Source organism: Coccinella septempunctata, chromosome 1, assembly GCF_907165205.1.
Source record: "Coccinella septempunctata chromosome 1, icCocSept1.1, whole genome shotgun sequence".
Classification (NCBI taxonomy): Eukaryota; Metazoa; Arthropoda; class Insecta; order Coleoptera; family Coccinellidae; genus Coccinella; species Coccinella septempunctata.
This window is the reverse complement of record NC_058189.1, coordinates 4,918,843-4,990,931: the sequence shown is the minus strand read 5'-3', so window position 1 is coordinate 4,990,931 and position 72,089 is coordinate 4,918,843. Positions and strand designations below refer to the sequence as shown.

The 72,089-nt window shown below is 35.6% G+C and overlaps 1 protein-coding gene across 1 annotated transcript; it reads left to right on the top strand.

Moving 5' to 3' along the window:
• Positions 1-27,501: 27,501 nt before the first annotated feature.
• LOC123317731 (zinc finger protein 69 homolog) lies at positions 27,502-70,572 on the top strand. The gene is made up of 4 exons (XM_044904340.1): positions 27,502-28,103; positions 62,387-62,618; positions 66,080-66,584; positions 69,889-70,572. The coding sequence occupies exons 1-4, from the start codon at positions 27,953-27,955 to the stop codon at positions 70,474-70,476; spliced, it is 1,476 nt and encodes a 491-aa protein (XP_044760275.1). The 5' UTR covers positions 27,502-27,952; the 3' UTR covers positions 70,477-70,572.
• The last annotated feature ends 1,517 nt before the right edge of the window (positions 70,573-72,089 follow it).

The following is a 72,089-nucleotide window of genomic DNA, read 5'->3' as shown; positions in this document are numbered from 1 at the left end:
AAAACTAATTTGCTGGAACTTATTATACGATGACATTCATCGAAAATCTTGTAGTAACTTTTCGCATTGGTTCACCCTTAAATGAAATCATCAAATGCCATCACTTTTTTGGGTCTCCCAATAAGAGGAAATTCTTCATTCACAATCTTTCAGATTCTGGAAACATTCAGCTAAAATGTAAGTAGTTTAGATTGAGATAAAACATATAAATTCACTTACCTACATTGAAAATGTTCGCTACTGTCTGATATATTGTAGATATTAGAATATCAAGGATACCTACTATTTGAATCAGAGGACATGAATTCTAAATAGCATCTGAAATCCTTTCTTCTCTTTTTTTCAATCACTTTCACCATTTTTGTAATAATGATTGATATTATTATACCTACTTGTGGCAACGGCGTTATGACATTAACGACATTTCATGTGTGCCAAACTTACTCTGTTCTATACTGCATTCAACTTTATTTTAGCAGTCGGTTGGCCATGGAAATTTGACACATTTCACTCTGTATAGTACGAAAATGTGGGGTTATGAAGCTTGTCAAAACATTTTTGGGTTGTAAATCAACGCTATGTTGCCCGTTCTACGTAAAAGTTTCTGTTATTACGTATTTTATCACAATGTCGAATCTCTTCGGAAAATATGTGACGAACATAATTGAAGTTTATACAAACTGATTGAAGGCATACCAAATCCAGTTATTTGCATGGAAAATACCAGAGATCAGTATAATATCATAATATGCACTAGCTTGAGTTAATGTTCGTTCATCTTCTTTGGCTTACATCATTTGTAGATTTCAAAAATATTAACCCGAAGATGAAATGCATATGATGCAGTGGTTGGGAATGGGTATCTCCCGAAGGAATTAACAGATAATTATAAGAATGTTAAATTCTTCAACAAAAATCATCTTGCATCAATATAAGTAAAAGGAGTTGAAGGAAGTTTCAAGTTAAAATGCAACTTCACCGTTGAACAAAAATTTCACATGAATAAACAGTAACAGGGCAACTTGCGCGTATTTGTGGCTATTCATCTTAATACATTGATGTAATTATAATAATTAGGTATTTATTAGTACCTTAAGACATTTACATTGTATAGGACAAGTCAAATGAAAAATAGAAAAATCCATTTTAGGGAACTTATTCTCCGATGACATTTATCGAAAATCCTGTAGTAAACTTTTCGCATTAATTCACTCAAACATAAAATTCCTAAATGCCACCACTTTTTTGGGTCTCCCAATAGAAGGAAATGCTTTGTCATCCTCTTCATTCAGAATCTTTCTGATTGTGGAAATATTCAGCTGAAATATGAGTCTTTTAGATTCAGATGAAACATTATATAAATTCTCTTACATTGAATATATTCGCTATCATCTGACGTATTGTGGATTTTAGAATATCAGGGTATAACTATTTGAATGAGCGGAACTGAATTCTAAATAGCACTTCCTGAAACCCTGTCTCTTTTTTCAATCACTTTCGGCATTTTCGAATTTTCGTAATAAAAATTGATATTAGTTGTGGCAACGGCGTTATGACATTAACGACATTTCATGAGTGCCAACCTAACTTCGTTCTAGTTACAAAAACTTGAGAAAATTATTTCATGGCCAACCGACTGCTAAAATAAATTTGAATGAAGTATAGTTACAAAAACTTGAGAAAATTATTTCATGGCCAACCGAGGGCTGAAATAAAAGTACGTGGAGTATATATTGCTTGTTAATTTTACTGCTGGTTAATACGACTATGGCAATGTAAATATGTCTGTCCCAAATTTTATGTTATGTGTTTTCCTTTTGTTTGTTACCTAACGTTGGATACAACCTCATCTATGTATTGATGTTATGAAACCATTTCAATAACCAATTTTCTCTGAGAAATTCGAAATATAATGTTATTTTATTTTCTACCGCTTCAATATACAACTCATCACGATTTGATGGTGAAGAACGTTTGAAATTCCATTACTACATTCGAACGGAAGTGATGTTCCATATTCGGTACAATATAATGTACGACGCAGAGATATGGGTAATATAAAATTAAGGCGGAACACCAATTCGATGCGAAAATGAATGTCGAATTGAGATAATATGATGAGCTGTGCAACTGAAAAATTTTGATGACTTTTCCGCTTGTGTGAATGCTCATAGAAGATTTGTTCTACTATGTGCTAGTTGAATAATGTCTAACCTATTTCTGAATTCTGTGTGTATTGAAAGATTGATAAATAATTGATACACAACACGAATTATTTATAGTCTGTAATTATTTCAACTAGAAGATTCCTTTTTCTTTAATGTGATTAGCTGTTTTTCCGAATTTCAAAATACAGGGTATCTTCAAAGGTGAGGCTTTTATTTACAGAAGCAGAAGGTACAACACATCAAAATAAGTCGCTTAACCAAAAAATGTCTATATAAAATATCCAAGATGGCTGAGTTACAACTCCTAGAAGAATACTCAGGCATCGCAAAAACGAAACAAAACATAAACATATGGCTGGACAATGAGTGGTTCAGTACCAAATTCATCGGATTAGATGCATCAGGTCACTTTTGGGAGAATCATAATTGTTGTATCGTGCAATTTAGGGTGAAAAAAAATGTAGAAAAAATCAGGCAGTTTCTTGAAAGTCCTTATGGTAGTTATGTTGAAAAAGTGCTATGATGTTTCCCAATTTCATCCCATTTTTACGACGATTGTTGGAATGTTCGAACAAGAAGATTGTGATGCCCATTGTGAAAAAATTCGTGAATCATTTAGACAAATTTTATTGGGGAGATTTTGAAGTACAGTATCCAATTTATTAGGAGAAATAAACCAAAATGTAATTTCGAATAATTTGGGAGCATTTTCGGAGTGCGAACCCACTAGGTCGAAGCCATAATCCTAATCAGCGACATTCAACATCTTACACATTATTGTTTTCAGTTGGCTTTATTCCCTGCCCACTCCGATCCAACTCCGCATTTTTCCCTACTTTGCATACGAATTGACCATTTCTTTTCTCTCGAAAGCCATCATCGATAATTAAGGTCGGAAGTTCCCTTTCATCCCCATCTTTTTCCTTCTTATGTACGAAGTTTTCCTGAGTTCTGATAGTTAGAACATCTCCTTCAAATTGCAATTTCGCTGGATTTGTGAAGAACTTCAAAAGGGCTCATTGGAAAAATTTAATTGAATAATCTTTCAGAGGAAGTCTGAACGAGTGAGATACAGTGGAAACTCGTAATGAATTTTGCTTAAGTGAATTGGAGAGCAGCACTAAGGAGATTTCTCAAAAATTGAATCTTGTACACGTTGCGTTGTATACTTCACTTGTGCATGTAAAAGTTCAAATATGATGAAGTTAAAAAAAGTCTGAGAGCCCACTGCAAAAGCACTACGTTCATTACGTAGTGAGTCAAACACACACTTTACGTTTATAAATAGGACAATACACTGATAACACCGCAGCCAGTCAATAGTTGACGTGAGTAATTTTAATTAAATTAATGTTAATTAATATTCCAAGAAAAAATTCGTTCACTTCGTTTTGAAATAAAATATCATCCACATCATAACAATGCATATAAAGAATCCTAAAATCCATAGGTACCGTTGCACACTCGGCCGCAACTACCTCGCAGCCAGGTGTAAGCAGGTAATATTTCGATCTATTTATACGTCATGACGTACACGGATGTTTGTGACATCAACTTATAGCTAATTTTTTTTCGAATATGATGATATATGGCTGCCTGTGAAAAAATAGCCGAAAATTAGGTCAGCCATCTGTTAAAAACGCGAGATATCCGAGATAACGTAAGAGAGTCTTGGTTGGACAGGTGAAGCGTTGTGATGAACTTTGAAAATATTCCTCATGGCGGACCAACTTTCCCGCTTAAAGACATCATCCTCGGATTGAGATGTATTACACTGCACTGTACTCATGAGGGACAATAATCCCCAAACCAGTCTACAGTTTCAGCTTCTCTGGGAATAGCTTCGCTGGTGCAGGACCAGCGCGCATTAATGGAACAACAATTCTTCGAATGGTCGTCTCAAAATTAAATATGTCCTTGGTGCCCGCGACACTTGAAGGCGGAGTACAGTGTGCATTTGAGCAGTTCAAATACTTGGAAAGCTTCATAAATACTAGGGCTAACCTAGACACGGAAAAACACAACCGTATCAATTCGGCATCAAGGGCATTCTGAAAGCTAAAGGACAGAGTGTTTCAAAATCACGACGTCAATCTGAAGACCAAGACAGCTGTTTACAAAGCAGTGGTCCTCCCAACTCTTCTTTACGGAAGCGAAAGCTGGACGCCTTACAGGCGACATATTAAACAGCTTGAACAAACGCAACAACGTCATCTGAGACAAATAATGCATATTAGTTGGTTCCACAAAGTTTCAAATTCAGAAGTCTTGCAGCGCGCGAGTTGTATAACAACTGAGACTCAAGTAACGAGGTCCTGACTCAGATGGAGCGGCCACATTCTGAGGATGCAGGACACAAGACTCCCCAAAACAGCTCTGATTGGCGAATTCACAGAAGGTGCCCTGAAACCAGGAGGCCAGTATAAGCGGTTTAAGGATATACTACACCAATCCCTAAAATCAGTTAATGCCAATCATAACTGGGAACAACTAGCGTTAGACAGTTCTCAGTGGAGGTGTATGGTGCACACTTATAATGGAGACTCTAGAAGAATACAGCGGCTGCCAGATCTGGTTGGTGACTATTCATGCTTGGAGTGTGGAAGGATCTGTAGGTCACAGTTGGGTCTCTTCAGTCATAGGAGGGCACACAGTCGCAAATAGCCCCAAGAAATTTGAGGTCTGTTCGCACCGATAGTTTTTTGTTTGTTTTTTGCCTTTTTGTAGATTTATTCTCGATAACGGGATACAGCAATGATGATGATGACTGTGTGCTCCGTGTACAGGTCTTTATATCATAAAATCATCTGAGGAATAAGATCCCGAATTTACGGAATCTCATTCTGACACACCCTTTGTATTAATCGTTAAGGTTTTAAAGAGCGCAAAAAATATTTTCATAACATTTCTGCATAAGGAACAAAAATTAAGAACAACAACAAGCTTTGTTACAAAAAGGAATGTATGTCTACACAGTATGTCAATTCGAAAAGGTACCACCCTTAATATATTAGAACACGTGCAAAATCATGAAACACAAAAATTACACTGGTTCGTAGAGAGACATTTTATACAAAATGTTGTCGACTATTTTGTGTACAAAAGAATAAACCAACTTACATTTTGGAGTATTTCAACTTGGATGTCTTGGCATGCGTATTCTCACTTTCAATTCTTATATATCTCGGTGTTTTAGACAAAAAAAAGTTTTAATGTCCCCAAAGGAAAAAATCTAAAGGTGAAGCGTCTGAGGAGCTTGCTGGCCATTCAATTCCGCTTTTACCATTGCATTTCTATTGGAAATTATCAGTGTGCCACAGCCTCACTGGATTGAAGTAAGGAGATGGAGCTTGATCCAGATGGAAGTAAATGAGGTCTTCTAGTAGAAAATTTGAAGATTAAACTAATAATTTTTTACAGCAAATTCCAGATTAGGTGTTTTAATAACTTTGTTACTAATAATCTTCAGTAATTCTCACATATTTGTTGTATTGTTTCGAACTCAACATCTTAGATCTTCTATCATTCTGAAAACCTTTTCTCAATCAATTCTTATTTAAAAAAAATCCAACGGTGATGTTTCCTGACTAACGCCATTATGCCCAATATGATTAAATATCCAGTAATCAATACTATTCACCATTTCCAACAAATTTCAGTTCGCCACCGCCAATCTGTGAAATATACAACCAGCAGAATCGAAACGTCAGTAATTATGAAACTTCTATGAATACAACCGCAATTGCTCCTTTTTCGTACATCAGATCCACTCGTACTCAGACGACGAACATTCATCTTCATAGTTATATAAGTTCTACCTGAATATGTCCCTAGCGATCTGGTATTTCAGACGCTCTTTTCAGAAATCTTTTCAGCGCTCTCGAGACACGTTACCTCTGAGAATTAATACGGTAGAATTGTTAGCGGAAAAGTTGTTGCAACTTTTCAGGATAATTTTGGACTACACATTCATCGGCCCTCCAACAGTATTCTGTATTTTCAGGAAGCACCCGAAGAAATGAAGGGATGGACCCAAAGAGTTTTTAAAGGCGCAACTTCACTGTTCACTTTTTATGAGAGAACATGAATGATCGTTAAGTTATTCAATTTTATGACAAAAAATCTCCTGCAAATATGAAAACGCAAACGATTAGTATACGAGCCACCAGGATGTTCAGTTTCCCAATTGTTTTCAATAGTAATAGTCTTGTAGGATGGGCGTTACAACGAAGAAGCAATCATTCTGCCGAAATGTTCCTATGATTTACGAATTGAATAAGTAATAATTGACAAAGAATTAGAGTTCATGAAATATTATTCAACTTTGTTTTCTACCCATGATTCCACTAGAAAAATTTGGGTCGTTGTTTGGGAAAGAAGCAATTTTCATTTCTTAATTTCACTAATTATATATTATTCAGAATTTGAAGGGCTGTAATGGGTTGATAATATAACGTTTTCTGGGTTAATCAAATTATCTTCTTTTCAGAACGTTCGATTCATTTACACAACTATTACACTACTTCATGTACAAGAACTTCGTCTAATTTATTTACGCACTCACTATTTTACTCTCACCACTTTGCACTTTGTAACTCTTCGGGAATTCACTGTTCATTCGCTCTTTGTAGAACACTAGCTGCCGTGCGGTAAACGGTGCGTATCTTTTATATCCATACGCCCCGGCTCGAGAGCCTAACCGGCACAAGTGAGAACCCGGAGGACCGTAGTAATGTTTCCGATGTTTTCTTGTCCGAAGCATTCTTTCCCTTGGCTTGCATATTGGCCTATTGTAACCATGTGAATAGGTCTTTCCCCCTACTGCCCATTCGCCAGGTTCTGATGGAGCCATTCTCATCATATGCTTCCTGAAACTGAAATTCATATTATTGCAGCTTTGAAGTTCCAAAAGTAATTTTTTGCAGTTAATAATCTCTGTCAGTTTTTATCTTCTGCCGACACTATTTCTTACAGATGTACCTTCCTATACCACCTGGAATGTTCTAGGCTACTAAGTGACCCCTTTCTGGAAAAAAGTATTGGCGCATTAGTTTCCTTTCATTCGTGACTGACCGAGAACTCAGATTAAAAAGACCTAGTAATTCGTGCCTATTTCTTTGAGTTTGTTTATCCCTCACATATCCACTTTGAATTGATGACATGGGAGCTCTGTGTACAGTTAACTGCTTGACTAACACGATGAATCGTTTTTCCGATATTTCCAGTTTCAAATCTACACATCTTTCGACATCTTTCGATTCTTCCAAAAAGACATACGAACAGGACCTCAAAGGTGCACTTTGTGCCTGCCTAATATATTCCAGCAGCATTTACTGTTCATTATTTTCGCCATAGTTGTCTCGATAATTGCTGACGTGAGTATGCCTGTAAGAGGTGTTGAAATAAGATTCAGATATGATGGAGACATGTTTGATCTGAAGCGCCTCAGAGCAAAAACCCATACAAAGTTTATCACGGAACTTCAATATGCAGACGACTCCGCACTTATCGCTAACAGCTCAGAGGATCTACAGATAATGTTGGACACCTATAAACATATATACGATGCTTTAGGCCTTAGACTCAATATTGACGAAACCAAAATCTTGGTAAATTTGCCAGAAAGCCTTCAAACAGATATAAGCCTGTATAATGAAACTTTAGAACAGGTCGAACAGTTCAAATACATGGGAAGCTTTATAAATACTAGGGCTAACCTGGACAAGGAAATTCGAAACCGTATCAATTCGGCATCACAAGCTAAAGTACAGAGTGTTTCAAAATCACAACCTTGATCTGACCAAAACAGCAGTGGTCCTACTAACGCTTCTTTACGGAAGCGAAAGCTGGACGCCTTATAGGCGACATATTAAACACCTTGAACAAAGGCAACAACTTCATCTAAGACAAATAATGCACGTCAGATGGTTCCACAGAGTCTTAAATGCAGAAGTGTTGCAGCGGTCGAGTTGTATAACAATTGAGACTCAAGTAACGAGGGCCTTACTCAGATGAAGTAGCTATATACTGAGGATGCAAGACACAAGACTCTCCAGAAGATCTCTGTATGCCGAATTCACAGAGGGAGCCCGGAAACCAGGAGACCAGTATAAGCGGTTATGGGATACTCTGCATCAATCCCTGAAATCAGTTAAGGACAATCATAACTGGGAACAACTAGAGTTAGACATACTACAGTTATAATGGAGGCTCGAGAAGGATATAGCGGCGGCCAGATGTGTTTGGTGACCAGTCATGCCCGGAGTGTGAGAGGATCTGTAGGTCACGGTTGGGTCTCTTCAGTCAAAGAAGGGCACACAGTCGCAAGTAGACCTAAAAAATTATAAGTTTGATCGCATAGGTTTGGGATGCAGCAATGGATGAATGAATGGAGCAGCAGCTTCTGTCGTGTTTTTTGAATCCACTGTGTACCCCTTTCTCATTATTCCTTTTGACTTCGTAGTGACTTCTTCTCACCACCAGGAAGGTTCGCTGATGAGATGTAATAGGTTAAAGATTACCATGCTCTCTAATTGAACAACTACGTAATAACGATATGATAAGTGGAAGAATATATAATACATAACGAACAAAATAGGTATATACATTGGAATCAATAAGTTAGCGATTGAGTTTTCGTAATTATCATTGGAAGGTGTTTCCTATGGTGGTGTGACTACTGCGACCAGTACCTATACCTTGGTTATCTCGGACCACCGTGTAGCTGGAACAAAATTGGAGCCACCCTCACGATTATAACTGAATTTATAATCACTTCATTGTGGGAATCTCCGTCGAGAGTTTTGTATATTTGGAAAGCTTTCCGTTGCTAATGGTATCAAGTTGCTATTAATACATGCGGTGACGTTCCATCATTATTCACGTCGACATCCATCACATGGTCGGAGGTAGCTGCCGATCACGAACGGAAGCGTAGCACTACTGTTCGTTAATAGGTTCGCGAATGTAGGTTAAGAGGTTCGACTTTGATGCCCTAATAGGAAGAATTTCGTCCTGTGAAATGGATCGTGTTCGAGTTCACGTGATGAGCTGTACGTACTTGCACTTCCTGTACATTACCCAGAAGCGATTTCGGGAAAGCAACATCCACTAAAACTCATTTAACACTGCTGGATTCCGCCAAAATTGGCATGTCCCTCTTGGTGACCAAATATTTTGGTTATCGATTCAAATTCGATTTGGGAGGATTCTGCATTTTCTGAAACGTTTTAGGATTTTCACTCCCAATCTCTGGAAGAGAATAAATTAAAAAATTGAAATGAACGATTTGCTCCTGCGTAAATTCTTGCACTGATTTGTCAAGGGCAAATCGAGTAGAAAAAATTGTTGGCCTGAAAAAAAGAACTTTGAAATTATAATTATGTATAGTTACTTTTCGGAATCTATATCAGACTCCTTTTTAAAACGAAAATCAATTTCCGAAAATCTTCTGAATTGTAGCTTTTATTTGACATTAACTGTTAATACATAGAAACAGAGACTGCATAGAAACGTTGATTCATTTAATTTTGAAATTACCGGATGACACTTCCCTCTTCAGTAAATTGATCCAAATATGATCTATTCCTACCGAACAATCGGCCAAATTATTATTTTAATCAAACAAAATACACGTGGACTCTTCAATCTTTCGTTCATCCGGTTCGGTTATTAAAATTTTGGTGTTATTTCAATCCATCTTGTGGTCTCCTGTATTAGAACAAACATGATCTGCCATCTGTGATCTATTAGTTTCTCTATTCTTAATATTATTTTTATGTTCGCATTTTCTTATTTCTAGGGGTCTACACGTTACACCTGTATAGGTTTTACCACAGATACAGGGAATGATGTACATAAAATTTTTAAATTTTTGATTTTCATTCATAGGTTTAGTTTTTGTTACTATTGGCGAATCCAAAAATCTAGACGCCCTCTGTCGACTGAATTACGAAACTACTTTGTCAGTACTGCAAAGTCAAAACAAGTTTTGTTCCTCATGTTTTTTCTTATCTCACGTTGTCCAACAAAGTATTATAATTATTATTTGGAGAAGTTATATTGGAATTATTGTCTGGGTTTCTGAATATAAATATTGATTCCGAAAAAATATTGGAAAAGGTATTTATATCAGTGCTTTCAACTGGCAGGAGTTAGGTTAAACGATTTTTCTTCGCGAGAATTTTCTGCTAAATTTAATTGACGATTTAGAAATACAATTTCATAATTTTCATACTTTCAAATGAATGCTTTTTCTCATCTGTAGAACTTGTTCCATGAGCTGAATCATATTTATGTCTCTTGAGATTTCAGTATGAGGAATACCTATTATATAACATGGAATTGAAATACTTCAAATAGAAACTTCACAAACTCAGTATATGCTACCTCAACATTATTAGCTAGGTTCAATTCAAGAAAGAATCTGTGAAATAATAGGATTTTGTATCTAGGTACAGTGGATCACCAATATCATCACTCGATTTTATTCCACAATTCATCCCTTTCAAATGAAGTAGATATTTCCAAAGAATGTTGATCTTTCTTTACGAAACTAAATCAATCAATTCACTTCCGATATTTCCGATAAATATCTTGATTTACTAGAAAAACTCTGTTATGCCGTACAAATCTCGAAAAGAGTACTGACAAACGTCAAAGTTTGTTTTCATTTCGCAGCGCCCTCAACGGTAATTGGATTCGCGAATAGAACTTACTTAATTTGTGTTTTAAAAACAGTTCTTATGTTGAATTTACAACCGATTCTTCTCATTTTTTTCTGAAAGGCCATTATAAAATAAGGAATTACGTTCAATAAATTTGGTTGTTCTTGACGGTTTGTTGGTTGTTACTGATCATTATTATGATTTTGGTCAGACATTTTTCTTTCTGAATTTAGTATTGTTTTCTCAATAAAATCTGTCGGGTATTAATAATAATAATAATAATAATAAACAATCTTTATTTTGAGGAAAAACTCACAATTGAGTGTTTAAACAAAATAGTGTCAGCAGAAAAAAACAAACTCATCCAAAGTTAGAAATTAATATAACTATTAATATCATAAGGTTCCAAATCGAGTAACATTCTGTGAATTGCTTTTTTGAAATGTCTCAGATCTTTAATTGTCTTCATAGAACTGGGGAGTTTATTGTAAAATTTTATACATCTGTATAAAGGACCTTTTTCGGATATTGTGAGCCTATGTATGGGATACGTATAATCCAATGATCTTGTTGGATAAATATTCTTTTGTTTGAAATTATCGAAAATATCCCTATTTTTGAAAAAGAACAATAATATTTCCTGTATGTATATTGCAAAAACAGTGAGAATTCCAAAACTTTTAAATTTACCTTTGCAACTTTGTCTATAATCCATTCCTAAAATAATTCTCAAGGCGCGCTTTTGACAAATGAAAACTCTTTGTAATTGTTCACTTCCCCCATAGAATAAAATACCATATCTTACCAGGGACTCAAAATTGGCATGATAAACTATTTTCATGGTGCTTTTATCGAATTTGTCTTTTAATACCCTAAAAGAGTAGAGCACCGAGCTCAGCCTATTAATCAATTTTATTATATGTTCTTCAAATGATAATGAACCATCCAGAATGCAGCCTAAAATCTTGGCCTCCGTGCAACAGGATAAGACTTGGTCACCAACTACAACTTCATTAGGTACATCAAAATTAGATTTCGTTGTTTTGAAGAAAATAGATTTCGTTTTGTGTTCATTTAGTTTGAAGTTATTCTTTGAGAACCAGTCTTTAACTTTACAAAGTGCTCTATCCAACCTCGATAGCAAACCTTCGAGATCTCTGGCTTTTATCAATAATTTGGTATCATCAACAAAAATAATAACGAATAATTCATCATCTACTATTTCATTTAAATCGTTTATGTATATCAAAAAAAGAAACGGTCCTGCCACGCTCCCCTGAGGTATACCCATATCTATAATAGAAACTTTTGAATGACCCTTACTCCCATCCTTGCATACTTCCACGATACGTTTTCTATTATTCATGTACGATCTAAACCACTCTAATGCTGGCCCACGAACACCATATGCATCCAACTTCTGCAAAAGAAGATCATGATTTAAGCAATCAAACGCCTTGGATAAGTCTAAAAATAGTCCTATAACCAGCATTTTGTTCTCTAGACCATTAAGAATTTCAGTTATGAAATCAAATATTGCTGTTTGCGTAGACTTTCCTTTTTGGTAACCATGCTGGAATTTATTAAACAGATTGCAATTCTCAAAAAATGACCTTACTCGATTACACATTACTATTTCAAAAATTTTCGAAAAGTTCGACAAAATACTTATAGGTCTATAGTTTTCCAAACTGTTAGGGTCTCCGCCTTTATGTATCGGTTTAACAATAGCTAGTTTCAAGGATTCAGGAAAAATGCCATACTTTAACGAATTGTTCACAATGTAAACTAATGGATCTATAATGTCAGCGATGCACTTTTTCAAAACTTTGGCTGGTAATTCGTCAAAACCACTGGTCATTTTTCCCTTAAAACTCGTTACAATATTCAAAATCTCAAGGGAATCTACAGGTTGTATGAAAATTGATTTTGTGTTCTGGGTTATATTGTGTTTAAATTCATTATTCTTGTTGACAGACTTCAACCTAGATGATATATCCAAAAGATAGTTGTCATAATCTTCAGCAAAATCTGAGACATCCTTATTCCCCATAACGTTACTACGTACATTATCTTTGCCTTGAACATTTTTAACTATTCTCCATATGGTTTTTGATTTATTATCCGACATCAAAATTTCTCTTTGATAGAATCTTTTCCTATTTAAGTTAAGTTTATGATTGTACTCTCTCTTTGTTCTATTATAATCGCTCTTATAACTATCGTCAGTATTGCACAAAATATATAGAATATCCAATTTCCTCTTACACTCAACAACATCATCATCCAAAATAAAATTGGAAGTTTTCTTCTTCCTACCAACTTTTCTTTCACGAATTGAAAAACAAACATTGAAAGCCTCAAAAAACAATGTTTGAAAAATTTCCCATTGCTGGCTAACATTTGAAGAATCAACATTATAAATTGACGACCAGCAAATTTCATTTAATCTTGTTGAGAATAGCTCCATGCTCTCAGATGAAAATGACCTGTATCTTTCTGAAATTATTTTTTCTTTCAACACAAAAACAAGCTTTTGTGCAGTATGATCTGAAATCATGGAGTGTAAAATAAATGCCCCGTCGTGTTCGAAATTGATCAAAATATTATCCAAACCAGATTTAGTGGATGATGTTAATCTAGTGGGTTCTTTTATAGTGAAAGTGAAACTGTAAGAGTTAACCAAAGATTCAAATTCTTCTTTTTCATTTGAGTTAGTACAAATATTTATGTTAAAATCCCCTGCAATTATTGTTTTTACAAATTTTTGTGAAACTTGTTTAAGGATATTATTCATTTTACAGAAAAAAATGTCCGTGTTTGCTCCTGAAGGTCGATAAATAGCCAAGATCAGTAGTGGTCCATTCCCCGTCTCAAAATCAGCTGCCGCTACTTCAATTTGTTTCTCCACTGAACACCTCTCCAAATCCAGTCTTCGCTTTCCAATGATTCCTCTCATGGCATAGATAGCACTTCCCCCATGTGTGTTCTCCTCTCTTCTACAGTAGTATGATACCAATTCGAAATTGTTGAGGCCATGCAACTTGAGCTGTTGTTTTGTTTTCCAATGTTCTGTGATACATAAGAATCTACAGTCGTCATTGTCGTTTATGAGCTCGGAAAGTGGTTCAGTACAGTTTCCTATAGATTGGACATTTTGGTGTATTAAGCTACAATATCCATATTTTTGCATATTTATAGAGTTTTTACTTTTGTTCTCTATTGGGTTATTATTATTCAAAAAAAATTTCCACCTTGAACTTGGTTAAGGAATTCTTTGTGTTTCGAGAAATCAAATCGCCTTATTCCCACACCTTCAGGCCAGAAAGTGGGATCATATAATTCGTCTTTCCTGCAAAGTGGAGCCGTGACCATAAATCTCTTCAACATATCCTCATTGGATGGAATTTCCCTCACCTGAAAATCTTTCTTACTAAAACCTTTTTTCTCAACTAGATAATTGTTAATATCCTCAGCTTGAGCAGTTCGGTTAACTCTATTCAAATATAGCCATACTTTCCTTTTAGCACCGGAAAAACTATCATTTCCATCAAGTTTTCCAGTACCGATTCTTTTGTTATTTCTTCTTTTCCTGTAGGAAACTTTTTCAAAATCATCATCCTTTTCATTCCTCACCATCTCATTGTATTTATTGTTGTTTACATTTTTGACTGCTGGCAATGACAAAGAAGATGCAGAACTCTGTGTCGAAGTAGCAACATGTGTGGGTTGTATTGATTTATGATGTTTTCTATCTCCCATAGTACCCTGAATATTTTCATTAGATGTCACTACTTTGCTGTAGCTTAATAATGCATTAGAAGAAGGATTCTGCCTGTTTGTCAACTCTGTATTAGAATTAATTATGACAGAATTTCTTTCTTCCATAATTTCGATTTTTTCCAAGAGTAATTTGTTATTGAGAGCCAGAATATTATTCTTGTCTCTTATTTCCGCTAATAGCTGTTTTAAATACATATTTTCCATCAGTACTTGCTGTTGGGACACATATCCTGATGCACCCTCCTCATCTGACCGGTCAGCTAGGTTATCACAGCACACTACATGATTTTCACTAATAACTTTTATACCTCCCATTTTTTTCACACATCCTCTATGAATTGGACGAAGACAGCTTATACAAACATAAGCTGCTTGATCTCTTCCACAACACTTCATTTTGGCTTGATCTTTTTGCAAATTTTCTTCACCGATTGATTGCGACACGTTCTCACTCGTGGCCATCTTGGGCGATTTGATTGATTATAACTAAGAATAATAATGAAAAAGGGGTACACAGTGGGTTCAAAAAACACGGCAGGAGCTCCGTTCATTCATTCATTGCTATATCCCGTTACCGAGAATAAATCTACGAGAATACTCGAAAACAAAACTATCGGTGCGATCAAACATTAATTTCGGCCCACAGACGAGCAACTTAGTTGACAACTATATTGTCAACGAGCTTGTAAGCCATACGAGAGGTGCGTTCGGCCAGTAGACTCTATCAGCACTTTTTGTTCCGAGTCGTTCGGGCACGCAGTTTCAGAACAAAAAGTGTCAATAGTTGTCGTTCGTTCTAGACGGAGTGGAGTTTTCGGAATCAACTCTATGAGCCCCAACTCCCAAGGTGGGGCGCGAAAGGAGTTTGTGTAGAAGTAGGGTTATGAAACGAGACAAACCATAAAAAAACAACTTATAAACAAACTATTCATAAAACTGTAGCATTTCCGTTTAATCCACACCAAGAATTATCTATTCATATACATTTTCGAACAAATTACATTCAAATTCAAATTTTTCCCATGATTTTTGTGGTTGACATTTGTCATTCGTTCATTCAAAAATTGCCAATTTGTACAGGCTCCATTAGCCCTAGCTGATCTGTGATAAATCTCTAGTTCTACTCGCTCTTTTACACGGCGTGTTGACAACCAAGTTGTCAACTAGGTTGCTCGTCTGTAGGCCGCTTGTTGTTTCCAGTTATGATTGGCATTAACTAATTTTAGGGATTGATGTAGTGTATTCTTAAACCGCTTATACGGGCCTCCTAGTTTCCGAGCTCCCTCTGTGAATTCGCCATACAGAGCTAGAAAAATACAAGCTTCATAACTCCGCAGCATACTTGACGACTAATTTTTCTGAACCTACGGTATTTGTCAACAGCTATTCTTTTCAAATTCCATTACCATTTTCCCAATAAAGTTACTATTATCCATTCAATTCCATCCAGTATTTCGAGTTCTAATTTCTAATCTAATTAGTGAATGAGTATCAATGAACAATTTCAACCAATTGGCTAGAGTTTAGAATGATTTTCCATTCCCCTCACACCTACAAATGGAACAATGTGATATAGAATCAGGGTGCAAATTATCATAACGTTCCAACTACACTCAGCACTGCTCCATTTGCATTTGTGAAACTTCCAACTAGTTAGCAGATACGGATTATGCAAATTTGTTTCGCATTATTCTTTTAATTGGTTGTACTATCGGGGTCCCAGATGAATCGCAATATTCATCCTAACCGACAATGCGGTGAAACAATTCTATCGTTTGTTTTTCTTTCTACTTCCCTCCTATACCTTATGTAGAGGTTGTTGCTTCAATTTAGGACGAAATTAAGTGTCCCATTTTAAGTAACCGATGCCTGGATCACAATTTGAAACAATAATGAAGTTCTGAACGCTCTTAACTGAATAAATCACTCAATACACATCGTCAACCAAGTGCTGAAACACACATCAAACTTTGTGAGAACAGACTGATAAATATTCAATAATTCAAGTACATGACCACTTTCATTCAATCTGAGTCTCTACTACAGGATATTACACCAGTTTACCGATACCTTTTTACTATTTGATTCTCACTTAGGGACTCTGATGTTCCTCACAAATTTATCTCCTTCTTTTCGGACGAATTTTTTCTTTATCTCCGAAATTCACGACTGAGTAACATGAAAATTAGATTGCCCAACTCTTATCATTCAATCTTATTACTTTAGTTGTCATTTATTTTAAAGTATCATATTTGCTTACGAACAAAAGCCTTCTTAACTTCTGCATGCAATAATGTAAGAGCGAGATAAATTGTCGAATTTATCCAAATTATTTCATAAATTCGTATTCCGATTTAATAGAGGAAATTATGTCCAAAGTTTTTGACGTTACCCGAACTGACGATTCAACAATTATCAAATCCAGTGACCTTATGGTTTACCTTAAAATTTATACTTCTCGCTTTAGATATAACGAAGGGCCCAAATAGACTTTCTAACAAGATACTGTTTGTCACGGACAAAATACAGGATCTTTATAAATAATCGTAACATCTTAGTGGACGTCGAAATATTCCCATTAGGTGGGTTTTGATAACTTACTGTCTTTCAAACAGAAGTTTTTCGAAAATTATCAATGAAAACTTGGAATGCAATAATTAATGACTGTCCATTTCGAAATTCTGTTTGTTAATATGAAGCTGAAAAGAATAATTCAAAGCAATGTTACAATCATTTGTAAAGAAATTGTAATAGCTTTTCTACAGTATATATAATATTCCTTTGATTCAGAGCATTACAATCTTTAACAGCAAACAATAATTATTATAGCATGTGTATGAGATAAAGTTTTAGCAGAGGTTAGTGTAAACGGGGTACCATACAATTTGGTGTATGATTCAAGAGCTGAGGGGAAAAACCTCAGTAAAAAAACCCTTTCTCCCCGTGAGTGTAGTGGATTGTAATTGTTCACAAAATAAGCTGAAATATTCCATATTGAAGGGCATCTCGCACTGCAAAAATTGATTCTTCCTCCAATAATAAGGAAATTCCAGAAAGTCTTCCCCAAGATACTAGAAACTTTTATCAGAAATAGAGAGAAGACAAAAGCAGAAAAAGGTAAAATGTTAAAATTAGATTCAATATGTCGGATTGACCTAAAATTGACAACCCGATTCGAAGAAGATTCGGAAACTGCATATATAGCCCCAAAACCATCCTGAAATTTATAAATGGGACAATGATTAACCAGATGATTTATGGTTTCTTCTGGTTCCCCGCATTCACAACTTTGGCTTTCAACTGAATTCCACCAGAAAAGCATACTATTGCAACGTACGTGACCTGTTCTTATACGATTCAGAATACACCAATTTTCCTGGGAAGATCAAAACTAGGAACTCTATTCGAGGGATCAGTAACTAATTCTTTGTTGAAAATAGTGCACCTATTCCATTCAGATTGCCAAAGGTCTTTGTCTCTTATATTCGAATTAGGAAAAGAGTTGGACCATAAAGGTTTACGCGACTTCAGTCTTGGAATCGTATTTTCTGTTGGATGTTGCATAGAATTGGAAACGAGTCGGGATAGGATAGCAATTTATTCCAGGAATAACCGCAGTCTGTCTACGAATATGAGGTGGTACAATGTTTTAAAGAACTGCTAACCATTGAATAGGTGAAAAGACAATGTATAGCATTGATGAATTCCTGAACTGATTGAATTTTTGATAATGATTGTTCGTCTTGCTTGTCGGTGTGATAAATTCGTTGTATATTTTGCTTTTCGTGACAAACCGTGTAAAGTTTTGACGGTGTTAATTATTTGTTTGCTATCTGTGAAATTTTAGTAACAAATAAATATTATTATTATTATTATAGCATGTGTATGAGATAAAGTTTTAGCAGAGGTTAGCGTAAACGGGGTACCATACAATTTGGTGTATGATACAAGAGCTGAGAGGAAAAACCTCAGTAAAAAAACCCTTTCTCCCCGTGAGTGTAGTGGATTGTAATTGTTCACGAAATAAGCTGAAATATTCCATATTGAAGGGCATCTCGCACTGCAAAAATTGATTCTTTCTCCAACAAAAAGGAAAATCCAGAAAGTCATCTCCAAGATACCAGAAACATTTATCTGAAATAATGAGAAAACAAAAGCAGAAAAACGTAAAATAATAAAATTAGATTCTATATGTCAGATTGACCTAAAATTGACAACCCAATTCAAAAAAGATTCGGAAACTGCATGTATAGCTCTAAAACCATCCTGAAATTTATAAATTGGACAATGATTAACTAAATGATTTATGGTTTCTTCTGGTTCCCCGCATTCACAACTTGGGCTTTCAACTGAATTCCACCAGAAAAGCATACTATTGCAACGTACGTGACCTGTTCTTATACGATTCAGAATACACCAATTTTCCTGGGAAGATCAAAACTAGGAACTCTATTCGAGGGATCAGTAACTAATTCTTTGTTGAAAATAGTGCACCTATTCCATTCAGATTGCCAAAGGTCTTTGTCTCTTATATTCGAATTAGGAAAAGAGTTGGACCATAAAGGTTTACGCGACTTCAGTCTTGGAATCGTATTTTCTGTTGGATGTTGCATAGAATTGGAAACGAGTCGGGATAGGATAGCAATTTGTTCCAGGAATAACCGCAGTCTGTCTACGAATATGAGGTGGTACAATGTTTTAAAGAACTGCTAACCATTGAATAGGTGAAAAGACAATGTATAGCATTGATGAATTCCTGAACTGATTGAATTTTTGATAATGATTGTTCGTCTTGCTTGTCGGTGTGATAAATTCGTTGTATATTTTGCTTTTCGTGACAAACCGTGTAAAGTTTTGACGGTGTTAATTATTTGTTTGCTATCTGTGAAATTTTAGTAACAAATAAATATTATTATTATTATTATAGCATGTGTATGAGATAAAGTTTTAGCAGAGGTTAGCGTAAACGGGGTACCATACAATTTGGTGTATGATACAAGAGCTGAGAGGAAAAACCTCAGTAAAAAAACCCTTTCTCCCCGTGAGTGTAGTGGATTGTAATTGTTCACGAAATAAGCTGAAATATTCCATATTGAAGGGCATCTCGCACTGCAAAAATTGATTCTTTCTCCAACAAAAAGGAAAATCCAGAAAGTCTTCTCCAAGATACCAGAAACATTTATCTGAAATAATGAGAAAACAAAAGCAGAAAAACGTAAAATAATAAAATTAGATTCTATATGTCAGATTGACCTAAAATTGACAACCCAATTCAAAAAAGATTCGGAAACTGCATGTATAGCTCTAAAACCATCCTGAAATTTATAAATTGGACAATGATTAACTAAATGATTTATGGTTTCTTCTGGTTCCCCGCATTCACAACTAGGGCTTTCAACTGAATTCTACCTGAAAAGCATGCTATTGCAACGTCCGTGACCTGTTCTTATACGATTCAGAATACACCATATTTTGCTGGGAAGATCAAAACCAGGAACTCTATTCGAAAGATCAGTTACTAATTCTTTGTTGAAAATAGTGCACCTATTCCATTCAGACTGCCAAAGATCTTTGTCCCTTATATTCGAATTAGGAAAAGAGTTGGACCATAAAGGTTTACGCGACTTCAGTCTTGGAATCGTATTTTCTGTTGGATGTTGCATAGAATTGGAAACGAGTCGGGATAGGATAGGAATTTATTCCAGGAATTCATAACCGCAGTCTGTCTACGAATATGAGGCGGTACAATGTTTTAAAGAACTGCTAACCATTGAATAGGTGAAGATCTAGTAGTTCCAGTTATAGTTCACATGGAAATATTTAGCTGTGCATAAATTTTTTGCACATGAGCACTATGCACACAAACTGGGCAACAATATTCAGCAGCCGAAAAAACCAAAGCTAGGGCTGTCGTGCGAAGAGTAGCTGCATCAGCATGAAATACCAGATAGTTTATGAAGGATAGTAATTCTAGTTTTTAACTTCAGATGCAAATTTTCCAAATGGACTCTGAAATTTAGCGAGGAATCCAGCTTAACTCTTATTTAGGATTGAAGTCATGTTTCAAAAAAAATTACCGAAAACTTCATTCAATTTTCTATATTTCCGTTTTATAAGGGTAAGGACGCAAACGCCAAAAAAAAACGAAAAAGTAATTCCTCAAAACTTCTAAATCTGTAGAAAGATTATTCTCTATGCATCTAAAATCAGAATGACGGAATGCGAGGGCAATATCATCCATAGATTAATATCATCAACGTATATAAATTTCTACAATAAAAAGCAAATTATCCAACTCACAAATATGGGACAAAAACTGATCGTTGCATGACTGATCTTTATATAAGAGGATTTGAATAATCCAACTGTTACTGGATGTTTTCAATATCATAAAGAACTATTGTTTGTGACCATGAACTCATTATTGCCTTTTGAATATAACTGATCAGGGTTAATCAATAAGTTAGAATTTCACTGAGAATCCTATTAGTAATCTCTCAGAATTATGTCCCGCAAAATAGAGGTGAGTATACCTATACTTTATACGAAGTCTCCTCACGTAATAGCGTACTACGAAGTTATAAGGTATTTCTATTACCAGTTAGTTTCTAACCGGTGTAATGGGGTTCAAAGTTTCCTCTTACTCGGCTAATGTCCCTTCGATAGGGCATCATCTCTCGCCACAGATAACCACTATCGCCACCTCGGGATGATGTAACTCACACATCAGCTGATGGAGGGAGTCTGATAAGCGTTTGGCAGTTTACTTCACTCTGCCAGAGGCGAATTGGGGAGGATAATGAAGGGACAAAGATTTTTGCTGAATTGGATTTGTGAAAATAAATAGGAAATTGAAATTGTATGTCTCGATGTTTTTGCGGCAGGAGGCACGTACATAACTATTTATAAACATGAATTCTTATTCAATAAAAACTGCAAAAGGCGGAAAGTCAAGACTAAGGGGTTCATGAAAGTGAATGGCAAGAAAAAAAGGAATAAAGATAATTTTAAAAGCAAAATAGGCTTATCGAAGGAACGACTGATAATAATTCTAACAAAAGTTTATAACCTGTTATCACCTGATTCCTTTTTTACTTATTTAACCAAAAATTAAGCTATTTCCTTCAATACTACTGAAAAGGTTTGAATAATATATGGATCTTTCATCCTGGAAGGGCCTCTAGGAAGTTTATTTTCAATTGAAAATTATCACAGGAAATCGGACTGTAATGAAACAATTATAGTTTCGGAACAATTACTTCCTTTCTCAAGGCTGTAATGAATTTATTTCAAAACAAGAATAACAATAAAATGACAATAGGTACCTCATTATACAAAGTTAAAAACCATAGTCGTATAGAATGAAATGACAGACAAGCTTGATCGGGCAATCAACGCTTGATTGACGAATACACTTCAATTTGTTTTCAATCGATAATTCAGTCATGATCATTCAGAATATCATTCTCGCATCAGATTATGATGTTTATACGTCCATTCAATTATTCTCAGTTGCTACTCCTTCAATATATTCATGAATGAAAAGGTTTCTGTGATTCCGTCAAATCGTTGATCGGACAATCAGAGTTTTATGGAACCCGATGTGAATCTTGCAAAATCCTTTTTGAATCAAATTCAAATTTCATCCATCAACAACTTCACTATTATTAGTCAACACCTGGTGCGAAGAAATGGACAGTTTGATACACATTCCTATCTTCAGTCGGTTATTATTCAGCCAGCCAATATACAGTTGGAGCAGTAATATCGAAACAACCCCAGACACAGAGGTAGACTAACACAAAAAATAAGGGAAACAAAATTATAAAATGAATTCATCCATTTGGTACTACAATCCTTTTAATTAGGTTTTTATAGACAATACTTAAATGGTTTGTATCCTCTCTATGATGCCTAGATCATTCTTGTGCTGTCTTATTCCTGTGAATACTGTAAATACGGAGCTACTGAGTGATACAGTTTCTACGGAGAATCAGGATAATACAGGATCTTTTCAAAGGTGAAGCTTTTTTTTTTGACAGAAGGTCTAACTTATCCAAATAAGTCGTTTAACCAAAAATTGTCTATATAAAATGTCCAAGATGGCTGTGATACAACCCCTAGAAGTTCGACCAAATTTCGTTGAATTTTAAGTACGGGACTGTGGAAGATGACTCCGGCATGGCAAAAACGAAACAAAACATAATCATATTGCTGGACAATGAATAGTTCAGTACCAAGTTCATCGGATCAGATGCATGAGGTCACTTTTGAGAGGATCATATTTGTTGTATCGTGCAATTAAGGATGAAAAAAAGGTAGAAAATCGAGACAGTTTCTTGAAAGTGCTTATGTTAGTTATGTTGAAAAAGTGCTATGATGTTTTCCCATTTCATCCCATTTTTACGACGGTTGTTGGAATGTTCGAACAAGAAGATTGTGATGCCCAATATGAAAAGATTCGTGAATAATTTAGACGAATTTTATTGGTGAGATTTTGAAGTAATATTCTATTTTTACATTTTTGTCCTAAGTCTCTTCTGTCAGTTGGTATCGAAATGAGCCATTTCATAAAATCGTGTAAGTTACTTAAAAATAATGAGAACAATTCGGCAATCCTAAGTTTCAATTTTCATTACCAAGTGAATATCGAACGAGCCAATATCCTAATCGAAACCACATGATAGAATCAGGAGATTCGAAGTTTTTTTCCACTGCTTTGGGATAATTCAGCTAATAAAACGGTCTAGGATCGTATTAGGATCTATTTCAGTAATCATTTTCAATTTTTTTTCAACTTTGTCATTTTGAAAGTTTTGTATAGGTGATTTTTGGTGAAACGCTTCATTTCGACCAGTTCTATCTTCTGTTGAAAAAAAAGCCTCACTTTCATTTTATAACTTTATTTCCCTTATTCTTTGTATGTTTGTGTCGGTCTACCTCTGTGTCTGGGGTTGTTTTGATATAACTGCTCCAACTGTATATTGGGTGGCTAAATAATAATCGACTGTAGACAGAAACCTGTTACCTAACAGGCGCCTTCTTCGCATCTGGTGTTTACTAATAATAATTGTGGATGGATGAAATTGGAATTTGATTTAAAAGGGATTATATACGTTACAGCTTCTCATTTCGTCTCCTGAGTCATTTTATACGATACGACTGTGTTTTTTAACTTTTGTATAATAAGGTATTGTCATTTCATTGTTGCTATTCATGTTTCACACAGTAATAAATTCATTACAGCCTTGAGAAAAGAACGAATTGTTCCGAAACTTAGAAGAATCATAATTGTTTTATTGTTGTCCAATTTCCTGTAACAATTTTCATTTATTCACCATGGACACCAACACGGAGGAATATTTTCTTTCTAACTGCCGTTTCATAACAGTGGCTGCACTATAGATTTTCTCATGTCAGTTACTTATTCAAGTGTAACGGAACCCTAACCAGCACTCCAGAAAGTTATTGCCGTTCGCGAAAAGCCGAAGAAACACCCAAGTCAAACATGAATGTTCCTCAATCTATCGTTTTGAACTCGAAGGCCTCTCACTACCCCTCCGGTTGAAAGCAGCGGCCTTACTCGCCTGCGTTAATTCAATTTACACCTTCAGACTTTGTCTCATATTAACTTTATTGAATTAACGTAACGTCTCATAGAGAGCCAGGTTGGGAGTGTGGACACTTTCCTAATCGGATTACATTAATTTGAGAGCCTGGAGTTGCATCCGAACCCAAGGAGCTGCGGAATGATTTCGTAATGAGAATCGAATTCTGCTTGTTGCTGCTGCTGAAGTTTCACGTATGAGACAGGACAACATGATGAAATGTTGTTTTAGGAGATTGTGGGTGGCCTTTTCTAACTCATGCATTTAAGTTGCTATTAGGAAAGTTTTTCATTCATTTGGACACCCTTTCTAGGGATTTTAGATTAGGAAATTGTAAATTAGAGTGCTTGTCTTCTGTTTCGTTTCAACGCATGAAAATTATGCCAATTGAAATGTAGTCGATACTCACCAAGTGACAATTCCAGAATTAAACTAAACTAGGCAGCAGATGAATTGGGAGAGCTAAAAAATTGTGTATGTTCGACTTGCAGTTACTTCAACATTACTTTCGTTATGCTGGATTTCAACCCCTATACAGGACGAGACTTCGACTCGTACAAATATTTTAACACAAGATTCATGAGGTCAAAAGAAACACTTTTTTCCTACACCATTTTTACGATTCGGCCCTGTTCAAAAGATATAGCTGTTTTGAGTTTTCATAATGAGCTTTGTCACCCCTGGAGAAACAAATAACAAGCTAAATCTATGACACTACACTTCTGTGGATCTTTTAATGGAACTGCATCCAGCCAAAGTACCCAGTTTTCCGAATTTCACAGATATTTTTTATTTATTTTTTTATTTTTGCACATCAAATTACTCGAAAACGGTGCTTTATACGAGAAAATATACTTTTATTTTACAAAATGTTTAAATATTCATTAGATAGCGTCCAACTTAGTCTCAAAATTTGGGTTCTTCTGAAATTTGGGTATTTTTATGATACGTAATGGTCATGAGAAAACTGGAAGACGTGGGTGATATCTTATGTTCGAAAAAGATTCATGAAATAAATTAAAAACTCTTCATTTGTGAAATAAAACTAAAAATAATATTTTTCCAACAGCCTGTATCTTTTAAACCTAGCCGATTCGGAAAAAAATGGTAGGAATAGCAAAAAAAGTGTTTGTTTTAACCTCAAAAATCTACTGTTAAAATATTTGTACGAGTCAAAAACTCACCCTGATGTATAGATGCCAAGTATTGTCCTTTGTCTGTGTGTACTTAAGGTTTTTTTTCGAATCATTTCTTGTTTTTCAAGGTGTAATTGCAGAACAGTCAAAAATGTTCGTTTTTGGCATAGAATTTGGAAAGTAAAGGGCAGGGGCGAAGTTAGAGACATCTTTGCCACTTTTCATTTTTTCGGCTAAGAATTTACAGAGGCCTTGAAAAGTTTTCTTTTTTTTAGTAGGGTCCTTATCCTCGTTGAAGCCGTCCCAGATATTGGATTTCATCAGATCTCTGGATCTGGAAGGCGAGCTGTAAAGGGCGCAATGAAAACAGCTCTGTTAGGGGGCACAATAGACCTTAAGGTCGCAGTGAACTGTAACCCCTTCACACTATAACTATAACTATAACTAGGGTCCTTAGGTTATTATTTCGGGATTTTTTGTCGACACATTGAGTTCCTATGGAAATACGACTTATTCATGAAATTCTGTGTTTATCGTAAAAATTCGTAAAATTTTATATGAAATAAGCAGATACCTACTTACAAATAAAGAGAACACAATACATACATCCCATTAGTATTGAACCGAATATCGTTTGTGTTAATTTTTTGGAGTAATGGTCCAAACGCTCACAGTGGTAATGACAGTATCTACGAAGTGGGCAATTCAAATGATAGGTAATTGCTTTTTCTTTGATACTGATTTAGTTTCCTTGAATGTATTTCCTGAATCTTTTTAGGGTTTTCACTCCCAGTCGCTGGAACAAAATCAATTAAAAAATTGAAATAACCGAGATCGGTTATCTCAATTGGAAATGCTCCTGCGTTAATTCTTGCGCTAATTTGTCAGGAGCAAATCAAGTAGAAAAAATTGTTGCCAGACAATGAACTGAAAAAAATGAAATTATGATTATGTTAAGTAACGTTTCGGAGTTTATATCAGACGCCTTCATTAGACGAATGTCAGTTTTTGAAAATCTTCTGAATTGTAGCTTTCATTTGACATTAATTGTCAATACATAGAAGCAGAGACTGCATAGAAACGTTGATTCATTTATTTTCGAAATTAACGGATGGCAGTTCCTTTTTCAGCAAATTAATCCAAATATGATCTATTCCTTGCCAACAATGGGCCAAATTATTATTTTGATCAAACAAAATACACGTGGACTCTTCAATCTTTCGTTTTTAATGATCCGGTTCTGTCATTAAAATTTTAGTGTTGTTCCAATCCATCATGTGGTCTCCTGTATTAGAACAAACATGATTCGCGATCTACCATCTATTGATTTCTCTATTTTTTATTTTATTTTTATGTTCACGTTTTCTTATTTCTAGAGGTCTAGACGTTTCACCAATATAAGATTTACCACAAATACAGGAAATGTTGTAAATACAATTTTTTTATTTTTGTTTATCATTCAGAGGTTCAGTTTTCATTAGCATAGATCTTAAATCATTTTGTGTCTTAAAAACAGTTCTTATATTGCATTTGGAACCGATTCTTATCATTTTTTCTGAAAGGCCATTAACATAAGGAATTATTATACGTTCAATACGTTCAATAAATTTGGTTGTTCTTGACGGTTTGTTGGTTTTTTCTGATCATTATTATGATTTTGTTCAGACATTTTTTCTTTCTAAATTTAAAATTATTTTTTCAATAAAATCTTTCGATTATTGATCATCCCTAAGAAATATTTCGATGAAGTCATTTTCATTTTTTTAGAAATTGGTGGGAGATCCTTATTGGCAACTGAAAACAATCATATTTAATTCAGTTGAATCCTTCTCGTCACATGTGTTGGGTCCCTTTGTCATGAGTAGTTCAGTCCAAAATACACATAGTTTTTTTTCTGGTATGACCCTCACAAATCATGCAAAAATCACGCAACAACCTTAACTCGTTCCTTACATTCACATTCGAAGATACAATCAGGGCTCGCTAGAAGGAGACAGAAGATGGATGTGTTCGGTAACAGGTGTCGGACGGCATCGATCGATCAGTTCTCGTCCACATCCTGCGCGTGCGCAGAAGCGCTCACCCCGCCGTCTACAGCGCCCCACAACGCCAGCAAATTCAATCAGGGAGTGGTGCGTCGTTTGCTCTCCTTGAACAACATCAAAAACAAAGCCGGTTTGAAAAGAATTGTGCCAAAAAAGACAATCTAGATTGTGACAACGAGACTCCGATGTACTGTATGTTGTCGGTGTACGGGAGAGTCCAATTTGTGCTACGTGATTAGTATTGAACCTCCCTAATGTTAGAAATTGAAGCCGTCCATCACCCCAGCCAGCATTACGTACATTCCCCGCTATGAAGTGCTTCCGTCAAAGACTGACATTTAGGGAAATCGCTTTCATATAGTGTCACTCGTTTAAGAACCTCTTACAGGTTATATACCTGTTGGCAACTTGTGCAACTTTACCGGTCCAACTTGTTGCTTTTCTGTCACCCATACCGGCACTGTCTCCCAGCAACCACCTGCAAATTTCCTCATTCTGTCGTAAACATCCTGCCTCGCTGTCGCCTAATCCGATTTTCTCGCGACCATGCCACGTTGTTACATGGTGAAGAAGCAGAGCAACAAGTACCAGAGCAACGCGAGGGAAGTCTGGGAGAAAAATTCTACTGCTCCAGAAAGTCCAACTGAGGGATGTGTTGCACCTCCTTACTACTATACATCTCTTAATGACAGTTCAGGTGAGTAATTGAGGCAATGTATTCTTGATATCATGGAGAAATTTGATCTCTAACATGATCACTTCTTCCTAAATAAGTTTGTACCACGAAAATACATCAGCAATGTGACAAGAAATTCCTAGTAGTTTAATAAGATGTCACTCCATTTTTGTATCTTTCGGATACCACTTAAATTGAAACTGAATGTTTCTTGATATGAGTCGAAGGTAGGTAGCATCATTAGAAGCTTCCAAAGTGAACAGACTCCACTAGATTCAACCTACTAATAATGCAGCAGAATGAGAACGCTGGGAGATGGACTGAAGAGAGACTGCATTTTGGGCCAATTATTGTACCACTTATTTTTGGAAGCAAATATCAGTCAGAAAGTAGAGTTATTAGACATCATGAAATAGGCTGCTGATACCCTCATAATTACTAAACGTCGGAGAACTTCACAAGAACTTCTAAATACGGTTCAGCAAAGAGAGACCGACTCTGTCCGACACTGAAGCTATGTTTGTATCAAAGGCATGACACAAAGCCACTTATTACATCAAGCAGAGAGGGCACAAAACATGTCATCAAATTCGTGGGTCTGGTTAACAGAAAATATGCCTACAGTGTGCCCGAATTCAAGAGGTCAAGAGGGAAAATTCCCTAATTTCGAAATCCAACTGGTAATTTGGACAAAATGCATTTAAAGTCGAAAAGAAATTAATACCATAAAAACTTTGGTATGAGTCGAATATTCTATGAACAATGTCCTGAAGAAGAAGAAGTATTCGGTGTTTTGGTGTTGCGATTGGTTGATAAATTAGACCCCAATGGGGACTAAAAAGGGAGTGTATGAAGTAGGCCTAAGAAAATAAGTAAAGGCAGTGGGAGTTTAAAATCATGTAGCATCCAAGCCTTAGAACCAGGACAATCAGAAAAATTTCCCAACCAACACAAGTATACTCTATTCAGTTTTATTTCAGCACTCGGTTGGTCGTGGAAATTTCACACAGTTCTCCCTGTATAGTACGAAAATGTGAGAATATGACGGTTGTTAAAACATTTTTGGGTTTTAAATCAGCGCTATGTATTACGTTCTACATAAAGGTCTTGGTAATTACGTATTTTTTCATAATGTCGAATCACTTCGGAACTTATGAAGTCGAAAATTTATATTTATTGATTGAAGGCATACCAAACCTAGGTATTTCTATGGAAAATACAAGCAGTTTTCAAATATATTTATTTTTGCTATGGAGGAAAATTGAATTATTGTCACATGATATGCAGTAGCTTGAGGAGTAAATGTTTGTTATCTTCTGTGGCTGAAGGTTGACTACGTAGCATCAGTTGTAGATTTCAAAAAAATCAACCCAAAGATGAAATGCATATATGCAGTGGTTGGAAATAGGTATCCCTCGAAGGAATTGACGGATAATTATAAGAATTTTAAATTCTTCAACAAAAATCATCTTGCATCAATGGAAGTCAAAATAATTAAAGGGAGTTTCAAGGCAAGAGGAACTTCACCTTTAATCAAAAATTCCACATGAATTAACGATGACCAGGGCAACTGGCTCGAATTTATGGCTTTTTATTTTTAATACTTTGATATTATAATAATAATAATTGTAATTTATTGATCCCTTAAGACATTCACAATGTATAGGACAAGTCAAATGAAAAATAGAAAAATTAATTTTCTGGAACTTATTCTACGATGACATTCATCGAAAATTATGTAGGTATACCCCATTCATTTTTATTTTAGCACTCGGTTGGCCATGGAAATTTGACTAATTTCACTCTGTATAGTACGAAAATGTGGGATTATGTTACTTGTCAAAACATTTTTGGGTTTTAAATCAACGCTATGTTGCGTTGCCCGTTCTACGTAAAAGTTTCTCTTATTACGTATTTCATCACAATCCCGAATCTCTTCGGGAAATATGTGACGAACATAATTAGTTTATACAAACTGATTGAAGGCATACCAAATCCAGTTATTTGCATGGAAAATACTAGAGATCAGAATAATATCATAATATGCACTAGCTTGAGGAGACTTAATGTTCGTTTTCTTCTTTGGCTAAAATTTGAATATGAGTATTTATTGGTACCTTAAAACATTTACAATGTACAGTACAAGTCAAATGAAAAATAGAAACATTTTTCGGGAACTTATTCTACGATGACAATAATCGAAAATCCTGTAGTAAAAATTTCGCATTAATTCACTAAAACATAAAATTCTCAAATGCCACCACTTTTTTGGGTCTCCCAATAGAAGGAAATTTTTTGTCATCCTCTTCATTCACAATCTTTCTGATTGTTCGCTACCGTGTGACGTATTGCGAATTTTAGAATATCAGGGTAAAACTATTTGAATGAGCGGACCTGAATTCTAAATAGCACTTCCTGAAACCCTGCCTCTTTTTTCAATCACTCTCGGCATTTTCGTAATAAAAATTGATATTAGTTGTGACAACGGCGTTATGACATCAACGACATTTCATTAGTGCCAACCTTACTTCGTTCTAGTTACAAAAACTTATTTTATGGCCAACCGAGTGCTAAAATGAATGTGAATGGAGTATAGTTATTTTTCGCTTTCTCAAATGCTACCATTTTTTTGGGTCTCCCAATAGAAGGAAATTCTTTGTCATCCTCTTCATTCATAATCTTTCTGATTGTGGAAACATCCAGCTAAAATATAAGTCGTTTAGATTCAGGTGAAACATAAATTCACTTACATTGAGTAAGTTCGCTACCCTCTGATATATTGTAGATATAAGAATATCAGGATTACTTACTATTTGAATAAGAGCATTTTAATAATAAAAATTGATATTACTTGTGGCAACGGCGTTATGACATTTCATGAGTGCCAACCTTACTCCATTCTAGTTACAAAAACTTATTTCATGGCCAACCGAGTGCTGAAATAAAAGTGAATGGAGTATACCTCCAAACGTAACAAATAGGAATTATCGAACGAAAGTATATCGGCATCATGTGATGTGGAATGGTTTTCCGGATCCTCGAAACTAGATTACTGATAGAATATTAATCGATAAGGATGCCTGATCCGTCTTGACACCCCCTAGAATTCCCCGATCAAGTTTTGTGAATCCGTGACTTCCAATTGCCCCCATATTTACTTAATTCATTTGGAATATCAAATAGACAGGTGATGTAAACATTCGCACATGAAAATGTTGTTCGTTGAACCAAAACGATAGTGTGTTGATAAATGGCCAAGGGTGCGAAATTCCTACTTTTTATACCCCCCGGTTCTCGCTGCAGAAATGTCTTATTATGCACAATATCCAAAACACGAACACTTCGATTGACCGAGAGTTCGTTAGGGATAACGTGAACGTGAAGAAATCACGCAATGTCCTGATTGTGAAACACAGGATTTAATAATTCATTGTTATCTAGTTCACAATATTGATTTCTCGACTGATTAAATCTTTTCTGTTTCTGTGGATAACTGGGCATTCCTAATACTTGGAGAATATGGAGAATACAGAGAAGGAGAACGATCGCTGCTTTGAGACCACAGATTTTTTGTCCCCTAAAATATGTACCAATAGGGTAGTTCATGCTTTTGCCAACAGGCGCGCTGGCCATCACGAGAGTGCGAAATTTTGATTTACACAAATCAAATTGTAGTTGGCTCGTTGGCTGAGTGAACTGTTTCCCTGGTGACAGATGATAGGAATATTATTATTTTCGATTTTTTATAAGAGAACAACATATGACCATGGTGAAATGTTGATGCATGCACTAGTATAAGAGTGTTTTGGCATCGGAAAGAAAAGGAGAAGAGATAAATTTTCCGAGAGCATTTTTTAGAGAAAATTGAAAAAAACCTTATCTCAAGAATCGACTCCAAATCAATTTGTGTGTCAAGAGCACTTTTGCGATGAATATATCAAAAAGATGATGGATTCATTATAAACGAAATCGAAATTGTCATCCCTCGTGAGAAGTTGTCTCTTCTGACTAAGAATATCTAACCAATAAAACTACATGGTTCAGAATTAAATATTCTTGAAGAATTTTGTTGGCATAACATAATATATGGTTTATATCGGTTCTCAGCTGAGTATTGGCAAAAGAATCTACTCTAATACCTAAGTGAAAAATCTGAGACTGCTACCTTTTGTTGTCTTGATGTGTACTAGGCCTCACTTCGGATTTATATAATTTTGAAGATTACGGTAAACCAACTAACATAGCTGCTTTCAATAAACAATGATAAACAAAATAGGTACAATTTTTTTGATCGGTGATTTCTTTTGAATTTCATTGATTTCGACTTGCATTTTATTGCATATAATTCAGAGAACTCATATTTAATATAGATTTGAAGAAAGGTATTTGAAAAATCATCAGAAAAACCACGATGACACATAACCTAAAATAAAATGAAGGCTGTTCATTTCAAATTGACGCTTGAATCCCCACCCCTTATCGATACCCGCTGCAATCGCAGCGACACCTATCCTACGTTTCCCGTTTTCGGAGACACATTTTTAGTACGTCGATCGTTCTCCTTCTCTCTACTCTCCATACTAATACTTTTTGTACAATTCTTATCGAAAGTTTAACGTGATATATAAGATGTAGATGAACTATGAAAGATAAATTGCTTTTCGGTAGCTATGCCGTATATTGCAATAAGTATTCCGATTTGGTCCTCCTTTGTAATTAACTATTGAATAATCTTGGTAAAGGTCTGGTGTATTGAAGAAAAAGAGAATTAAAACTCCTTAACATTGCTGACGTGGAGAACTTTATGAGTTCTTCTACAATAGAGATAATAACATTCCTTAAAACATCCCATTATACATGCAATAATAACAAGCTGACCAGCTTTTCTTCTAGCAAGACATGTAAACAAAACGAAAAACCACAGAGTACCAATAAAAACGAAGTACACAACCAAAATGAAATTGGAAAATTTCAAAAATCCTCTATTATAAAAATCGGAAACAGCAAAAAAGGAAGAAACTAATTTTTCAAGATCAACAAAAGAAATCCGAGTATTTATTTAGTAGACTCGTAAGTTTGACATATCTCAATTAAACAAATTCATCTAGTCGTTGAGTCTTTCTTGATAATATTAACCTCGGAACACATTCCGGTCATAATGTTGCCTCTGAAAACGGCGTCCATCAAATTTCACCCAATGTGGAAGTGCAACACAATTTGTGAATTGAATAATATTAATACAAAATGTTTATCGATCATCTATAATGGCTATGTTTAATAAGGGATAGACACACATGTCTAATACTAGGAATAGATTTCAACAGCTTTGTAGGTACTTTTCATTGCTATTTTAATCAGCGACAGTTTTGGCTCCTGGTAGTTATAACGCCCGGCAGTTCTAATACAATATAACAGTTGAAATAAGCACCAGTGCAATTTACCAGTCAGTGTAACCTCAAATAAATTTCAGATTCACAGAAGAACAAATCTATACATAGTTGCTGAGCCCAACTGCTTCTCTGGTACACAGCAGGGGCTTGGCTGCCCAGAGTGGAGTATTAGAAAGAAATAAAGAAATAAAAAATGTCTTACGTGAAATTTTGAAAGAAATCCAATTGAATAAATGTGAATTCTTCTTAATCAATCAGTCCCGCATGAACAGGAAGATCTAATTAATCAATAGAAGAAAGGATATAAATAATTCATTAACCGTCATTGAATCTATTTTTCAAATCTATATTCTAGGAGAAAAGGTGAACTGAAATAGTTATTTAATCAACTAGGTTATTAATGACAGCGATTAATGATTGAGATCGCTTCGCTCGCACGTTAATGTTCGAGATCATTAATCCCTCAATTAATTAACGAGTTGAATACAAGATATTTCCGTCCACCAAATTTTGAGCTGCAAGCTGCAAATCAATGGGTATTTCTTGTAATACTCATAATAACTCCGGCATTCGGAAGTTAGAATATTTACATCCGGCCAGCCAGAATTGATTTCGAATGCGGATTTTTCATCGGTGAAAATATTGGATCAAAATTTGAAAATTGCATCAATTTTTCGAACCCATTGTTTCGAAGTTTTGTACGTGGTTATTATTTTGACCACTAGTTCTATTAATCACAAAAAACTCCTAAAAAGTTAATTCATCTATAAAAAAGTCCTTTGGATTTGTAACTTTGATTTATTGCCGAATGAATAAAATAGCGCCCATTCCAGAATTATACAGATTTCAATATTGATTATATCGGAATGGGATGCATATACGAGTAGAGGAGTGGATGAGTGGTTCATTCATTTACATAAAGATAATATCTTCAGTCACTGAAATTACTCAACAACCATTATAGGTGACACTATGAGTTATTAGATTGCGTGGCTTCTATTAATCGATGTGCTTTATCTTGTAATTTTTATCCCTATGGACACATCAACCGTATGCTACTGGTTTAATCGAAGGTTTGGTAAAGGATGTCTCCCTGAAGATGAACAGATTGAATAATCGCACGAAACCATATAATCGATCAGTTCCAAAATTAAACGGACTCTGTTATTCATCAGAACACCAATCTAAACTGCTACACATGAGTAAGGGATATTGACTTAAATTGCGAAAAAATATAGTTAAAATAAGATTTTTGTGATGACAATTCGTATAAATATGATTTCAAGTTGCAAATTAATTCTAGCCTGTAGGTCTGCAGCGTATACAGGGTGGTTAAGGAAAATCGAGTAAAATGACGAGATTTTATTCCCAGATAATTCAAGCATTTTAAGACTATCAATACAATGTATGGTTTCCACGAGCATCAATGCATACTACACACTAGGTTTTTGAACATTTCTTGAGAAATTTGGTTCCATAAACGGGACAGAAGCTCTCTCAGATCATTTAAGGATTCTGGGGTAGGTTGATGATTATCTAATCTTCTTTGGAGCATATCCCATTCATGTTCTATGCAATTCAAATCTGGTGAGTGCGGAGGTATTGGTAAATATGGAATACCAAGCTCCTCGCTCGCATTCTCAACTATGGCTGCACGGTGCGCTCTAGCGTTATCGTCTAGAAATTGAAAAGTTTCATCAATAGCAGCGTGAAAATTTGGCACAACATTGTCAATGACATGCTCCCTATAGTGTAAAAGGCGGTCATATTCCCAGGACAAATGTGTAGATGTGCGAGCGTTGAAACATATCCCGGCCCATACCATAACACTACCCCCTCGGAATGGATGGAATTCTTGAACATAGCGACGATTACGGGGTAGGCGTGGGATTGTCCATACCCTTATTGTTCGAGAATCTGAAAATCGTCCATATCTGGATTCATGAAAAAAGTGAAAAGGACACTACGCCATTGATCGTTCCAATTGATATGTTGCCTTGCCCATTCCAGTCTTTGACGCTTATGGTCACGTGTTAGTGGAACTCCGTAGCATTCTACACGTAGATGTAGGGTTTCTTCTCGCCAAAACGGTGATGAAACATCCTGAGCAGGTGTTGTTTTTCGTCGTCCACCAAGCCTTGGTCTTTCCAACACGGAACCTGTCTCCCTGAACCTATTCCAAAGTCGGGATATCACACTTTGGCTGACTTGGAGCCTTTCCGCTACAACAAGCTGAGTTAGGCCACCATGTAGCATTCCGATAGCCCTATTAGCCTCAGCGTTTGTTAATTTACGTCTTGGCATTTTCAGAAAACTCGTTTCAAAACGAAGCCGTTGATAAGCTGACTTCATTTCAAGATAAGAACATTCATGAAGCATATGCAAAGAACCAAACTTCAGAAAAAAGGCTACCAGATTGACGAAATGTCTCATACTGATTTTTGTTGAATCGATTCGAGTTGTTATTGAGTTTTAACACGTTGACGGACAGTAGAAACAAGTGAAATTCGAAAATTGACGCTGGTAAATGCACATTTGTGCTGCTACAGCCGCAGTGTCTAAAAACGACCGTTTCGTATTGGACGGCTATTGCCGTCATGTCACATAGTGAACTTGAACTTGACGGCTATAGACGCAAAAATGATTTTACAGCGATTTTCTCGAAGAATACATACTTTTGAAAACAATTGAATACGATATCCCTAACTCTTGTTGAGCAGTTTATTTATACCTATATAAATGTGAACGGTGTTGATTCAATGCACTTCGGTCAGACAGCTCCATCAAAAAAAAAATTTCATGTTCATCGGTTAGGAGATTTATTTTTCTGTGACATGTGACATGATGAAAGGATTGCAGGAATTATTTCTGGCGGTAGTTCTGCCTTTTGCACAACTGTCCTCTAACTTACGCGGAGTTCAACCATCATTTAATTCGTTTACAATGTCGGTTTATCTCGAGTGTGTTTTACAATTTTCCTAATTGATAATAATTCGAAGAAAAATATATTTCAAATTTTGTGTTAAAAATAGTCTCAAATGTTGTATTGCAGCTATAATTTTGAGTGTGGAAAAGCTGAAATGAACTGGACATCAAAGATACTTCTAAATTATAAGATTTTTTCGATCTCATAACGCCAATCAATATACCGAAGGTGTTTTATTTCTAGTAATTAATATTGAAAATTAGATAAGTTGATGAATTCATAAGGACAATATTTTTCATTGCTCTAATATATCCTACAATCCATAGAAAATTTCATATTGATTTGGGATATTCCACTGAAGTCAATAAAAACTAATTGCTTTTTCATTCGGAAATGTACTTTCCTTCATTTTACTAGATTGTTATAGCCTAAATGACACAATTTCTTTTTTTTTTTTTTCAAAACATCAGTTTATAGTACTGATAGTTTTAAGGAAATCCTTTTACAATTTCGATTGATAAGCATTGGAATATTTCACTAATATCCAGTTGATACCGAACAACAAAAGCTGTTGAGTTGAATGAAATATTTTTGATATATGTATTTCCCATAAACCTCATGTTCTGAAATTAATAATTCTATTAGATCTATATGATCAGCTCTCTACTAAACCACTCATTGAAATTGGAAACTCTGGTTATACCTATGTTGTACACGAATAGTTTATTAGAAATTCATACAGGGTGACTCTTTATCGAACAAATATTTTAGCAGTTTTGAGGTCTAAAGAAACACTTTTTTCTCTCGCCATTTTCCCAAATCGGCTCGGTTTAAAGGATATACAGGGTGTTGAAAACCCATAAAAAAGGTTTTTTTAGTTATATTTCAAAAACCCTTCTATCGAATGAAATGAATTTTGGTATTTTGGGGCCCTGACGATGGCAAATTAGCTAGTTCAATTCAGATCGTAACAGTAGTAGTTTTTCATTTATTTGATTAATCTTTTTCAAACACAAGATATCACCCACGTCTTCCAGTTTTCTCATTATGACCATTACGTACCTTAAAAATATTGAAAATTCAAAGAGCCCAACACTTGAAACTAAGTTTGACGATATCTAATGAATATCTTAAACAGAGTTGTATTCAGCCAAAGTACCAAATTCATAAAATTTCACCGAACTTTTGAACATCAAATTACTCGAAAACAGCTCATTATACGAGAAAATATGAAGAATACCTTTATTTCAAGATATCCAATACTTGAACGTTTTGTGAAATAAAGGTATTCTTCATATTTTCTCGTATAATGAGCTGTTTTCGAGTAATTTGATGTTTAAAAGTTCGGTGAAATTTTGTAAATTTGGTACTTTATCTGAATACAACTCTGTTTAAGATATCCACAGATGTGTAGTGTCACAGTTTTAGCTAGTTATTCTGAAGGTTATTTTTTTTCCAGGGTTGGCACAGCTCATTATGAATACATAAAAAGGCTTTATTTTTTTGTCAGGGTCGAATCGACAAAAATGGTATAGGAAAAAAGTGTCTCATTCGACCTCAAGAATCGTCTGTTGAAATATTTGTACGACTCAAAGACTCACCCCTTATATCCACGAAATTTTCTGACAAATATTTCTACTTTTTCAGAAATAATAATTGAGCGAAGTTCGAATATTTTTCGAAAAAATGTTTGTGCTGTTTTGTGCCTCTAATTTTTTTTTAATCCATACGGTTCTGAAGATATTCCACAAAATGTTTGGAATTGTCAAGCCCAAATTTTTCGAAAATTTGGGTTTTAACGCCTGATATGATTGCGTTCGGAAATTAGCCGTAGTTCCTCTTGTTTTCAGGAAAATTGAAAATAAAGAGAGATGTTAGCCCAGCATTTCGTTCTCGAAAATCAAGGGAAAGAAAATAAATATATATGCTATATTTGTGCTTCATGAAAACATGCCAAAATTAATTACATGTGTATTTACTGGTTTCGTTGAAATTTTTTCGAAAATCCTGCTGATCTACGGAAACAATAAAAAGATTCCGAAAAAGAGTCCAGCACGTTTTTCGGTATCGTGAATTGCTTTTGAGAAAAAACAGAATGCTGCCAGAATGACGTTTACAAAAATTCCAACGATACAACTCAATAGATGAATACCACAAAGTATTACCGAATGGTAACTAGTACAATTCGGCACGAATATCGAAAAGTGCTGCCAAACTTCACACACACACACAAAATAATCTCAAGGATTTTTCCGGGAGTTTCTTACTAACTGAATTTAAAAGAAAAAGTAAGGAAAACCGGCGAGGTCTATCTGATAAAAGAGAGGGATTCGAAAACTCCCATAGGAACGTGCGAACGTTTTCTGATAAAAATGCATACAAAGCTTCGAGAAAGAACTGCATCGATATATTCCTCATTCAGAAATTCCCTTTGAACGAGGTACTCCACTTTTCAAATAATGCCTCGAGAAATCGGTAGCTTTCTTTCCATCTCTCTAAGCTGCTGATTCCTCTGTATCGATTTGGATATCCCATTGTGAACACAGAATGCAGAAGCCATTGAATATAATGAATATTTGAAACGTCTGACCTAGTATATCTGCAGTACTCCAATAAGGAATGCATTGTGGCTACTGCATTGTCATATTTTTCACGGTTACGTGGTTTGTTAGCAAAACATCTTATCTTCCGCTTGAATGATTTTGCCGTATAGGACAAGTAAAATGAAAGAAACTTCCATTTGTCAAAGAAAGCCACTGACTTCCGCTTTAGTTTTAAATTAGTTGATCTACAAAAATAATTGAATCAATAACGTGCGATGTTTAGTATGTATACTCCATTCACTTTTATTTTAGCACTCGGTTGGCTCGGTTCTCAAGTCTTTGTAACTAGAACGGAGTGAGGTTGGCACTCATGAAATGTCGTTAACGCCGTTGCCACAACTGATATCAAAATATAAAAAAAATGCCGAAAGTGATTGAGAAAGAGAGAAGACATAGTTTCAGGAAGTTTCATTTCGAAATTTTCATTTCGAAATTTTCATTTCGAAACTGTTTCTTTTCATTGACAGAAAATTTAAGGTGATTCAACTTGCAAAAAAAGCAAGAAAGAAAATAAATAAAAAAAGTCGAATAAAAATATGACAGTATAAATTAAATTGTTAGTAGAGTGATTGTCAGTTTCGAAGGGATTCTGAGATTTTCGTCAAATAAATCCTTTTTCTCAGTTGATAGTTGTTTTTTTCTCAATTTTGCAGATTGTTTGCTGAAACTGGATTCAAATGTGTTGATAATTATCATTTTCAGATGAAGAAAAGTCCTGATGTGATTGTATTTATGAATAGAATTCCGACTGTGTTAAGATTCAGCTGATAAAACAGAGTCAAATTTTTTAAATTTGAACTTCTTTGCTCTATTCACGATCATAATAGGCTTATATTTATTATATAAGAGCAAAAGCTATTATATCTTGCCCTTTCCATTACATAAAATGGCTAAAATCGGAACATTGATGCAAAGAAAACTCTTTCCCAATGGAGAACTTAAAAATATAAAGTATTGCACATTTGGAATACATACGAGACAGATTCGTGTAAGCCTAGAAGGTATATATTTTGCTCAGCTCTACAAGGTATGAATATCTTAGAAATTATCTTTGAAGACACATGGAAGAGTATGTTGGGGAAAAACTATTCCAAGCTAATTCCTTTTTCGGAATGTTCTCTGTGCGATATCAGACTTCAGGCAAAAAGCAATCAATGAAACGAAATGTATGGACCCATAAAAGATATTTATGATACATAAAAACTTTATGCAGGGGAGAAAATTCCGAATCAAGGATGATGGAGAATACGTGTCTTCTTCATCATAAAAAAATAATTATCCGGTATTGAGATTTTTAGGGGAGGATTTCTGTATAGCTTAATCTTATTTTATGCTCATGATATTCAAGGGGAAATTCTGAATTCATCCCCAATATCTTATCTCTATATACAAAATAATTATAAGTAAACCCAACTAAGCAGGTCTCAGCGACACGGTGCTCGATTGAGGAAATAGTTCAAGAGAATTTGATGTACACATATAAAATCCGTGTTCTCTGTTTCCCCGATCCCATAGTGAATCTACCTAAAACGTGAATCAACCAAGAAACGTACATCTAAGGACTTACTATACTTCATTCACTTTTATTTTAGCAGTCGGTTGGCCATGGAAATTTGACACATTTCACTCTGTATAGTACGAAAATGTGCGGTTATGAAGCTTGTCAAAACATTTTTGGGTTTTAAATCAACGCTATGTTGCCCGTTCTACGTAAAAGTTTCTGTTATTACTTATTTTATCACAATGTCGAATCTCTTCGGAAAATATGTGACGAACATAATTGAAGTTTATACAAACTGATTGAAGGCATACCAAATCCAGTTATTTGCATGGAAAATACAAGAGATCAGTATAATATCATAATATGCACTAGCTTGAGGAGAGTTTAACTTCGTTTTCTTCTTTGGCTTACATCTTTTGTAGATTTCAAAAATATTAACTCGAAGATGAAATGCATAAATATGATGCAGTGGTTGGGAATGGGTATCTCCCGAAGGAATTAACAGATAATTACAAGAATGTTAAATTCTTCAACAAAAATCATTTTCCATCAATATAAGTAAAAGGAATTGAAGAAAGTTTCAAGTTAAGATGAACTTCACCTTTGAACAAAAATTTCACATGAATAAACAAGTGACAGGGCAACTTGCGCGTATTTGTGGCTATTTCATCTTAATACATTATTGTAATAATAATAATTATAGGTATTTATTAGTACCTTAAGACATTTACATTGTATAGGACAAGTCAAATGAAAAATAGAAAAATCCATTTTAGGGAACTTATTCTCCGATGACATTTATCGAAAATCCTGTAGTAAACCTTTCGCATTAATTCACTCAAACATAAAATTCTCAAATGCCACCACTTTTTTGGGTCTCCCAATAGAACGAAATTCTTTGTCATCCTTTTCATCACAATCTTTCTGATTGTGGAAATATTCAGCTGTAATATGAGTCGTTTAGATTCAGATGAAACATTATATAAATTCTCTTACATTGAATATGTTTGCTACCGTCTGACGTATTGTGGATTTTAGAATATCAGGGTATAACTATGTGAATGAGCGGACCTGAATTCTAAATAGCACTTCCTGAAACCCTGTCTCTTTTTTCAATCACTTTCGACATTTTCGTAATAAATATTGATATTAGTTGTGGCAACGGCGTTATGACATTAAGGACATTTCATGAGTGCCAACCTAACTTCGTTCTAGTTACAAAAACTTGAGAAAATTATTTCATGGCCAACCGACTGCTGAAATAAATTTGAATGAAGTATAGTAACATATCTCTAGAATATATCATATTATTAATTTTATGTCAAATAAAACCTATTCGTTTCACTAAACTTCTGAATATATTCATAAAGTTACCTTATACTTATTTTAACATTTTTAAAGGGTCAGTCTTTGACTCAAACATATCTTTTATCAGTAGATTCCTGAGGTCGGAAGAAACACTTTTTTCCTTTACCGTTTTTTTCCAAATCGGCTCGGATTGAAATACACCATAAAAAAATTATTTTTAGTTTTATCTCACAAACGGTTTCATCGAATGAGTTAAACTTTCTTTCCAGGACTAAACATTCATTTAACTCACTTGTTGTATAAATAACTATTTACTACTTTAAGTATTATATTTTATATTGTATGATTTTCTATTGTATCTGTGCTTGCAGCTATGAAGTGAACACATACAGGGTGTCTGTAAACAACTTGGGGACTTGGGGAGATGATTCCTTGATCAAAATAATAAATTTTTTTTCGGAATCGACCTCCCAAAAGATACAGCCTTCGAAAGGCGATGACGAGTTGACAGTTTTTGATTTTTTTACGGGTTCTAAAAAAAACTGAGTCAAAAAACCATACATAATATGAAGCACTAAGTAGATGTTACTCACAATTTTTTTTAGATTTAATAACTTCATTATAAGGGGTTGAAAATAACAACACCTTGAAATTTGCTTTCAAAAGTTGTTTTTCGTGGGATAGATTTTCGAAAAATTAAATTCTCTCATGGTTTGCCATTCAATTCTGGAGAAAAAAAGTCTCTTGCAAGCAGTTCTGATCACTGTTCATTCCATTTCATCGCATAAGTGTTCCATAGAATGACTACCTCCTGCTTAAATACATGCATAAACTCTCTGCCTCATAGACCTTTGTATACTGCTTGTAAGTTTTTATTTATTCCGAGAAAAGTATCGACTGTATTTAAATTCAAAAAGCAAGAGCTTTTTTTCCCAGAATTGATGTGGAAATCATAAGAGAATTTTATTTTTCGACAATCTATTCAATGAAAACAATTTTCGGAAGAAAATCATAAGTGACTGTTCAACCCCTAATAATAAAGTGATGAAATCTGAAAAAATTGTGTGAGTAACATCTACTTGGTTCTTCATATTATGTATAGTTTTATGACTCAGTGTTTGTTAGAAGCCGTAAAAAAAAATTAAAAAATATAAACTTGTCATCGCCTTCCAAAGGCTGTATCTTGGAGGGGAGGTCAATTTCAAAACAAATTTATAGGAACTACCCCTGAATATTTTTATCGAGGAATGATCTCCCGCAAAGTCCTTCGCATTTGTTTACAGACACCCTGTATATCAGCTAGCACTCGATGTTGATGTCACCATCAACGTATTCATAAACGATAGTTCTTGATCAAATTAAATAGAATGATAGAAAAGGATCGAAGACATTTTCAAACCCTGCATTCGTATTCTCCGATTCTCCACAACTGAATCGAACTAACTGCAATTTGCGAGCGACCCGCATCCTTCAACTTTCCAAATGATCCTCTGGAAACTTCTTGATAAAAACTTCAGAACTCATCTCTATGTTCGAAAATTGGCATCTCTCATTCAGACCGGAAATTTAGACAGTTCATTTTTCTTATCTACGCCGAGAGTAGTCGCAGAAACGAGGCTCTTCAGTTATTAAAAATAATTCTACCTCAGAAGCCAAACACAATGGGGTCTGCGAGGAACTCTTTCGCTGGAAGTTCTGGAACATATTCGCTCCTAATGAAAAAACACACTTCAGTCGGATTATTAGTAAAAGCTCGACAAAGTTCGCCGGGAACTCGGAGAAAAAATGTGGCAAACTTCTGCGCGTGTACTCACAAGAGCCAGTAATGTTTGATTTCCAAGGCGTAGAGGCCAAAGGGGAGATTTTTTCCAATTGTATACTTCTATATTTTAGAGTAGCTGGAGTTACGGTGCATGTAAATAGAATAACTCCAGTTCTTGTCTGGCTTTTGAAAATAAAATTTCATAGAAATTGTGACTATGGGAAATATGATCATCAGGGAACGTATTCTTGAATTTCGGGAGGTATAAAAACCGAGAGAAAACTGAGAAGGAAATACACAATCGATGTTTGATAAAGTGAGATGAAAAATCCGCTTTGTATTCTATTGAGGTCATGCCTAGATTTTTAATAAATATTTATAGAGGGTAAGTCATCATTACCAGAACTTAACATGGGAGACAAAAGTATTCCGGTCCTGATATTGATTTCGTTGTTAAGGACTTTCAGCTCAATTCATGCACCAAATTTGAATCCAATCGGACAATCTCTGTATTCAATATGGCGGATTTAATTTGTGTCCAAATTGACGTTCTGCGTGGCAGTCGGTGAATGCTTTGTGATTCGTTTCAGTTTTTTTTATGATTTCTGATCGTGTGAGAGCTACATAATTTACCAGTTTGGTTTCATCTACAAAACACTGTCTAGATATTTCGTAGAATTCGCCAAACGTTTCTCAAAACTGCCATCAGAACTGTTTTGAGAATAACTTCATTCAAATGTCTTCTTCTTCTTTTTTCCTATATAAGATTTCCAATCATATAGGTAGGCATTTGCTTGTGTATCCCTCAATCAGCCTCTTCTGACGTGTTCTCTTTCTGAGTGGTTTGTTAGGCTTTGCACTTTTTACTATTCTATTTTTGGCATTCTCTCTATGTGTTCTTTCCAGTATCTTCGTCTTTATCTCACAAACTTTTCCACATCCTATATTTTGATTTGTTCCCTAAGTTCTTCGTTTCTCACTCTATCCATTAAGGTTTTTCCATGCATTCTTCTTATTATCTTCATTTCCACCGTTCCCATCATTTGTGTTGTTTTCGTTGTGTCCGGTCTGGTCTCTGTAGCATAAGTTATGGTGGGTAGGATTGCCGTCTTTTATATTCTCACTTTACTGTCCATGATGAGGTATTTGTTGCGCCATACCATTTCTTGCAGACAACCAGATATTCCTGACGCTTTCATGGTCTGCTCTCTTACTTCACGCTTTCGATCTCCATCACAAGTAATGTCTGCACCCGAGTATGAAAATTCTCTGACCTTATTACACCTTACAGGATCTCCTAACACTATTCTGCAACATCTGGGAACAAGGTGATGTGCCACAGGACTAAAGAGACGTTTTAGTTGTCAGCCCCTATAAGAACAAAGGCGATACGTCAAATTGCAACAATTACAGCGGTATATCGTTGCTTAGTGTGGCCGTTAAAATTCTCTTGAAAATTATGGCTAATCTACTGATTCCACTCTTAGAAAAGCTATTACCTGTATCCCAGTGCGGCTTTAGACCTTATACAGGTACGGTAGACCTAATTTTTACACTGCGACAGCTACCAGAGAAGGCCCGTGAACAACAATCAAGGACCTATACAGCCTATATCGATTTAAATAAGGCCTTCGACTCGGTGAATCAGAGAGCGCCATGGAAAATCATGGGACACTTTGGAGTACCCGAAAAATCTTAGCAGTGTGTAAAAGCCTCCATACCAACAACACCACTAGAATACAGCATAATGGCTCTACATTCCACTATCTCTTAACCAACTCTGGAACAAAACAAGGCTGCGTGTTAGCGCCTTTACTGATCAATGTTTTCGTCATAGATGTCTCGATAATTGCTGACATGAATATGCCTGTAAGAAGTGTTGGAATAAGATTAAGATTTGATGGAGGCATGTTTAACCTGAAGCGCCTCAGTACAAAGTTCATCACGGAACTTCAATACTTATGCAGACGACTGCGCACTAATCACTAGCAGCTCAGAGGATCTACAGATAATGTTGGACACCTATAAACATATATACGAAGCTTTAGGCCTTAGACTCTATATTCACAAAACCAAAATCCTGGTAAGTCCGCCAGAAAGCCTTCAAACATATACCAGCGTGGAGTATGAAACTCTTGAAAAGGTCGAGCAGTTCAAATACTTGAGAAGCTTCATAAATACTTGGGCTAACCTGGACACAAAAATACACACCCATATTAATTCGGCATCACGGGCATTCTGGAAGCTAAAGGACAAAGTGTTTCAAAATCACGACGTCAATCTGAAGATCAAGACAGCTGTTTACGAAGCAGTGGTCCCAACGCTTCTTCACGGAAGCGAAAGCTGGACGCACTACAGGCGACTTATCAAACAGCTTGAATAAACGCAACAACGTCATTTAAGACAAATAATGCATATCAGTTGGTTCCACAAAGTTTCAAATGCAGAAGTCTTGCAGCGCGCGAGTTGTATGAAAATTGAGATTCAGTACCAGAAACAGCCATAATCAAGCAATTTGGGATACCCTGTATACTACTCTCGTAGCAGTAGATAGTCTCGTTATTTTGTCGTCCCACCTCGTATGTAGCGCAGTTCTTCAGTTTTCAACAATAAAAAAAAATCAATTGTATTACGCAACAACCTTATCGCGATTCCTTGATGAGATTACAAAGAATAAATTTGCTTATTTATTCGAGAGAATAGCCACTACCAAAGAGGACAGTCGGATGAGACGAAATTACAAGTCCCTTCAGATTAACGTTCCTTATTCGCTCGACAAAAGAAATAACACCGAAAAATAAATCCTCCCTCATTCCTTATCTCAACTTGAGTGATATTCAGGCATCAGTCGCGAGAAAGAAGCAACCCAAGACCGTACACCAGCCAGATAATAACCGCCCTTTCTTCAGAACAATGAAGATAACAAGGTGCTTTCATTAGCTGCAGGGTTCCACTTTTGTTCCGCGTTGTTAAGTTGCTCCAGATAACTCCCAAGTTTTTAATTCGGCAATACCCGGAACTATCTACTTTGTTTTGAATGAATTTAATATCCTCCATTTTAATTTTGTTAATAACGGTTTTAACCGCTGAGGGTCCTAGAGTTTTGGAAACTCTGTTGAGCCACTCACGCCAAGGTTGTGTCCTTGGAGATTAAGTTGCTTTTCGTGTTCCGCAGTGCTCGGCGAGAGCATCGTAGAGAATTAAGTTCATTATTTCTACGAGTTTGATGTCATAAGTAGACAATTAGGAGGGTCTGTTGATCTCTAATTCGTACGCTGATATAACTGAATCCGTTGCAGAGACGGGACGGGAGAGCGAGCAATTCGATAGAATTCAGAATTGAAATTTGTTTTAATAACGTAATGAGATAAGGTAGATTCCTTACCGAATTGATGGAAATGCGGGTAGTACTGAAACGGTATTGCGTCTCGTGAGAACACTGAAGATACTGTACATGTCCTAAGAGCCTCTGATCATGAATTCATGTTTATCTGGCAGTTTGCGTGGTGGGGCTGGCCGTAGGGAAAAGTTGAAAATTCAGATTTTAAGAGGACACGTTAATTGGACCCAAAGGAAGCTACTTTTCAAGAGACCAACAATTCGGACGTGACGGAAGGTCACAGTGGTCCTTCGAAAATGCGAAAAAAAACCGTTACGTGTACAGGGTGGGCAGAATTGGTTATACCTGAACTACAACCTCTTAACCCATCGAGATAGAGGAAAATGAATGTACCATTTATGTCGTCTTTTTTTTGAGAAACTTATAATGCCATCAACTGCATTCCTCTGAGTTATAGGCAAAAATTTAAATTTGGGCGATTTCAACTTTGGTCATTATCTCCGTTTCTGTTTGTGCTAAGATGTTGAAATGAAGACATTATACAGACACTTTTTATAGCAATCCATAATTTTCTTCTACAGGTTTATTCGCTCAGCTATAACATGAAGTTGTGTTTTTTTTATGAAAACAGTAGTTCAAAATGACTTAAAAGTATCGCCATTTATTTACCGTTTCAGAAATATATCAAACATCGCCCTCAGTCTTTCTAAGTCATTTTAAACTACTGTTTTCATAAGAAAAAATACATCTTTATGTTATAGCTCAGCAAATATACCTGTTGGAAAAAATCATAGTACGCCACTGGATTCCTATCAAAAAAGTGTCTCTATAATGATTTCATTCCAACATCCTAGCACAAACAGAAACGGAGATAATGACCAAAGTTGAAATTTTAATTTTGAGCTATAACTCGAAAACAAAAGTAGATAGAGGAATGCAGTTAATGGGATTATTAGTTTCACGAAAAAAGACGACCGTAATGTGCCATGCATTTACCTCTATCTCGTTGGGTTGAAAAAATTGTAATTCAGGTATCACCAATTATGCCCACCCTGTACTTACTGGAGCATGTCAGACTTTCATACAGTTGGTTAATCTCGATGTTGCAGACGTGTTGACCATTTAAAGGGGGGTTTGCTTAATCTGACAGGTTGAAGATGATAAAAATGTATATTTTCAAGTATCTCCCTTCCTGTACCTCTAATCGTTTCTGTATTCATTATGATATTGAGCGCGAGGAGCTTAGGATAAATTCAGATGCATACTACCCGCTGATATGAATATCAACAAGGGTTACGATCTGAATTGAACTAGCCAATTTGCCATCGTCAAGGCCCCAAATGGAGTACGCTCCATCGAAGAAAAGCAGATGCTGACCATGGTTTCGGTCTCATTTGACCTCATCAGAGCAACATGGCTTTTTTCTCCGATGGAGAACGTTTGGAATTGATGGACCTTACTGGATATTACTCAGTACACAGCGACTACTGAGTACTATACAGTTACCCAGAGCGCCACCCAGTATAAAACGGTGTCCGATTCAATTCCCTCCAGATAGAAAATAGAAACCCAGACGAAGACATTAGCAAATGTCCCATATGTTCTCTAATTCGGTACGCCGATTCGCTTTGCGAACAACAGACGTGTGACGAATTGAGAAGTTTGGGAACACGTTCAGATCACGGCAGAAATTATGCCAGCGGTATAATAATAATAAAGAATGATCACGCCTGGAAAGCAATGAATACAATAGTATCTAAGGATAATGAATATCAACATACCGTATATAATTACGATAATTTTACCCGTTTCTGAGGAAAACGCAATTGAAGTCATCATTGTCTCGAAGGCAATGTATGCTTTGGAAGTCAGAAAAATGTTGCTTATAAATGTGATTTCTTCCGGTGAATTATTTCTGCTGTGACATTATTATCTCTAATCCTCCAACTTCAGCACTCTGTATGTTTTTCCCACGGAAATAGCTTTTCAAGGCGCTTTTGGTCATATCGCAATATTAGTTATGAATCATCATGTATATTATCAACAGAAAACTGATTTCCAATGATTAACTTAACTTATAACAGAAATATTGAAAAACGAAATTATATCCTTCCTGATGATAATGTTTAGCGAGAATTATAATTTGAAAGAGAAATCATATCATAAAGATGGAATACAAAAAATGTAAACGAAAAATGAATGATTTTTCAACAGAAGATGTGATTGAAATAAATTTACTTGTAAACGAAAATATCTATATTTCCTCTTATCGATACCTCAAACAATTAAAAAAGATAATAATGGCCCAACTTATGTATTCTGTCGGTTTACAACACCACAATATTTCCTCACTAGCAAACCGTAACGAACGCCAACGGAAGAACATGAGCTGGTACAAAACTATATTTGAAGTCGAGTTATGAATTCTAATTCAACAGTTTGAATTGCACATTATTTAATCAAGTACGGCACATACATTTTGCGTGGATATTTAGTGTAATTTTATCGCTTTGAATTCGTCATTATTTAATTTTGGAGTTAGTGCATAGCGTAATAAATTAGCAACGGGATAAAATGAAACTGAATATGAAATTCAGCCAATCCATTTCCTTCTTTGACATGATGGTATCTATATTTCATTTCAACAGTTTTCTTACGGATCAAAAAAGGAAAGAAATATTTTTTTGTAGGTACAGTATTGCAACTCAAATGTAAAAAAACTAAGCAAAAGAAGGAAACTTTGATTTCTTTCATTATTTGGTGATTTCTTTGTGGAAATAACGTTAATACTAATATCCTGCAAAAAATCGGCATATTTTCTGCTGCCAATGCGCCGCTTGTATCAATTCGGCATTCTCCCAAGTTAACCTATGAAACAACATAATAAATGAATGTGTTGCCGTTTGATTAGTAAACATTAGTAGGAACATGTTTCATGACATATCTAATATCCCAATAGCCCACGTATCCAGAAAAAAAATAAAAAGTGAAACACATGTATAGGACACTAGAAAGTATAAGGCCAATAAAAAAACGCTCTTTTACTCTCCTGAATTCGGTAATTTTTCCTGTCAATTCAAACGCACTGGTCAAGGCAACTAAACAGGAATTAATTGTTAAATTACCTCAGCTGATCGATTTCACTTCTTTGAACATTTTGCTCGAACGAGGTTAAATCATTACTATTTTTGTACAGGGTGGAAAAAATTCGTTGTCTACTGAGGGGATCTCGAGAACTATAAGGTCAAGAAGAGAATGGATGAATCATTTCCGAGCTCTTTTTCAGAAGACACAAAGAATGGTGAAAACCGTAGCCTGCTACGAATCTTAATTTTTGAGTTATTAACAAAAAATTAAATTTTGACAATTTCGCGAAGTTCTCATAACTTTTTGTTTTGAAGTTACAGATCCGAAACTTGAACCTTTTACGAACACTTTCCTACGAATAAACCAATGAAGAGGTCAAATAATTTTTTCATTTGGAATCATTATGCAAACTTTCATTGAATTTGTTGTTTTTGAATTGAAAAAAAACTTTTGTCAGTATATTTTACGTATAAAAATGCCTGCGAAGGTTCAAATTTCAGAACTGTAACTTCAGAGACGAAAAATTTATGACAACTTTTTGAAATCTTCAAAATCTCAATTTTTGTTTATAATTCAAAATCTAGAAATGATAGGCCGTTCTGTTTTCATATTGTATTAGTCAGGAAAAAATAACTTGAGAATGTGTCATCTGTTTTCTTCTAGTTGTTATAGTTCTCGAACTCCTCTTAGTGGACAACAAATTTTGCCCACCCTGTACATATCATATCAGATTTCATATAGCAATTTAATCAAAGTTATCAATAACTGATTTTATACGTCCTCCTTCATATGGTCTGATTGAGCTCGTCGTCGTCATTTAGCCCAGAAGCAATGCAAGTGCACCGGCAACCTAACATAGTGTTAACAATGTAAACCGTAAGAAATTGCTCGTTTTTGTGCAAATTCCAAGGTGCAGGATTGATCCGCCGTGCGTAGCGTCATTTCATTGTTATCCTGAATCCACTTTATGTGAACATACACTGCGCAAAAAAATTAACGCACATTCTGAAAATCTCAATTTTAATGAAAGTTAACTCTACATTGAATTCATAACTTATTTTTTATGTTCTCTCGGGAAGGTTTTGAACGAAACAAGACACATTAAATGGAAGAAAAATTCAGGATTTCACCGAATCTTATGTGAAAGAAGAGAAATGAACAATTTTCAAAATACTGAAATGCTGATAAGTGTTTAATAATTGGTATTTCCACCCCTTGAGTTAATTACAGCTCGGCAACTACGGTTCATACTCAAAATGAGTGATCTCAAAATGTTCTGATCTAATCCTTCCTCCGAGTTGAATTCCTAAGTCATTAAGAGTAGCTGGATGATTTTCTGAACTTCTCAGCCTTCTATTGAGGTTGTCCCAAACATGCTCAATCGGATTGAGATCTGGACTTCTTGCTGGCCATTCCATTCGAGAGACTTCAACCTCTTCAAGGTACTCCTGAACGATGCGCGCACGATGGGGTCTGGCATTATCGTCCATAAAAATGAAATTTTCACCAATGTATGGGGCAAATGGCACTACATGCTCTTCAAGAATGTTCCTTATATACTTATCAGCATTCATAGCTCCATTACGACCACTAGGTCTGTGCGAGCAGTCAAAGATATTACACCTCATACCATAATCGATCCTCCCCCGAAACCAGTAGTATTCAGGAAATTGCACTGAGCATATCTTTCATGTGAATGTCTGTATACAAGGGAACGTCGATCACAATGGTAGAGGCAGAATCTAGACTCATCTGTGAAGAGAACTCTTTCCCAATCGGCCTCTTCCCAATGGATATGCTCTCTTGCAAAATCCAAACGCGCCCTTCGATGGGGTTGGGTAAGAGCTGGGCCTCTTGCCGCGACACGAGGCCTTAAATCATATTCTCTGAGGCAATTTCTTATTGTCTGAGTGCTAATTTGCACCTCATTAATTTGCTCAAGCTGAACTTGAAGGAGGTGAGCGGTTGCAAACCGTTGTCTCAACGAAGAAACTCTCAAGTAACGTTCTTGAATGGCAGTTGTTACCCGTGGTCTACCCTGTCCTGGTCTTCGGACATTCATACCTGTCTCCCTGAATCGCTGCAACATTCTGGACACACTTGTATGGGAAACTCCAAACCTTTCTGCAATTCTTGTGTATGTCCACCCTTCTTCTCGCAAAACTACCGCTTGGGCACATTCCTCTTGGGTCAAATTGCGTGTTTCGCGTTGCATAGCGACCGAGTGTAGAAAATCAAACGAAAGAAAAACTATTGATCACTAGAATTGATCGAGAACAACGGATTTCAGAATGGAGCCAATACATTTAAGATCTGATAATATCATCTTCTTTTATTTCTGCTGGGAAAAAACATCTGTATCGAAGAAATCCGTTGAAAGTGGATAACATATGCATGCATAATTCTGATAAAAATAATTATCATTGAGAACACCTTCAGTTGTAGAATAAATTTGAGATTTCCATAATATGCGTTAATTTGTTTGCGCAGTGTATTTTATTCATTTTGAATTTCATATGTTTGTGAAAGCCATATTTTCTATCTATATTCCTGATACATTTTATTTATTTTTATATTTGGATCTATTGAAATGATCGTTAACGTCTAATGACCTAAGCAATCGATGCCGACTATCGAAAAGAAAAAAAACTATCAAAACCCCTAGATCTCGATCTTGCATAGTTGCTTTCCATTAATACCCTATCTTTCAACCCTTATTATTAGAAACTGAACAGTCATTTCGGATAATGACCGGGAGAATCGTTCCAGTTTTCATCCGCACGACAAATTGGGAACGGCGCGATAGAATCAAAGACAGAATCGGCTAATGCCCGCGAAGAATGGAACTTGGCCACTCCGGCGGCGGCAATACAGAACGTGCATTACCTTCCTTTCGTATTGTTGAGAAAATCGGCCATTATTCGAACGACCTTATCGGAAACGCTATCACCACACCTTGAAACACAATAGTCAATTCTGGATCTGGGGAGAGGGTGTTAGGAGAGATTGGCGCGGTTAGAACTGTTGGCATTTGCCCATTTCGATTAAAGGCATGGCGAAATTTCCGTTCAATTTAGTTTCTTGTTGCGCCTCGGATAGGGGTCGGTTGGTGTGAGCGGGCGCCACCAAGTAGGGATGGATGGAACACATCGACGTCTTCAGAACATCATTTGGATCATGTATTTGCTGAATCACACTAAATATATCGTGCGTTAAAATTCTATATGTAAAAGTAATCTAATAGTTTTATTTTATAGTTATTAATTCCTAGTAGGCAGAATCGTTACCATAGTTATAGTGTTAAGTTTTGTTTTTCATAATAATTATTCATAATAAGTTATTGGGAATATTGTCATAATGCTAATCTTATTCCACTTGGGTTTCTGACTTTTAAAACCGATTTATGATATACTTTATTCTCACTTGAAACTTTAAACAGATTTTAGCCTGAAGTAAAAAAGAACATGTCATTACAAACATTAAAAAATTAAGGAAAATCATATTGAATACATACCTAAAGTAAAATCGGTTTTAAAAGTCAGAAACCCAAGTGGAATAAGATTAGCAATATGACAATATTCTCAATAACTTATTATGAATAATTATTATGAAAAACAAAACTTAAAACTATAACTATGGTAATGATACTGTTAGTGATACTACTAGGAATTAATATCTATTAAATAAAAGTATGTAAAAGTAATCTAATACTTTTATTTTATAGTTATTAATTCCTAGTGGGCAGTAACATTACCATATAAAAGTTTTGTTTTTCATAATAAGTTATTGATAATATTGTCATATTGCTAATCTCATTCCACTTGGGTGTCTGACTTTTAAAACCGATTTTACTTTAGGTATGTATTCAATATGATTTTCCCTAATTTTCTAATGTTTCTAATGACATGTTCTTTTTTACTTTAGGTTAAAATCTGTTAAAAGTTTCAAGTGAGAATGAAGAATATTATATATATTTATGGACTTTTGCCAAGTTTCTCTCATTTTAAGGTTAGATTTTGTTTCTTATCGTAGTGGAAGGGACTTTGTAGGATTCTGTTCAAAATAGACTGAATTAAATGTTATAATCCATGAATTAACAATAACTTTGATTCTTCGTAGCTGTCATCGTAGGCGTATCTGTGAACATAGGCATATCTGTCAGCATCGGCGTATCTATTCTTCTTCTATTCTCCTATTCTTCCGCATAGGCGCATCTGTCAGCATCGGCGTATCTATCCGCATAGGTTGCGTTCACAAACTCACTCAGAGCAAGCTCTGAGTAAGCTCTGATTACCCGAAGCGTTCACAAACGTACTTTTAGTTCCTCAGAGTATGCTCTCTGAGCATGACCATACTCATACTCTACTCTAGGAGTAAGTTTATGAACACACCCATAGGCGTATCTGCGAGCTATACTAGTCTAACGATAAAGGTAGACGGGCTTATAAGTATAAAATATAGCGAATATGGTTTTGAAAGGTTTTTAATTATTTGATTGACTATTTTTGTGGTTTTTATTTAAAGGAATTAAAAATAAAATAATTCTCCCTCGAACCAAGGATCAATTTGATCGATTTGAACGATCCACAATATTTGACAATACATGATTTTTTTGGAGCCAAACAAAATTGGGCATGTTCATAACTTGAGTGACCGCTGTGATTATGAATTTGTACAGGGTAATTGCTTGATTCTGGTTGTTTCTGGTACTTCTAGATTATATAGGTGAAAAAGTTGAAAGGTGTCCTAGGCTAGATTTTCATGAAAAGTCCATTAGTGAAAACCGTTTCACGATATCTCCATTTGTTTTGAAGATAGGACCAAATTTTGCTGTTTGGTCGATTACGAAAATGTGGCTCAACTTCTTTATTCTCGAAAATATCTAATAATAATAAAAAAATTTCTCAGTCATTTTCTTACTGGAACTACGGTACTATATTCAACTTCGTTATTTTAAAGACGAATGCATTTGTTTTCTGATCTCATGTCATAAGAAAATTAGCTACATACACAGTGCGCGTCAAAATTATGGAACAAATTCATTTTCTCAGAAGAAAAATATTTGGCAACAAAATCCTGAAATAAGTCAATTTTTGTTTCATTTTTACCAAATTTTTATGCATTTTTGAAGGATTTTCGTTGCATCCTGTGCCATATCCCCATCAACCTTCTAAATTTTTTGAATAGGGAAAGTGCGTCATGTGGAACTTTTTTGCCAAGGTCTTTGTATATTCTTTACAGGCATGCAGAAATTTTCAAGAAATTTTTTCCCTTTCCTATTCCCTTTTCACTTTCCCTTTTAACTTTCCCTTTTCACTCTCCCTATTCAGAAAATTTAGGGGGTTGATGGGGATAGAACAGGGCGCAACAAAAAACTTTCAAAAGTGCATAAAAATTTGGTAAAAGTGAAACAAAAATTGACCTGTTTCAGGATTTTGTTGCCAAATATTTTTCTTCTGAGAAAATGAATTTGTCACATAATATTGACCCGCATTGTATTTTAGAAGAGGTTATTTTTTTGTATGATATGAGATTAAAAATAGAATGCATTCGTATTTATAAAAGCAGAGTTTTTTTTTCACTCTTAGTGAAAAAAAAGATTTAAAAAAAAATGGAGAGAGTGTCGTATTCCCAGTGACGAAGTGCCTGTAGAAAGTTTTTATCATTTTTAGATATACAAATATAAAATAAAGAAGTTATGGCACATTTTCAAAATACATAAAATAATAAAATTTAGTTATATCTTCAAGACAAATGAACAGTTTCCACTACTGGACTTTCGAGCTCAGGATACCTCTCAAAGTTTTTACGTATCTAGTCTGGAAGTACCAAAAACAGCCAAAATCAAGCAATTTGGGATACCCTGTACATTCATCAGAATAGACATATTTTAAAAAAATGTTCCGACTATTACAATTATGAAAGATGGCATGGCAACTTAAACATTCTAAACACCATACTGCTAAGTACCAGTCAACAACAAGTTTTATTGGAATCAAGCTTTACAACCATTTGGAGAATAATCTCAGATCGATGAATGTCAAAAAATTCAAACAAGAAGTAAAAAAATTGTTAATCGAAGATCGAGGGTTCTTATTATAGTGTATCTATCTGCTGTATTTGCCTATTAATTGTTATATATTTTTTCGATATTCAGTTTCCCAAATTGGATTTTATTTTCTCTTTTCTTCCTCAGATTCTTCCTACACATTGTTTCTGATGTCTTATGAGATTGATAAAGTTTATTTATTTATTTATTTATGATAGATTTGAGGATCTACTGACTATTTATTGATTAATACATAAGCAAAATATTAACATTAATAATAATGCATAAAAAAGTGTAGCACTTTTCTGCAGTCGGTGTAATTTACAATCGATTTTAGTATTCGTTTGCTGATTGGATTTACACCAATGTAAATGAGGTGTAATTTATCTACACCTATTTTAAATTAGGTGTAATATTTGTGTTCTGTGGTGTGAAATGCAAAATTTATGTTATTGTCACCGACGCCACAGTAATCTACTTCAAATAGATACGATGAAATTTAAAATTTGTGATAAGTTCATAACTTTACAAGATGATGAAAAAGTAAAAAATTTTCTGAGAAACGTAACCATATATTAAATCAACCTAACCTAACCTAATCATATATTAAATCAAAAACATTAGTCTATGAGCGTGACAACCTAACGTCAGTGTTTTTTTCATTCGTTTGCTTAATTACACTGAAAATCAGCTGATGCAAAGTGTAATATAGATTACACTGCACTGAGAAACAGACGAAAGGACCTATATTATTCATTCATTGAGGTGCAACTTCTCTGTATGCATTCTTTTGTCGGAATGTTTCAGCAATATCGAATGTCTGAACTAAACTGCCACTTCGATATCGAGCAATCGTTGTTCCATCCCTGGTAGGGAATCAAAGGGGACGGAAAGACCAACTACTCCCACGGGGCGCAGCAGATAGCTACATCGGATCGATTACCGGTTCCCTTCTTTCGGATTTATAAAACTTTTGATTTCGCCATTCCTTTATGCTCGCGAGCTTTTATACTAATGGCCACATTCTCACGTACCTTTGCTCGTTTGGATTTCCTTTGGTTTAGGGGGTTTATAGGAATTGGTTGCGGGACAGTAGGAACTCCTATTTCATGTAACGGCAGGGCGAGATATTTTATAGGAAGGGTTATATTGCCGAATTTTATCTCCCCCCTTTTGGCGAAGGTGGCGAAATACCGGAAGACGGTCTTATTTCGTCATGGAGTGCAGATTTATCGCGCGTGAAGAAAATTGGGAATTTTACAACTTTCTCCGCACAAGCTCCAATATGAGATACTGATGATGGCAGGTCGTCGCAGGAAACTCAGGTCATGCGAACTGACAGTTTTTTTATCCATAGGGGTAAAGGTATATCCTTCTCTGGAAGTCTAGTATCTGAAGTCTCCAGGTTGGAAGAAATAAAAGTTCAAACTTAAAACAGATTATATGATTTTACCAAAAAAAAGAGTTGTTAAACAACGACACGTGTTTCGCTATCAAAATAGCGAATGTAAATTGAAATATTTGGAAACGAACTAGAAGATATATAAAAAGTATTAAACTGTACTCCAGAAAATTCAGAGCAGTTTCAGAACAGGTAACAATCATAGGATCGTTCGGTAAATAATATAGCGAAGGAAGCATTAACTTATCATTAGTCTATAATGAAATATATAATATATTTCTCGATGTTATTTTCACTTAAATTTCGATGAGTTTTTCATTTTTTCTTGATTTAACATACCGTAGATTCAGGTGATTGGGACGATTTTGAAATATACTTGTCCCAAGTCAGCCACCGAGTTTAAAGGCTTGGGACACAATTTAAAATTCATTGATTTCTCAACTCTCAAAAGAAATAGGTGACTTGGGACGGTGTATAGTTTTGAAAAATTAGAATTTGTGATTATATATGTAGTTGAAATTCGGTAAGGAAATTAAATGATGAAACCCTATTACAGCGAAAGTGAATATATTGCAACTCAAATATAAAAAAATTAAGGTAAACAAGGGAGCTTTGACTTCTTTCATTCTTTGGTGATTTCTTTGTGGAAATAAGGTAAATAATAATATCCTACGAAAAATCGGCATATTTCCTGCTGCAAATGCGCCACTTGTATCTATTCAGCATTGTCCCAAGTCACTCTATGAAACAACAAAATAGATGAATGGGATCCGTGTATCCAGAAAAAAATTACAAATGCACAAAGTGAAATATATGTACAGTACACTAGAAAGTATAAAGACCATAAAAAACGTGCTTGTACCCTCCTGAATTCGTTAATTTTTCCTGTCAATTCAAACGCTCTGGTCACGGCAAACTCAACAGGAATTAATTGTTAAACTAAAGAAAAAGACGATACCTAATCACATAAGTTTGTCCCTTCACTCGTAAATGGTAAGAAACAAAGAAATCTGCAAGGAAAATAATTGTCCCAAGTTACAGGACTGTCCCAAGTCACCCAAATCTGCCGATACCTATTCTAATATGGTCATTAATTCCAAGTCAAATTGCAATTATTAATGTTGACTGTATATATTAGAATTATTATGAAATTATATGTATGAAGTAAAGATGGTCTCCTTATATCTAATTGAAAAAACTCTATTTATAGATAGAAACCATACAAAGTAAGGACCCCAAGTTTGTCTTGCGCTTGGAGCTCCCAATTACATGGGTTGATCCGCCACTGGCTGTATTAGGATGCATTTTATCGAGGATATTTTCAACTTAGTAATTTTGATAGTTTTGTATAGGTTTGTTTTTGACGTTTTTTTTTTGTGTTCGAAAAATCACTATCAGAAGCCCTATATAAATTGTTCATCAGTATTTCAGTAAGGCCATAACGTTTTTCATAAGTATTTTCATAGTGCTGTGCAATGAGGAGGTCATATTCATACTACCCGAAAACGCCAGTCGTCTTGGACGAATTTATATTCATTTTCGGGAGCAGTATACCGCATAAAGTTCAACATGCAATCCATGAATTATGAGCAATAAAATTTCAGTTCAACATCAGAACAGAATATATATGTCTTACTTAATTACCTTCAAGGCAATTCATATTGTTAGAATCGAATTCAATCCTCATAAAAGTCGAAAATATAATTGCAGGTTAAACATTACCGAGTAATTTATTCGTTGCAATTATGACAAAGCTACTGGTTAGTTTATGTCAATGTGTCGAGAGAGTTCTAGTTTGTAATTCTGAATCGTCTTATGCTTGGTCCATTTATCGGAAGTTAATCCACTTTAAGTAAGCTGTAAGCTTTTTAGCCTATTCTTGTTCATAATGGTGGTTACATTGTTTGAGTTTCGAATAAATTAAACATCCATTTTCTTCTGAACTATCAGATCCCTTCAATATACGTGAATTTGGTACATACATTTCAAAGATGGGTTTATTCCATCTCAAAAAATGTTTTCATGTACTATTCTAATTTTTATACGAATACATATGTAAATTTTAAAATTAAATTTTGTTGTGGGAAACCAGGAGGATATCGTTTTTCCGTAGATTCTGTCTATGGTTCTATGGTCTACTGAAAAAATATTTTTCCTAATAGATAGCTATTTTTTTCACAGAAATTTTTTTTTGTTTCATGATAAATATATCTTGATTAGGTAATCTATGAATTTTTCAATGCGAACATAGAAATATCGGATTGATAGATAGATCGTTTTAAAGTTCCAGAAAGCTAAGTTGAGGATTTTGGATTTTTTGAGTACGTATCTAAAAAATGAATAATGATCATAATAATTGTCACCCTTTCAAATACATAACTTGAAACGAAAGAGTGTCAAAGAACATTAACAGATATGCGAATGTTAGAATTAATTAATTTATTTATTTATTTGAGACAATAGGAGTACAAACAGTTTAGACCCAAAACAGTACTCACAGTTTTGGAATATAGTAATGTGCGTTCAAAAAAATTCGTCGTCAAGTAGGCTATGAAATTTTGAAGGCTGATGTTCGGTGGCAGAACGTATGTCTTTCCTTGAATTACTTCATCTTCCCAAAATGTAAACAATGACGACATTAACCTATATATCGTAATTTTGTACGGAAAGGCACTTTTTAGAAAGAGCTACCTGTAAATTTCACCCAACGTTCGAAAAGTATTTCTTTCATTGAGTAAGATCACAATCTGAGGCGGTTAGAAAAATTTTTCGTAAAAATTTTAACCGTCCACTATTTTCATACGTAAGAGACACATGAATCTTGAATTGATCGTGGTATTATGTTTTTTTTGTAAGAAGGTTCTAGCTACTTCAGTCAAATGAATAAATCACAGTAAGATACTCAATAATATGTTTATTAACTCTCTATAAATATTGAATTGATTCAGTCATTACTGAAAATCCATGACTAAACTAAAAGAACTGAATTACATGAAAATAGCTATTGGACAAATTATTAAAATTCAATTCATCTATAAAAAGGCATGATGCTTTCTCCTTCATAACGTTCTGCTATTAAAGTTCCATAAAAGAAAGTAGGTTCACATTTTGCCTTTGACTGATGCATACTGAACTCCAATTTTTCTTGGATGCTACAAGGTTAGGTAATCACAACCTTTTCAGTTCTCTGATAATATGTCAATCTTTATGGAAACAAATGGATATCTTTTTTTCAAAATCGGGTGGCATATGCCAACGGATACTCCAGCCACTTGAGATAAAACCTGAACAGAGGTTTGTCGAGCTTCTGTCATCATGTTTTCATTATTGCTGAACTCTGGAGTTTTCTTCTTTGGTCGACCACTTCCTTTTTTGTTTGAACATACTGGTTTCGTCAACACATCGCAAAACAGTACAATGGAAAAATTCATACTTAATAATAATCTACAGCAACATAGGTTTCTATGAAGTCGCCGGAACAGAATATTTCCATTCTTCCTCAATTTTCTTCTCAATTTTGAAGTAGGATTCAATAGTAAAAGCCTTTTACACGTCCCTAAAAACTATCTTTATAATTTGCTGATAATTTTAAGTCAACAACAATCCAAAATGCTAAAATGACAGTTCACCTGGAAAATAGTATAGCACGAGCTAAGAATCACGTTTAGACACGAAATATCGACGTTCAAAATTCCATAGCCCACTTGACGACGAATTTTTTTGAACGCACGTTATATCATACAAATATTTATTTACTTATGAAATGATTCGAGTTATTCTATGAACTAAAAAAAAATAGGCAAATTCAACTTCAGAAATATTTTCAATTGATGGAGCTGAACATTGAAAATGTCGATATACCAAAAGTGACAATTAAATGTTGACATCATTCTACAGATTGGCGCATTTTGGGTAATACTAATTCTGCGAAACGAAAGAGCAAACAATTCGCCGGGATCTTAGTCTTCTCCACGGTACTCTAAAACGGATAGATTCCAGAATTTCCGGGATACGAAGAATACCATTGACAAATTTGAAGAGCGAACAAATATCATTTAATCTTCTACGATTTTCCAAGCTCAATATTCTAAAGCTTTGTTGGATGTTGGTGTATTCATGGTCAACAATTGGGATTTTACTTCTGTACGACAAGAACTCCAGGAAAGGCACACTTTCTAGTCTTTTCACATAACATCTATACTGTGGATTCCATATTAACGTCGCGAAATTAAGTTTACTGAACACGAATGAATAGTAAAAAGTCAATAGGGTTTCACTACTCCCGATCAACCTCCCATGTCTAAGAGTAAACCCGAGAATTTTGTACGACGACGCAATAACTTCGTTAATGTGCAGGTCGAGTGTTAACTTTGAGTGCAGAAGTACACCCAAATAATACAATTATATGATGAAACTTCATTTTCAGAACCAATTTGAATAGCTATTTGTTCCTTGAAGCTTCTTATCGTTGTCTTTGCAACCCTTTGAGATGTATCCTAATGAAATTATGCATGGAGTAGTGTTTTTAGTTAGGGTCAATTCATGTTTGTGATATTTCAAGCCTGTTGTTCTTGTCCCGTAAAGTATTTCTCGAAAACCACCTGATACTCTCAGCTGAACATTATTTTCCTCTGTGGAATTGTTCGAATATCATTCCCAATAGGAACATGGTGTAAATGGGTTATTTCCCAGATTTTTATTATCCGAGATAATGCTTCATATTTACAATAAAGTATTTTAACTTAGATTGAAATACGGCCGGATTTATATTGTCTTCGCTGATGCTGCATCAAATCAAGATATTTCCTCAAAATGCCCAGTGAGTAACAGAGATAACAGTTTTCCAGATGTGTTCATCTCTTGTAATATCAGTGTGAATACCAAAAACGTCTGAGCAATCTGAATTATTTTTAAATCGACTTTATTTATTTTTCAGATTTCAATCCCGAATTCGTACCAAATGGCAGTCTTGAAGGCATCAAAAATGGATCGAACCAATTCTCAACTACCTCCCTCAGTCAAACGCACCAAAGTGTTCGGAGCGTCGAAGAAACTGAAGCTGCCCACGATCTCCTTTCCTTGTCTCAAAGTTTACCACCCCTTCAGGCTCCTTCAGCCGTCACTATACACGCAACCTTGCCAACAGAGGAAGCCATATTATCTCCAAGGTAAACATTTTTCCGCTATTATTATGATTAGGAGATTGAACGATCGCCAAAATGATTTCATGAAATTTGTTTGACAAGAAAGAGCCAATATTCAATGCCTTTTTTTATCGATTCTGAGTATCTCGTAAGTAAATTAAATTAATGCGACATTAACAAGTGATCATACTTTCAATAAAAGTGTAATATGGTGTGGCGTGGATGGTGAGGGGTTCAGTTGTATGAAACGAAGGCTTCATACATACTCTATTCACTTTATATTTTAGCACTCGGTTGGCCATGGAAATTTAACACATTCGACACTGTAAAGTACGAAAATGTGAGGTTATGACGCTTGTCAAAATATTTTTGGGTTTCAAATCCGAGATGTGTCCGTTTTACGTGAAAGTCTCAGTAATTACGTATTTTATCACAATGTTGAATAACTTCGGAAAATACACTGCGCAAAAAAATTAACGCACATTATGGAAATCTCAAATTTATTCTACAACTGAAGGTGTTCTCAATGATAATTATTTTATCAGAATTATGCATGCATATGTTATCCACTTTCAACGGTTTTCTTCAATACAGATGTTTTTTCCCAGCAGGAATAAAAAAAGATGATATTATCAGATTTTGAATGTATTGGCTCCATTCTAAAATCAGTTGTTCTCGATCAATTCTAGTGATCAATAGTTTTTCTTTCGTTAAATTTCCTACACTCGATCGCTATGCAAAGCGAAACACGCAATTTGACCCAAGAGGGAATGTGCTCAAGCGGTAGTTTTGCGAGAAAAAGGGTGGACATACACAAGAATTGCAGAAAGGTTTGGAGTTTCCCATACAAGTGTGTCCAGAATGTTGCAGCGATTCAGGGAGACAGGTATGAATGTCCGAAGACCAGGACAGGGTAGACCACGGGTAACAACTGCCATTCAAGAACGTTACTTGAGAGTTTCTTCGTTGAGACAACGATTTGCAACCGCTCGCCTCCTTCAAATTCAGCTTGAGCAAACTCATGAGGTGCAAATTAGCACTCAGACAATGAGAAATCGCCTCAGAGAATATGATTTAAGGCCTCGTGTCGCGGCAAGAGGCCCAGCTCTTACCCCAGCCCATCGAAGGGCGCGTTTGGATTTTGCGAGAGAGCATATCCATTGGGAAGAGGCCGATTGGGAAAGAGTTCTCTTCACAGATGAGTCTAGATTCTGCCTCTACCATTGTGATCGACGTTCCCTTCTATACAGACGTCCACATGAAAGATATGCTCAGTGCAATTTCCTGAATACTACTGGTTTCGGGGGAGGATCGATTATGGTATGGGGTGGAATATCTTTGACTGCTCGCACAGACCTAGTGGTCGTTGATAATGGAGCTATGGATGCTGATAAGTATATAAGGAACATTCTTGAAGAGCTTGTAGGGCCATTTGCCCCATACATTGGTGAAAATTTCATTTTTATGGACGATAATGCCAGACCCCATCGTGCGCGTATCGTTCAGGAGTACCTTGAAGAGGTTGAAGTCTCTCGAATGGAATGGCCAACAAGAAGTCCAGATCTCAATCCGATTGAGCAGGTTTGGGACAACCTCAATAGAAGGCTGAGAAGTTCAGAAAATCAGCTACTCTTAATGACTTAGGAATCCAACTCGGAGAAATCTGGGAAGGATTAGATCAGAACATTTTAAGATCACTCATTTTGAGTATGAACCGTCGGTGCCGAGCTGTAATTAACGCAAGGGGTGGAAATACCAAGTATGAAATCACTTATCAGCATTTCGGTATTTTGAAAATTGTTCATTTCTCTTCTTTCACATAAGATTCAGTGAAATCCTGAATTTTTTTTCGATTTAATATGTCTTGTTTCGTTCAAAACCTTCCCGAGAGAGCATGAAAAATAAGTCAATATAGAGTTAACTTTCATTAAAATTGAGATTTTCAGAATGTGCGTTATTTTTTTTGCGCAGTGTATAAAGTCGAAAATATATGACGAACATAATTGACGTCTATACAAACTAATTGAAGGGATTCCAAATCTAGTTATTTGCACGGAAAGGACTAGAAATCAGTTTTAAAATATATTTATTTTTGCTATGACAGGAAATCAAATTATGGCCATTATGGACACATAAGTGCAGTTGCACTTACCGCACATGAAATGCATCTGATCCACTGGTGGGGTATGGGTATCTCTCGAAGGAATAATTAAAAGAATGAAATTTTTCAACAAAAATCATCTTGCATCAATGGAAGTCAAAATATAATAGTTAGTGCATCGTTTGCTGCACATGAATGCAACGAATGTAATACAGTAACTACACCAAAATGGACCGTATATGTTTAGCTGAATTGCACAGTTACTGTACAGTACAAACTGAATTCGACATACAGTCACAGTACAGCGTAGCTGAACTTCAAATAGAGCGGCGAGGTAGTGCAATCACTGCACAGCAAACTGCACTTCAAATACATCAGTCAAGTGCAAAAACGGTACAGTAAGCAGTACTTTAAATGCAGTAGTCACTATGTAAAAACTGTACAGCAGCTGCACTGTAAATGTAGCAGTCACTGTACAAAAACGGTACAGCACGCTGTATTTTAAAAGCTATTCAAAAAGTGTACAGCAAGCTGCACTTTGAATGCATCGGTCATGTGCAAAAACTGTACAGCAAGCTGCACTTTAAATGCAGCAGTCACTTTGCAAGAACTGTACGGCAAGCTGCACTTTGTATGCAGCAGTCATTTTGCAGTAACTATAACGAAACTTGCAATCACGAGGAGTTCCCCTATATATAATATATACAGAATATCGATTCTGCAAATCAGAAATTTTCAATTAATATAACCCATATTTTGGTAATGAGAGGAGTCATCAATTATTGAATTATATCTATTTTTGAAACGTCCCTTTAGATTCAATGAATCTAAACGTAGATTTTAGAATATCAGGGTAACGATTTGAATGAGCGGACCAGCATTCTAAATAGCACTTCTTGATACTCTGCCTTCTTTCTTTTCGATCACTTTTGGGCATTTTTGCAATATTAATTGATATCAGTTGTGACATGAACGACATTTCACGAATGCCAACCTTACTCCTTTCTAGTTACAAAAATTTAAGAGAATTATTTCATGGTCAACCGAGTGCTTTTATGAAAGTAAATGGAGTATAATACAAGTTTCATATTCAAGACATTCCTCAAGATATTAGTGTGATAATAACTTGAAAGATCTTTATCAGGGGGCACTTGACTTGTTAATCAAATTCGAAAGCATCATCACTATTTCTTCAATGTAAATTGACTAGATGGCTTAGAATATATGATTGTCTACAAGACAAAAGTATTTTCCGTCAAAACCAATCCAATTTTGCATGATCAAAAAACTCGATTCGACCCTGTCAATTTAATTCAGATCTTGAAAATTTTCGTGACATTCTCTCGATGATAAGAATCATCAGCATTTCCTCCCTCTGTTTCAGGCTACACTCGCCGTCACCCCCGGAAATCAGCCTCAAACACCCTAAACCCCAAATCATAATGCCGATACCCTGCTACCCTTCCCCCATAGTCTACGTGGTCCAAATGCCCCCCATCCCCACCCCTCCAACGTCAGACTACTCCTCGGACACCGAGAACCTACAGACCCCAACCTTCACCACGTTCGATAAGATAAAATTCACGAATGTCCAAGCACCATCCGAAGACCAGAGGAGCGACATCTTGATACTGCCGCTGTCTCCGGAACCGGAAGTTGTAGAGGTTGGGGGTTCGGCGGCAGCAGATCGATTGAGGATGGCGGGAGGGGGCGATACTGTCAAAATGGAAACTGTGATAGCGTCCTGTCCGTTGGACATACCGGACAGGCGGAAACGCAAAAACAAAAGGACCAATAAAACTAAGAAGACTTCAAAGAACAACAACAACGTAAACGATGCGGAACAGTCGGCGTCAGCTAACCTCAGGACACCGAAGGGGCCTAAACCAGTAAGTTCAGCTTTGATATTTCGTTTTTATCCGGAGCTCCATCAGATAAGTCATATTTATGGAGCGATATTTTCTCAGCAATTTATTATGGAATGCGGACAGAGAAGATGAAAGGAATACGAAATGAGGAATTGGAACGTCGAAGTAACCAATTATTATTCACTTCGTTCAGATTATAAAACTAATATTAACCTGAATTGGGGGGAGTTCGGGAGACTTGCTTAGGTAGGAGACTTTAACCACCTCAAATATTTCAATTCAGTTTCGCGCTACAGGTATCGTAAATAGCTTTTGACATACTCGTAACAAGGCACAACTAGTGGCGGCTCCATTTTGGCCGCCATCAGAACAGTTCGGGAGTGAGAGGGTTAAACGTGTTCTTGTTGTTAGGAAGTAAAAAATTGAATAATTTTTGTTTTTTACACTGTTTGAAAAGTTTAGTAGGTGCGTGGTGTTATTTAGTTTTATTGCTCTCATTGATTAATATTGTTTAACCTACAAACGATGAACCTTTTAAATAATAGTTGTAAAAGTTCAAAGAAAACATCTGCTGAATAGACTAAAAGGGGGTGCGGGAGACTTGACTTATGCTATGGTCGGGAGACAAAATCAGTGGTCCAAGTTTCCCGCACTGAGCTTAGATAATAGGTTGCTTCCAAAAGAGTGAATTGAATAATACAAATAAATATAATAAAATATACAAAGGGTCGAAAAAGTAAAAAACATCCCGGAAAAAGTGAGAGTGACTCTGAAATATTAAATATGTATTTCATATGCTGATACATCTGATGATGAACACCTTGGTTCCCTTAGCTGCTTCACATTCGTCATATAAAGTCATTCGGGGCAACTGTGCGCACTTTTGCCTTTCAAGCCATACCCTGTTTCAAATGTTGAAGCTAGGAAAATTAAAACATATTCATAAGATAGAGAATTTTCTAATCTATAAAAAAACATCAAAAAGCCAACAAACAAAAACGTTTTCTTTCCGCAAAAAGAAATTTAATGGTGAAAGTCGGAGTGCGTTCACATGACCCGTATTGCGGGTAAGTGTGCGCACCCTCACGGGGTAAGTGAACGCAGTGCTTAGTGACCCACACAATAAAAACAAATTACAAAATAATGTCATCAAAATGTTACAATATTAGAGAAATGCTGTTTATTGTCAAAACAGAAGCACCTTTTTATAAGCACTACATTATTGTTCGTGCCACAATTCCTGGTTAACACAACACTTGATACATTCCCCTGTTGGTGGCTCTGCGCACACTTACCCGCGCACACTTTCCCCAGTAAGCCAAAATTTGAATTGACGTTCTTATAGAGTTGAGCAGAAGAGAACCTAAAATTTTTCATTATATATTTGAATTAATATGCCCATGATCGAATAAAATATTGTTCAACACTGTCGGACTCGGAACTCGGACCTGGCAGAATTTGCAGAGATGCTAAAAATTAACAAGAAAACTAGTGAATTTGATTGATTGCAAATAAAAAGTTAACGAAACGTCGCACGGCGCACTCCTATGAGAAACCAATTTGGCGATTCTGCGCCCTTGCTTCACCCAAATGAACCCCTCTTTCATACATTGCATAGTGGAGATATACGCACTGCGCACACTTAACCACTGCGCTCAGTTACCCCGAATGACTCTACATGGCATCATCAAATATGGTGGTGAAACTCATCAAAGTAAATCATTTCATCCCCTACATCGATAAAAAAGTTCTTCAAATGACCCTTGATCGTTTATTATTTTCATGATCAAAAAGTCAACTGAAATCGAGAGTAAAGATATGTGCAGACATTGAAGCAGGATTTGAAATTCCAGAAGCAGCTTTATATCTGGCTACAAAAGATAACTACTAAATTCTGTATACCGAATCGAAAATAAATATGTTGTTAATGGCCCATTGAATTGCTAGAAGTTTCAACAGACTTGACACCTTCGGATTTTTTCCGCAAAGTCAGTTGTGTATAAAACACAACCCCGAGATGTAGAAGAAGTGAACACAGCATGCCGAGAGATTCAAGATTTGCAAAGCTTGAGGCCCCCATTTGAAAATTTTTTGTAGGTATTTTCGTCTACAAAATAATAGTAAAAATTTTTCCGTATTTTCACATTTCATTGCAACTCTCGCTATCGTAACTATTCTACTTTTTTTTTCAATGCATTTTTGAAAAAGCAGATTACCTCATTTTCATTTTATCTGATTTTGCCTGGGGTCGAGATATTAAGGGGGCTACATTTTCAAATTGACACACTGTATAACCGAAAACTATGGATAGTCTTCGGCATAACAATTCGAGAGTTGCAAAATGGCGGATGTAGTGGTTAGACATGTCAGTAAATGTCATTGCTCTAGTCCTGCATCATTTTTTCTGATTTTGCTTGGGGCCGAGATATAAGGGGTGGTATTTTTTCAAATTGACACACCTTTTTCAACCAAAAATTATTAATATTCTTGGGTATGAAAATTTGGAAGTTGCAAAATGGCGAATGTATAGGTTGAACAGAATTTTTAAGTGCCATTGCTCCAATCCTGCTGCATTTTTTCTGTTTTTGCATGTCGCCGTAATATAAAGGGTGGAAGCTTCTCAAATTAACATACTGTATAACCAAAAATTACGAATTCTATGGGTTATAAGAATTAGAGAGCTACAAAATGGCGAATGTGTTAGTTGAACTGTATCTTTAAGTGTCATTGCTCTAATCCAGCTGCATTTTTCCTGATTTTGCACATGGCCGAGATATTAAAGGTGGTATCTTTTCAGAACATACTGTATAACCAAGAATTATGGATACTCCTGGGTATAACAATTCGAGGGTTGCAAAATGGCGAATGTATTGGTTATACAGGATCAGTAAAGTTAATGCTGTAGTCCTGCTCAACATTCCGAAATTTGCATAGTCAATTTCATGTGTCGAGAAGACTGAGATATTGCCTCCGTGTAGAATAACAAATCAATGAGACGACACATTTAGCGATCAAAAAACATGCAAACTTTTGACAACTTATTTCGTATGAACTGTCAGCCGTTATTTCGTTGCTATGGTAATGATCAACTGCATTTTTTAAAATCATTTACAATGACAACAAAGACGTAATTCTTTCCGGCCTAATCCGGAAAGTACCTACTTCTCGGACTAGGCAGGAAAATGCTACTTTCTCAAAGAAAAATGTCCGGAAAGTTTGTTCATCCCGGACGGTTGCCGAAAAGAAATACGTCCAAAATACGTACAAGTCAAAGATTAACGGAATATCTATCAATATTTTTCGTCATCTTTTTATTTTCTTGCAGAAGAAGTACTACAAAGTTGTAGCCGTCGAAGAAGTCGAGCAAGACTACCGAGTTCCAACAACACCGATGGAAGTGGTGACCGAGATCAAGACGAATCGTTACGTCTGCGGAGAGTGCGGAAAACAATATGCGACATCGAGTAATCTGTCCAGACACAAGCAGACCCACCGGAGCCTGGACTCCAACAACGCCAAGAAATGTCTGACCTGCGGTAAGGCCTACGTTAGCATGCCAGCCCTGGCGATGCATCTTTTAACCCACAAATTATCACACTGTTGCGGCGAATGCGGTAAGCAATTTTCCAGACCTTGGCTGCTCCAAGGTCACCTCAGGTCGCATACGGGAGAAAAACCCTACGGATGCGCGCACTGTGGAAAGGCATTCGCAGACAGGAGTAATTTGAGGGCGCATATGATGACGCATTCTCCCGAGAAAAATTTCAGCTGTTTCAAATGTAAAAAAACTTTTGTACTTAAATCGTATTTGAATAAGCATCAAGAGTCGGCCTGTTTGACTGCTGAGGAGAGGAGGAAGTTAGAGAGTGAAACTAAGTCCGTTCATGTTGAAACCCAAACAGTTTCCCAATGAAAACAGCGTAAACTTTTTTAAAAATCAAGTTCACTATTCATTCTGTACAGGTAAAGAACGATATAAAATATTTGCAGAGTTGGAGTGAGATTTCGACCTATAGGTCCATGGTTTCCAAGTTGATGCGAAAGATTTAAGGAAGTGGTACTTGAAACTTCGACTGATGATAGGTTCTAATCGGATGTTAGCATTGATTGATATCTATATCCAATGGTATATACATATCTGAATTAATGTTGATCAATAAGGATGAATTCAAAACAATAAAATTTGGCTGTTAGCTAAAGCGAAGTAAATGTCAATGTTTCGATTCGAAAACTGCTGAAACATTGAATAGTTATGTTGTGTTATGTTTCTCATCTACACTACCATTTCGAGATTATAAAACTGGAATATAATTAGCGTTAGTAAGCAAAATTCACTCTCACAAGTTGTTCCATATAGGCGACATGGAATACGTCGTTCCATTCATGTGCGAAGGATATGGAATTTTTTTTTTTTTTTGAATCGAAAACCGCAACAGTAGCCAGGCAAATTAGGTCAAAAAAAGAACCGCGCTTCCTAAAAATTGCTAACAAGCTGAAAATGGTTTTAAACGAAGATGTTCATATCATTTATGGGAAAAGAGAAATTTGCGACAATTTTATGCCGGGGTTTAATTTTTGGAGACCAAAACACCTGGGAATTTTACTGGGGTTCTTGAATCATTGAAGTGATTAGCCACAATTGATCGCCAAAATTTGGGAATTTCTTCCTGCTCAGTTTAAAAGAAGGAAAAATTGACTTGCCACCCACATATCTGTTTTCATCGATTAATAAACATGGTTTACGTCTTGGCAATTCCACAGAAGCAGTTGCAAAAGAGCACTCCCTATGAGCATACTTGCAGGTTGATCTTCAATTCTTTTCAGATTCAATATTGAAGTATATTATATCATTTGATATTTTTAAAATGTAGCTCATACGGCAATTCATTAACCATTATTGACGCTACATCTGTACAGATGCAGATGTATAAGTCCAAAATGTCAGATCCAAAAAACTGGGGCTGGCATACAATAAAAACTGGTCCCAAGCCAGTCGCCAATGACCAGTTTACAGCTCAAGAAGATCTACTGAGCAACACCTACAGAAAGGGAGACTCCTTCAAGAAGGCTGTCGTAAAATGCTCAGCGATATGTTCATACCTGCTCCAACTCTATTCTCAACGACCAAGAAATTTCAGATTACGAAGAATTTTATATTCTGGAAGAGAATTTGATATACAAATCTGATGAGGAGCTAGACGACAATAGAGATCTTGTTCTTTACACTGTACATCTAAGCCCTCTCCTGCGAAACGTGCAAGCATGCACCTCCGAATATTGTTTGTATTATTGTACATATACAGGATTTGTTCAAAGGTGAGGCTATTTTTTACAGAAAGTAGAACTCATCAAAATAAGTCGTTAAACCAAAAATTGTCTATATAAAATATCCAAGATTCCTGGGATACAACCCCTAGAAGTTCGACAAAATTTCGTCGAATTTCAAGTAAGAAGTGTAGAAGGTGACTCCGGCATTGCAAAATCGAAACAAAACATAAACATATAGCTGCACAATATACCAGCCAG

What these genes read in the sequence shown, in the direction of transcription:
- LOC123317731 (XM_044904340.1), top strand. Translation starts at nt 27,953, where the DNA reads ATGCCACGTTGTTACATGGTGAAGAAGCAGAGCAACAAGTACCAGAGC. An exon ending in ATCTCTTAATGACAGTTCAG is followed by an intron (nt 28,104 to 62,386) that starts GTGAGTAATTGA and finishes TTTATTTTTCAG; the next exon opens with ATTTCAATCCCGAATTCGTA. An exon ending in GAAGCCATATTATCTCCAAG is followed by an intron (nt 62,619 to 66,079) that starts GTAAACATTTTT and finishes CCTCTGTTTCAG; the next exon opens with GCTACACTCGCCGTCACCCC.